This window comes from Lagenorhynchus albirostris, chromosome 6 (genome assembly GCF_949774975.1).
Source record: "Lagenorhynchus albirostris chromosome 6, mLagAlb1.1, whole genome shotgun sequence".
Taxonomy (NCBI): Eukaryota; Metazoa; Chordata; class Mammalia; order Artiodactyla; family Delphinidae; genus Lagenorhynchus; species Lagenorhynchus albirostris.
Window position 1 is genome coordinate 91198670 of NC_083100.1, and position 72089 is coordinate 91270758.

Here is a 72089-nt window from a genome sequence, read left to right on the forward strand (position 1 = left end):
CCCTGTGCTATACAGTAGGACCTTGTTGTTTACCTATTATGTACATAGTAGTTTGTATTTGCTAAGCCCAAACTCCCAATCCACCCCTCCCCCATCCCTCTCCCCCTTTGCAACCACAAGTCTGTTCTCTATGTCTGTGAGTCTGTTTCTGTTTCGTAGATAAGTTCATTTGTGTCGTATTATGATTCCACAAATAAGTGATATCATATGGTATTTGTTATTTTCTTTCTGACTTCACTTAGTATGATAATCTCTAGGTCCATCCGTGTAGCTGCAAATGGCATTATTTCATTCTTTTTTATGGCTGCATAGTATTCCATTGTATATATGTACCACATCTTCTTTATCCATTTATCTGTCAATGGACGTTTTGGTTGCTTCCCTGTCTTGACTATTGTAAATATTGCTGCATGAACATAGGGGTGCATGTATCTTTTTGAATAATAGTTGTGTCCAGATATATGCCCAGGAGTGGGATTGCTGGATCATATGGTAGTTCTGTTTTTATTTTTCTGAGGAATCTCCGTATTGTCTTCCGTAGTGGCTGCACCAACTTACATTCCCACCAACAGTGTAGGAGGGTTCCCTTTTCTCCACACCCTCCCTAGCATTTGTTATTTGTAGACTTTTAATGGTGACCATTCTGACTGTTGTGAGGTTGGTACCTCGTTGTAGTTTTGATTTGCATTTCTCTAATAATTAGCGATGTTGAGCATCTTTTCATGTGCCTGTTGGCAATCTTTGTGTTATCTTTGGAGAAATGTCTATTTAGGTCTACTGCCCATTTCTTGATTGGGTTTTTGGTTGTTGTTGTTATTGAGTTGTATGAGCTGTTTGTATATTTTGGAAATTAAGCCATTGTCGGTCGCTTTGTTTGCAAATACTTGCTCCTGTTCCGTAGGTTGTCTTTTCATTCTGTTTATGGTTTCCTTTGCTGTGCAAAAGCTTGTAAGTTCGATTAGGTCTCATTTGTTTATTTTTGCTTTTATTTCTATTGCCTTGGGAGACTGACCTAAGAAAACATTGCTATCCATGAATTATGTCAGAGAATGTTTTGTCTATGTTCTCTTCTAGGAGTTTTATATGTCATGTCTTATATTTGTCTTTAAGCCATTTTGAGTCCACTTTTGTGTATGGCGTGAGGGAGTGTTCTAACTTCATTGATTTACATGAGGCAGTCCAGCTTTCCCGATACCACTCCCTGAAGAGACTGTCTTTTCTCCATTTTATATCCTTGGCAGAGTTTTCAATTAAGAAAGTTGCCAATTTTTACAATAAGCAAGAATCAAGGCCCTAAAATACTTTGCTCCACTTAATACTTTGGATCTGGCAGGACTCTCTAACAAATGCAGAAAAGTGTCAGAAACACTTTAAATAAGTTAAGGTTTATACTAAGGGCAACAAACAATTTTGTTGGGTTTCTTGAGCTGTGGTTACAACAAGAATATAAACACATAGGTATAAGATAGGTGCTTGAGAAAGAAAGTAATCCATTACTTAGCATCTTCTCTATGCATGGCCCCGTGTTAAGCACTGGGAGATGTACGATGATGTATAAAACAACACTCCAAATTCATGTTGTGGGCTTTTTTTCTGAACCACAAAAACAGACTTGAATATTCAATATGTGACTGCCTCAAGTCCTTTGTAATATCATGCAGTGCAGGCAGAAGCCAATAGTTCCATCCCTCGTACCTGTTGTACCCTTGTATCTTTCCACCACTGACTGGTAGGTAACTCCTAAGGATTTTCTCTTAAAAAAGGCTTGACTGTTCACATTACATTAAATTGAAGCAGGTGAGAATTTATTTATCCTCGTATTTTATAGTAAGGGCTGTATGAGGAAAAGGCCATATTTACAAACATCTGTCTATAGATGGCTAGTCTTCTTCATCTTTAAGCAGCATGGTAGTTCTATTCTTGTTTTGTTTTGCACATGTGCTTTTTAGAAAAGACCGTAATTTGCTCTGTAGTCTTGATTTCCACTTTTTTTGGTGAAGTTGTTCAAGGTCGTCATGGTCCATATCCATCAATCGTGCCTGCTTCACAGATTTCCTTTGTCAGTAGCACGTATCAGCATGATGAATGGTTCAGGGTTCATGTTCAGGAATCTGATTGGATAGCTGTCATTTCATTTGTTGCAACTGACAATTCAAAAAAATATTGATAAAGTTGTCCATGAAAAGAGAGTAATGCAAGTCAGTTTTACTTATTATGAACGATAAAGCTTGGTAATTTGTGGGTAGAAATAGGTTCTATACTCCAGTGTATTTCCTGGGCCTGAGGGAAGGCATTAACCCTTTTTAAGTGACTATACCACAGCATTAAGTGGTAGCTCTGTGATGTGAAAGAGTGAATATCATACTATGTTGAATGTTTCCTCACTGGTGAATCAGGGTCCATGACCTCTTTAGTAAAACCTTACTTTTGTTCTGTTTCTAACAGGGAGTAGTAATTATTTACTTATATTTTTAAAATATATGTATTTATTAATTATAAAATTACTTAATTAAGAGGTGTGCTTTTTTTAAGAATGATAGATGCTTATTATTAAAGATAATATAAAGATTATCAAAAACTTTTCAAAAATCCTCTGAAATACTACTGTTAAAGATGATTTTTTAAAAAATATATTTATTCATTTAATTTTATTTTTGGCTGGGTTGGGTCTTCATTGCTGTGAGCGTGCTTTCTCTAGTTGTGGCCAGCGGGGGCTACGCTTCGTTGTGGTGGCTTCTCCTGCTGCGGAGCACAGGCTCCAGGCGCGTGGGCTTCAGTAGTTGTGGCTCACAGGCTCCAGAGCGCAGGCTCAGCAGCTGTACCACACGGGCCCAGCTGCTCCATAGCACGTGGGATCCTCCCAGACCAGAGCTCAAACACATGTCCCCTGCATTGGCAGGCGGATTCTTAACCACTGTGCCACCAGGGAAGCCCTAAAGATGATTCTTGATCTTAGAGGAGATCTTAAGACAGAGGGGCATAGGGACGATGGAGTATTGAAATAGACTCAAGTGTTTTCAAGAAATTTAGTGAATGATAAAAGGTGTATTTTAAGTCAGTGGGTTTTTTTTTTGTCAGTTGTGTTGATATAGATGGTTTTTTTTTTTTTGAGGAAAATCAGCTTGTTCTCAACTCACTCTTTATACTTATGTAAACTTCAAACATATCAAAGATTTTTTCACAGTGAAATTATAAAATTATTATGATTAAATATGTTGATATTTTAAAACCTTGGTTTTAGGAGGCCTTTTAAAATGTGTCAGAAGTCCAGAAATTAAAAAAGGAAAAAAAACTAAATTTGACTGAATAAAGTAGAAAAACTTCAGTATAGCAGAAAACAAACAAAACACTACAAAATCATAGACAAAATTAAAAGAGAAAACAAAGTGGGAGGAAATGACAACACACAACAAAGTTAATTAGAGTAATCTATAAAAATAAGAAACTACAATAAAGAAATGCACATAGAGAAATACTTCTTCACAGAAGGGGAAAAATCAATAAACGTATGCTTTCTTAATGTCCAAGGTATCAATAAGCATATACTTTACTAGTATTTTAAAAATCCATAGCACATATTTTATTAGTATTCCAGGAAATTCCATTATAATCAACAAATGGAAAGGGTTTTATTGTCAATAAGCCCGTGAAACTTAGTTGTCTCATTTTTCCAGATTATGTGGTGTGTAGACAGCATGTAGTCTCTTTACCGATAGAAGGGATGGGATAAGACCAGCAGTGTCATGTATGATTCCACATGGAAGTCCAAGAATATCTTGGGATTTTCTAGATTTTGCATATCAGAGAAAATGCTCTGTTTATATTATGAGATATATTTATAATTTTAATGCACAAATAAGTGAATGATCAAAATTGTTCAAACTATAGTTTTTGAATACATTCTCATGGTGGACATTTATGCCTCAGCCACTATGAAACTCAGACTGTTATTGAAAAGAACCCTTCCCTCTTTCTTTACACTGAATTCAGGCTCTTGTAGATCTTTCATAATTTCTGCTTTGAGATCAGGTGGTGCTGTTGTACTAAAGTACCAGGTTTCTGTCAAAAAATCCCAAAGCAGGTCTCCATTTTCATTGCCATCAATAAAACAGTCAGATATGTCCATGGTAGACAGAAGGTCATAACACTCATACTTAATCCCCAACTTGTCCAGCATCTGCATGAGGTCAGATGACGTGACACACTGGCAGAGGTCATCCCGGGGTAAGTGAGATCCGTACTTTTTCCATAGCTTGTCCCAGCCACTGGTTCCTGTGCAACAGAACAAAATTCATGCTTTCAGCTATTCTTCTTTTCCTTTACCTACTCTGCCAACCAGTACACTAGATGCTTGGAATAGAGCAGTCAATTTAAAAGAAAGAAATTCTTGCCTTTGTGTAGCTCAGTTCAAGGAGTGAAGGGGGTGGGAGGAGAGAAAGTTAAATAAGTAAATAAATCATATATCAGATGGTGCAGAGTGCTAATGAAAAACAAATCAGAGCAAGGAATAAGGGGGATCAAAGAGTTGGATGGGTTGCTGTTTTATATCAGGTGGTCGCAGATAGTCTCTCTAATAATGTGACATTTGAGCAGAGACATGACAGCAATCCACACAGATATCAGAGAGAAGATTACTCCAGGTAGAGAGAAGAGCAACTGCAAGGGACCTGAAGCAGGAACAGGCTTGGCATGTTAAGAACTAGCCAGGAAGCCAGTGAGATTGGAATTGAGTGAACACAGGGGAGCGTGGAAGGAGAGGAGGTTGTATGGGTGATGGTGAGGAGTAGACTGGGTGCTAAATCATATGGAAAAAGATGAGAAGCCATTGTAGTGTGGTCTAATAGAACTTTCTGGACTCTTGGACATGTTCCATATTTGCGTTGTCCAGTATCGTAGCCAGTAACCACTTTATGGTTATGGAACATGTAAACTGTGGCTAGTGTGACTAAGGGAGTGAATTTTAAGTGTTACTTCATCTTAATTCATTTCACTTTCAGTAGCCAACTGTGGCTTCCATATTGGACAACACAATATTAGAGTGACTTAACCTGATTTGCATTTTCATAAGGTCACTCTGGCCATACAGATGGACTATTCTCTATTGAGAATAGACTATAGGGGCGTAAGGACAGATCAGGAAGAACAGTAAGAAAGCTACTGCAATAATCTGGGTGTTAGATGATGTTACGTTGCACCAGCAAGATTGGAGGTGATGAGAAGTGGTTGAATTTTTTATATATTACACTCCTAGATCCAATGCCATTTGCTAATGATTTGGATATTGTTAACAATAATAATTTGGATAGTGAAAGAAAGAAAAGAATCAGTGATGATCCCAGTCATTTTGGCCCAAGCATCTGAAAAGAGAAAATTGCCATTATTGGAAATGGGAAGAATGAGGGAGGAACATGTTTAAATGTGTTATCAGGCATCTGGTTTTGGAGACATAAGGCTGAGGTCCCCGTTGGACATTCAGGTGGTGATAGGAGGAAGGCAGTTGTTTATGTTAGTCTGGTTCAGAGGAAAGGGTCTAAGAGTAAAAATTGAAATAGAAAGAAAGAGCACAGCAAATACAATGATAGTTTACCCAGACCAAAGATGGGATAGCCTCTCATGTCTATACAATTACAGGATGCTGCCTTGGACAGCAACAACTAGGTTGAGTCCTAAAAATTTTGTCCCCAGCTTTAGAAGATATATTAGCAGTGTATGTTGTATTTAGTTGAAAACCTGGCCCAGTGTAGAAGCTAAGAGATACAGCATCTGTGGGAGAGATAGGTTGGACTGTTCTGACACTTCATGAATGAGATGAGGTTTGGTATTTAGTCTCCCAGAACCTCAGTTTTCTCATCTATAAGATAGAGATAACCATACTTACCCCAAATGCAACTGCAAGTATTAAATGAGATAATTGAAGTGAATCATTGCTCAATGGTAAGCACATGGCAGATGTGTAATAAGTGCTTACAAAATAAATGAATATTATATGGAATTACTTTGATAATGTATTTCCACTGGTTGTAATCTTGAGAATGTAAAAAGACAAATTTGCTTTTCAGAAATCTGTAATAATACTAATAAATCAAAACAAAAGAACGGCTATTTATGGACTTTCTAATATACGCATCTAATAGTGGGCTGTTACAGAGATAGTGGATATGTGCAGCATTTAAGAGTGGTCTCTAAAGCCTGACTTTCTGAGTGTGAAGTCTGGCTTCTCCTCACTAGCTTTATGAACCTGTGCCTCAGTTTTGTCACCTATAAATCAGGGATAATAATAGAATATCTTCATACGATTGTTCCAAGGATCACCACGTTGATAAAGTAAGGCACTTAGAACCATGACTGGCACATGGTAAACACTGCTGAAGTGTTACGAAATTAAGTGGGACTTGGCCAAAGCAATATAAGAGAGAACTTACAACTCTATGAGTTTCCAGGATTAAAAATTAAGATTTCAAAGGCGTGAACTCTTTTGGTTCCGAAAGCTCCTTTATGATGTAATCAAAGTAATCGGACTCTCCAGAAAAGTATACAAACACTATATAGCCACACAATTCTACATATAATTATAGGAGGTTGGCCTCATCCATGGGCTTGGCTAAAGTCTCCTGATTTAACTCAACAAAAGAGAATAACCAAGGCAGAAAGTGGTAAATAATAAATAGCCTAGATAATTGATGTTCCACTAACATTTCAGAAGAGGGAACGATAACTACAGGATAAGCTCTAGAGGAAGGTGGAATTGGAATGAAGCAGAAAAAAATAAAACCTCAGTTCAGTGGGAAAAAAAATGAGGGTCATGAGCATGTACTACAAAAATCTTTCATTCCAAAGACGGTGACTGCCTAAATAAGAATTTGTCTGCAAACAAGACTACAAGAAAATAAATATTTCGGTGGTTGAGGAAAGGCTCTGTTATCATTTTTTTTTTTTCACCCTGGCAGAGAAAAAAGAACCAAACACTAATTGCAGAGAATTCGCTGGTGTCAGTGTTCTGTGACTCAGTGCCATTTCTGAGCTGAGCAATTAGAAACTTTCTGACTGATACATTATCATAATGGCTCTCGGTGGGCACAATATATGGTGTTACTTTTGTTTTCAACATGATATAAACCAGGTCCCTCACCCCCACCCCCCTTATTAAAAATAACACACCATGATTTGCCTCCTTCCTTAGATAAGGAGAGGGCAAGACAGAAAATGTCACTGATCTCCTGGCTAGTCTCCTGTAACCAGATAAGTTGCATTTTAATTAGCAACTCTCTCAACGAATGCCTGGCTACTACATTTGCAGAAAAGCATGCCACTAACATTATTTTAGTGTGGGATACTCCTCATTTTAAAAATCCACCTCTTCTTATTTCTCTTCTTTTTCATCCCAAATCAAATCTTTTATCATTATAATCAGGAACTTCTGATTGTTATAAATAAATAAATATTTACTGAGCTGGGCTAACTCTTTAATGGATACTTAGGAACTGGAGAAAAGCCTCTGTTCTGCCTATTTCGGTGTGCACTGTGTGTGTGTGAATATGTGTATCTTCTTTATTGAGTCTTTTATTCCTGTGTATTAAATCCATCTTCAAATCCCCAGAACTTTCTGTATTCTCTGATTCCATGTCTATCATGTTAGCTAAAACATGGTATCTTTTTTTGAATGGACATTCAGAACTAGCTGTTGTTGGGATAGTATAAGGCAGAAATAATAAACAATTATTCAGTTCAATTCAAACACATTCACTGGGTGTCTTCTTCTAGTTGCCAAGGGTTTTGCAAAGATCTGGGACTAGAGATAAGAGGCAGAGCCTCTTGCTCTCCGGGAACTCTCCTTAAACTCCCTATCTGCCTCTGATCAGAACTTAGCACCTTTTTGAAAGTATGTACACGTCTGAATCCTCCATTAGATTAGGAGCCTTTCAAAGGCAGAGGAGTAACAGTCATCTTTGCAACCCCGGAGCCTAGCAGTGACCAACTAGAGGAGCTCAATAAAAGCTGAATGAACCAAATCTACACGACTGTCCTATGCAGTCAACTTGGGACCAAGAGTGTAGGCTGTGTTTGAATATGCTGAATACACCTGTCACCTTAACCAAGCTAGGTGCCCTGCATAATTAAATCTAGAAACTGACCCCGTATTTCATTATCTTAGAATCTAATAAATCGCAAACAATGGGTGTCCATATGGTGCTCAAGTAACTGAGTACTTCAGTTTATTCACAGAGAGAACGCATCAGTTCGGTAACAGGTCAGTGTCTGACTCGGATGGACAGGCAGAAGCCTTAGCTGTGGGGCATATTTAAGATGACCTTTTAGAGCAAGATGTTAATCCAGGCATACCATTATGTGCTTAGGTGAGATACTGGCTTGATGAGCGTTCTTAGAAATTTAATTTAGTGACTAGATCTAGGCTTGTCTGACTCTGTTGGCGTCGAGTACTCAGTTTGCTGTATTGCAGTGAGGCTGTGGATGAGAATATTGCCCCCAAAGAAAGGAAATACACAAACAGGCTTCTTCACTTCTGGGTAATTATGAAGCAAATTCCATTTAGAAAGTGACTGCAACAAATGTGATATAAACAGAGCCTAGTGTGAACCATTTTGGTGTAGGTGTTTCAAGTTTTAGGGTAATATTCAAGTTTAAGGAATGTTTTCATTGGGCAAGTATGAAGAATGGGGGTTCAAGTTGGGGCTGAGAAGGTAGTTTAGGGTAATGGTTTTTCTACAGCGGTAAGGTAGGAAGTTGATCAGGCACCTCAGCAGACCTGGGGAGCTTTCCCAAACCTGTCTGCTATCCAAAGACTGGTCAGGCAGATAGGGATTTGCAGTGATATCATCAAATGAAAAAGTGACTAATAAAAATGTGGATCAATTCTATACATGTTAATTGACAACGATATAAAACAAATCTGATTGGAAAGTTCTTGCGATTAACTTTGTTTTCACTGTTGGAAATTGACTATGCTCTATTTTCCTGAAAGTTGACCCATATGTTTATATCAGCTTTATTAATACGACAAAGCAGTTCTTGCTATTTTTAAAAAAGAAGACCATAGGCACTTCCACACACCGAGGGGCCAACAGAATTTATCTCAGAGAAATACACTGTTGTTAAGATGGGTTTATAGGTGCACAGGTTTATCTAGGTCAGAGAGGCAGAGCAAAAGGGAGTTAAACTGCTCTAGGTAACACATAAGAGGGGTAGAAGGGGGAAGTAAGGAGCTGGTATCTTAGGAAGAGCACGGAGTTAAGAGGGTTGTGTGTTACCAGTGTTTTCCTCTTTGGGATACCTGCCTCCCACTGCTGTGTGCAGTAATGAAAAATTGTAAGCTGTGTGCTGAAAAAGTTAGTAAAACATCTCCACCGTCAAACTACAGAATGAATAAGTTTTGACTCAAAATACCTTTTTTTATGAAAGCTAACTGGTTTTTGCACTTTTACTCCCTTTCTTTGATTTGTTTTTCCCCATGAGTGTATATAGACATAGTACCTGTGAACTAAATGTATGCATAGATGCCGTATTATGTAGGTATGATTATCTGGAAATAGGCCTTGCACGAACTAAGACTCACAGACCAAGTTCACACAGCTAGGAAGCGCCTCAGCATTCTTGATTTTATGTCTCATCCTGCATTTCACTGGACCTGTTTTGGTTTGCACGTATCCTGATGCCAATTAACCACGGATTCTATTAACGTATTCATGATGTAGCCAGCAGAATACTGTATCCATAAGGGCACTTGGTCCATTCTCAGTTGCTTGTAGACTGCTCATTCCACTTCCTAAACCTTAGGCTGGCTTTTTCTTATTGGTAGGCATAGACTCATAGAGAGCTGCCTTCTGACACTCCAATACTCGACTTCTGAAAATATTTAAGCATAAACCAAATATATATAACAGTAGATCTTCATTTGATATGAAATATATCCTAAAATCAAACATATATGACTACTGGATGAATTGCTATTTCTGTCTGCAACACCGTTTCTTTATTATTGACACAGATTATCAAGAATAGACTGCCCTCAGTGTTGATAACTAAATTGACTTCTGTATTCCTAAATGCAGTACAAAGTGCTTTACCCAAGTGTCCTAATTTAGAGAGAGGTTGGTGGGGAACATCCAGTTTACAGAAGCCCTTCTAAATGGTAAGATAGAACTCTCCCACACAAATGAGTATTTTTAACTAACCTGAGATAAAAATAGTATATCAAATGTTCCCTTAGAGAAGAGGTTGTGTACAGGAACTCTCATTTGCCAAACTCCCACATGAGTTCAAACCCAGGATTATAGGCAACAGCTATGTTTGCCATCCTTAAAGCCATTCCTCATATTTAAGAATACATGGGAACTTCCCTGGTGGCGCAGTGGTTGAGAATCCACCTGCCAGTGCAGGGGACACAGGTTCGAGCCCTGGTCCGGGAAGATCCCACATGCTGGGGAGCAACTAAGCCCATGCACCACAACTACTGAGCCTGTACTCTAGAGCCCGTGAGCCACAACTACTGAGCTCTGGCGCCACAACTGCTGAAGCCCGCGCACCACAGCGAAGAGTAACCCCCGCTCGTAGCAATTAGAGAAAGCCCACGGCCAGCAACAAAGACCCAATGCAGCCAAAGATAAATAAATTTATAAAGAAAAGAATAAATGCATTTTGCGACCTATGGTTTCTGAGTACAGGGTCTGGTATAAGCTTAGGGAGATAGAGGCTGCTGTGTACGTGCAGTGAACCTGCCTAGCACTGTGTGGACAATCCACAAAGACTGCTGAATGAAAGAAGTAATGAATTAATGCATGCAACAATGTCAGTGTTTCATTTGCTAATCTGTTTACTTATGTTCTCTGTGTGGTACTTATTGTATCATTGGAAACAACATGACATGATCAAATGCCTTCTTTGGAAAATAACACGACAACACAAAACAAAACAAGGGGACCATTTTTGATACTTATTTGAGAAAACCTAAATGAACATTGATAATGGCTCTAGAAATGCAAATTAATCAAATAGGATAGTGTCCCAAATATTTAAACCTTTATTTTATTGATATTTATTAATAAACATCACAGAAGAGAAAGACATTCAAGAGACAAAAAGGAGGTAAATAGAAATATTTACTATTTTTAGTCTCATTAAAAACATTCCTATCCGTTGTATTTGCTGTATGTTAAATAAATATTTTTTATATAGAGACAACAAGGATATATTTGCTCGAGAGAAAGAAGTAAACAGACATTCAATTCCACTGGAACTCCTAAATGGAAAGCTGTTGAGAAGGATTTTCCTAATACTGTGTTAATTAATTGACTCTGATCAGAAGCCAAATCAGGAATTTCATAATGAAGATGAAATATACCAGCTGCCTGCAAACACATGTATCCATGCGCTATCACTGTTTCAAAATTCAGGCTGAAGGAAAATAACTTACCGGACACAAGAGTAATGAGAATCTTAGCACCGGTAGCTAAGAGACTATGGAAGAATTTCAGGGTGCCTGGGATGTCTTTTACATAATACAGCATCTAGAAGTGAAGGAAGAGAGAAACGAGATGCTTTTCTATGTCAATGTCTTTGTCGCTTGGACTAAATACTCACTAGAAGGTTTGATGTTCAAGTTGAGTGGATTTTTATTCAACAAAACACTTAAGAAATTTAAAAATTAAAGATGTTATATATAGACATAGAATAATAGTGTGAGAAAATATTTGGGGAGAGGGGAAACTATGGTATTTACTCAACTAGAGTCAAACAGCTTAAACTTTACTCTTTCTGGCTTCATTAACACAGACGTTTATAGCTCGAGACAGTCTGCATTCCACATGGGGGCACTGAATTCTAATGCTCACTTTATATTTTGTGAGTTTTAGTAGTTCTGGGCAAAAATGGTGCCGGCACCGTAGAAACATTCCATTTCATGGAGCGTTGCTTTAAAATTAAGCCCTTTGCACTAGCTTCACCGTAGGCTCACAGATGATTTTTTTAAAATCATGGAAAATGTGACAGGTTTTGATGTTGACAGATTCTCTAGGGAAATGGACTGGATAAAGCCTAAAGTTACATGCATGGTTCCAGGGTGCTAGGAGTCAGCCCACCCTTTTTTTTTTTTTAATAGATCTTTATTGGAGTATAATTGCTTCACAATACCGTGTTAGTTTCTGTTGCACAACAAAGCGAATCAGCCATAAGCCTACCTATGTCCCCATATCCCCTCCCTCCCATCCTCCCTATCCCACCCCTCTAGATGGTCACAAAGCACCCAGCTGATCTCCCTGTGCTATGCGGCTGCTTCCCACCAGCCAACTATTTTACATTCGGTAGTGTATATATGTCGATGCTACTCTCACTTTGCCCCAGCTTTGCCCTCCCACCCTGTGTCCTCAAGTCCATTCTCTATGTCTACCTCTTTATTCCTACCCTGCAACTAGGTTCACCAGTAGCTTTTTTTTTTTTTATATTCCATATATATGTGTTAGCATACGGTATTTGTTTTTCTCTTTCTGACCCAGAGTGAAGTAAGCCCACCCATTTTTAATAACTGAACCATCTCTGGTGAAGGTGAAGTGCAGGGAGAGAGAGGTCTTTCCACCCAACACGATAGAGCTTGGAATTAAAGATTGGCAGTAGAAAATTTTCCCTAAGGACTTACATCCCTGGAATCTACCCCCATAGACACTTCTTACATCTCATCTTCAGCTCTCTTAAACAAGAATTCAATGTTTTATGTAGATGCCATGATAGAATTTATTGTGTAAAGCATAAACAACCTAAGCTATGCCCCTCTCACACAAATGAATGAAATACAGTGGAGCTGCACACGGCTTGTGAAGCGTCACAGGCCGTATTTAGTATCATGTCACTCCATGCTGTTCATCACAGGGACCATACATAGACAGGCACCCAGATGCAGCCACAAGATGGCTAACCATCCCTGACATGACCTGGCTGAAAAGAGGAGGCGGGTCATAGCAGATGCTCTGAAATTTGATCTAATAGACACAGAAGCTCTGCAGTTGATTATGAATATCAAGTTGAAGGATGTCATGAGAATGCTAGGACCGCAAGGAGCAATAGAGAGACAGAGAAATAGCACAGAAAAATGCAGAGTAGATGGAGAGGGACAGAGGAGTAATGCAGAGGAAGCAGAGTTGCTGTAAGAAAGAAAGAACAGACGTGGAGCTTTTGAGAGAAACTGGTGAATGATCTCTGAAGCTGCAACATTATATAAGAATTTTATATATATATAAATATAGATATAAATATAGTTATAGATATAGATCTATTTAAGTAGCTAGATAGTGCAGCAACTGCCATGAATTCTGTACACTAAAGAGAACAGTCTCACATATATTTTTCATTTTGTTTTATGTCATATTCCCTTATTTATAGCATTCACTGGTATGTTTGTAGAATACAGATTTTTTTAAATGCTAAAAAAAAAAAAGAGGAATTTTATAAGAATGGGATCCAGAGCCTATGTGGAGGGACTGGCTTTTGATAAAGGGAGGCTTTTGTAATAAGGGGAAAGAAAGACATGGTGCGTACAGGTGCAGCTATGTTTGCAAATTTGGAGAGTGAAAGATGATTTTCTACCTGATGGTTTCTCTTTTTGCTACAGAATAGGACGTGAGGTCATCTGTTGGAAATGAGTGGTGGAGGAGGGATTACAGGAGGTATAAGGAGAGAGAGGGAGGTATGAGATAGTTATACAGGTGACCCTTGAACAAGGCAGGGGTTAGGAACACCAACGCTCTGTGCACAAATATTTACACATAACACAGAGTTGGCCCTCCCTGTATGCAGTTTCTCTGTTTCTGGGGTTCTGCGTCCAGTCATGTAGCATTTATTATTGAAAAAATCCACATATAAGTGGACCCACGCAGTTCGAACCTGTGTTGTTCAAGGGCCAGCTGTTTGAGAAGGTGGGAAAGTAAGTCTAGTAGAGAAACATAGGTTTGCTGAGCAACGTTAGGACTCTCTTATAGGTAAAAGATTTTGTCCGCTAAGAAAGCAAAGATGTAGGATTGCCTGGATATTGCTGATCTTGGAGTCATTTCTTCCTATGATTTTAAAAACTTTATTCCTTTGGGATGACTGTGCTTGTGGACTATAGAAAGCAAAAAGCATCTTGTTGTTCATCGTGGTATTTCTAAAATATACACATCTTTTAATGGTAGCCAACACCCAAAGCCTATACACCTATATGCTATCCAGATATGTCAGTGACCTCTGGAAGTATGTCCCCATACCACCTACTGAATTGTCTCCCCCTTTCCAAGAAATACACTATCGTATTTCTAAGAAATACACTATCATATTTCTAAGAAATACACTATAAGTGCTGGACCATGGAAATAAATTCCTATGTAATGACTGACTAATGTCAGTAACACTTTGTTGACCTGAGAAATCATCTAGCCTGCCCTTCTGTCATGTGCACACGAGCCAGGTCATCAAAAGAAGGGAAAAACAAGAGGATTCAGAAAAACTCTGGGATGTTGGTCCATCCAGACCATTAGAGTTACTGGAGAATTGTGTTAGGATGTGTTACACTCTACTATCTATGAACTTTCAATCCCACAAAAGTTAAGCCAGCATTGAAAAAAAAAATCAGTAACTATGGGGGTATTTTGCATAGAGAAAACTGGGTTTTTAAATGTTACAGAGAATCTCTTAGTATTGTCAACATCTTTAACTTCAGTTTGGACAGATAATGGTCACTTGTAAAATCAGAAATCAGATTTTCATTTTTCTTTTTAAAGTTAAAATATTAGGTACTCTGAAATATTTCTGAAAAATCTTTCTTCTGGGAGTGTATAACAATAAATATTTCTTACCTGGATCATATGAATAAAGTCCCACTTCTGAAGTTCTTTTTTCTCCATCATTCTATTTTGATATTCAGATGATGTCTCCTTATGCCAAGTAAACTTTATGTTCTCGAGGTTTGATGTCTTGGCTACAAGCTCTAAAATACGGAGAAGAGGTGGCACACCATCAATTTTAACTGCAAATTCGGAACCCATTTCCATTTAGAATTTTAATGCAATCAGTGTTATATACATAACAGATAGAAAGCACATTTTTCCTTTTTATAAATCTCCAGAGGACCAAAGAGTTCATCCTAGTTTTTCCTCTAGTGTTAAATGAAATTAGAGAATGGAGTCAATAAGAAATAATTATGAGAATCCTGATCAGACATAGGTACTATTATCTTGGTGTTAATGGGAAATCAACTGGTGAATTTTATCAATGGAAAATTGATGTAAGACAGGTGATATGATTCTGTAAGTCAGGAATCAGCAAACCATGGCATGGGCCATATCTTCCCACCACCTATTTTTAAATAGACTGCAAGCTAAAAATATACACTACTTTCTGATTTCATGCTTCTTTCATATCTTGTGCCATTACACTTTTAAATGGTTGAACAAAATCAAAAGAAGAAGAATACTTCATGATAGGTAAAAATGATATAAAATGCAGATTTTAGTGTTTATAAAGTTTTATTGCAACATACCCACACTCATTAGTGTATGTATTGCCTATGGCTGCTTTGGGGCTCCAGTGGCAGAGCTGATTAGTTGTGACAGAGACCATCTAAGTCTAAAGTACTTACTCTATGGCCCTTTTTAAAGAAAAGTTTCCTGATTCCTGCTGTAAGCAATGAAACGTAAGCTCTTTAAGGGCAAGGATTCTGTTTAAATACCTCTGAGTGAATTAATGACTCTGTCTCTAAGAATAAATATCAAAAATAATAGTTGATGACCAGGGGAGGGATGGAGAGTCAGTAAAAAAAAAAAAGGGCGGGGGATTCTCATCACTATTTATATTCTGAGATGTTTCGTCACTCCTGCCAAGAAAACAAATTAATCAGGTTCTTCTCTCAATAAGTTTACAAAGAACATACCACAGCAGCTGTGTTGTTAATGACCGAAGGGCCGCATTTGGGATGACAGGCCTTTCAGAACAGAATTTGATCTACAGCACCATGGATTACAAGTACCTTTGTACTTGGAGATTTGTTCAGCACTTGGTTCAACCACTTCAGTGTTGATACTAACTCCTGGGTATTGAGCCTGCACTTTGGAGAGGATATGAAGATCAATTTCACCTGGAAGAAAAGCATAGGGAACAGATTGCCTCAGTCCAGAAAGAAATGAGTAAGAATCATTTGAACGAGTTTATTATCTCTAGGAAAGCCCAGCATAGATAAAGAATAATACTCAGCTGTTGCCCTGCCACAATGTCTATGATGCAGAACAGCTAAGTTGTAAGTAGGAAGAATAATGTGATTTGAGGAGGGCTATGATTGTTATTCATTCATTCATTCATTCATATAGCCCTTATTTAATATGAATTATTATATTACAGTAAGTCTGAGATGCCCTTCATTATAGGATGCAAACAGCCCTTCTTTTTATATCACTAAATCAGAAAAAACACTGTCAATTATAATTTTAAGATTTCATCAACTGGAAGATGTATATCAATTTCAGAGATGTTAAGTATGAAAAAAACATGCCATAGAATTGATAAATTAGACTAGGCCAGATGCGTACAAAATATATGTCACATACAAAATATGTCAGGTATAAAAAAGGATAAAAAAGTATATCAGACATGTGCCCTCAAAAACACCATGGTCTAGTGGTATAGACGGACATGGAAAGAACTCTGGCTGGGTTGGACCAAGGTGGGAAGGAGAAAGGAGACAGTGAGGGAGAGGATGGGAGGAGAGGCCAGAGAGAGGGAAAGCTTCATGGCAGATCACTCCTGAGTTCTCTGTTACAGGGTAAGTGGAAGTTAGCCCAGGGACTTCTGGGGAAATGGGAATTGCAGGTAGAGAGGACAGGAAGTCAGGAAACAGAATCGTATATGTGGGACTACTGGCAATTCAGAGTTTTGGAATGTTAGGCAAGGCAGTGTCTCCATGCAAGAGGTGATCCCAGAGAGGTAAATGGAGAGGAAGTTATGGCAGAATTGATATTTATGCATTAATTCATGCACCAATGATTGATTATTTACTATGTGCCAGGCACTACACCAGGCTTTAGCAAATGATGATAAGAGGAGCAAATAGATACCTGCCCTGATGAACATTTAGCCTGTAGGTGACTATGTAAGAGAGAGAGATGACGGTAAGTTGGATAGACTTGAGTTCCAAACCTGTCTGACCCGCTTACTTGGTATTATGACCTTTGGAAATTTGCTTTATCTCTCCAAGGTGCATTTTCCTCATGAGAAAAACAGCAATATTAATAGTACATAGTTTATTGGGTGAGGGGATTAAATGAGGCAATGCCTATAAAGCACGGTGCAAAATAGAGTTGGCACCTAATAAATGTTAGCTGTTCGTTATTTTTATCGTTATCGTTGAGTCCTTCTCTTTAAAAATCTCTCTTCTTTCCCTATTACTGATGCCTCCAAATTAAGTTTGCACTTTTATTCTCTTAGTTATCATGTTGACCTTCACTAAAACAGACTTACGTGCTGGCAAGACTAGCATATGAAAGTGACATTAGTCTTTAACATTTTGGCATAAATGGCATTAACAGAACCTTTACAAGGTTAGATATGGCGGGCGGAAAAAGCATAGGTCATAAGACTGAGAGGTCTGAAAAGAAGGAGATGAGGAAGATAAATCAGGAACAAAAGATGCTAGACTTGGAAAAGAGGGCCGTCTAATGGTATAATGAGAGTCCCAAGTACTGGTAATGGGAGACAGTGGGGATTAGGGGGGAGAAGATATGGGAAGGAAGCTGAAACAGAGGATGAAGAAGCCTATGTGACAGTTTTCTCCATAGCTGGACCTGACACCTTTTAGTCCTTCCTTAATCATTATTCTAGCCGTCATTTATTGGCCACCTATTATTTGTCAAACACTGTGCTAGGCACTTGACCTGAAACATCTCACTTAATCCTGACCACGATGCTATCACAAACGCCACAGTATTGTTCCCAACTAGATAAGGTGATTTGAGGAATTTGACACCGAGGGGACATTAATGTGCCTAAAGTTTACGGCATACTTGTCTGACTCCGAAGTGTTTGTTTTTCTACCAACTTCATACTAAGAAATAGGAAAACACCAAATACTAAAGGAACATAGGAAGTTTTTCTCTACAGTAATTATTTGTGGAGGGTACAAAAGATAACTCAGGCAAAAGGCTGATAGGAAAATCTGTGGGCTAATGAGAAATAGAGAGATTCCAGCTTGCCCCAAAGGCCCAGAGGCCAAAAGTTCTGTTCTTGCCTCTATGAGCCTAGCCATATATTTTATTTTATTTTTTCTATTAACATGCAATGATTTTATTATTGTTATTTTTTAACATCTTTATTGGAGTATAACTGCTTTACAATGGTGTGTTAGTTTCTGCTTTATATCAAAGTGAATCAGTTATACATATACATATGTTCCCATATCTCTTCCCTCTTGCGTCTCCCTCCCTCCCACCCTCCCTATCCCACCCCTCTAGGTGGTCACAAAGCACCGAGCTGATCTCCCTGTGCTATGTGCCTAGCCATATATTTTAGATTAAAAAAATCATTAATTCTGAGGCTCCCAAACCCAACATTTTAAAATTCAGATAGTGGGATCTACCCAAATGGAAGAATGTATCTAGCACATCCCCAGGGCTCGTTCCAATCTTGTCCCTTTCCCAACCTGCAGAATGTTCTACCATAGAGCCACCCAGTCCCGCCTCCTATGGCAATGGCAGAGGACACAATGCCAGAATTGCAATGGAGACTCGGAACCCGTAGGTTCATGTAACAACCTCTATAGAGCGTGAGCCCACGTGGGGACACGAACCTTCTGTGCGTTCACTGCTGGGTCCCTAGAAGAAATGAATGAACAACAAGAGGAGATAATGAAATTATTTCCTCAGGGGGTAGCACGTAAAATGCAGTTCTGACTTCATAAGTCAGGTGACCACACTTCTTGTTTGCCAGGGACAGTTGTACTTGCTCCTGGTGCTAATGTCCCATCTGGTTTTGTTTCCCAAGTTTCTTTAATTTCTAACAAAATATTATCACTGCAATTTTATTTTTGAAAATACTTTTTAAAAAAGAACTATATTTTAAAGTTTTTTGTATTGAGATATAGTTGATTTACAATATTATATTAGTTTTCAGGTGTACAACAGAATGATTCAAAATTTTTATAGATAATACTTCATATGTAGTTATTATAAAATATTGGCTATATTCCCTGTGCTGTTGTATCGCTTATTTACTTCATACATAGTAGTTTGTACTTCTTAATCCCCTACGTCTATCTTGCTCCTGCCCCCTTTTCTCTCCTCACTGGTAACCACTAGTTTGTTCTCTTGGAGTCTGTTTCTGTTTTGTTATATTCATTCTTTCATTTTATTTTTTAGATTGCACGTATAGGTGATAACCAAGTATTTGTCTCTCTCTGTCTGACTTATTTCACTTAGCACAAATACCTTCTAGGTCCATCCATGTTGTTGCAAATGGCAGAAGTTCATTCTTTTTTATGGCTGAGTAATATTCCATGGTGATATATGTGTCACATCTTATTTATCCATTCAACTGTTGATGAACACTTGGGTTGCTTTCGTATCTTGGCTATTGTAAGTAATACTGCTGTGAACATTGGGGTGCATGTATCTTTTCGAATTAGTGTTTTTGTTTTCTTTGGCTATATACCCAGGAGTGGAATTTCTGAATCATTTGATCTTTCTAGTTTTAGTTTTTTGAGGAATCTCCATACTGTTTTCCATAGCGGCTGCACCAATTTACATTCCTACCAACAGTGTACTAGGGTTCCCTTTTCTCCACATCCTTGCCAACATTTGTTATTCATAAACTTTTTGATGACATAAAAGAACTATTTTATAAATTGACCGATATAATAAAAACAATTTGTTCAATAAATAAATATTTCAAAAAACTGTAATAATTTTACTCCTTTTACTCCCTCCCACTCTCATTCTTAAAAGTATCCTGGGTCTGACAATAAACAATGTCACCGTGCTCGTAAGGCACTTATTTTCTGTGTTATGTTTGTTATTTATAACAGACTCTATTATTTCTTATTGTGAGATTATATATATATATATATATATATAGAGAGAGAGAGAGAGAGAGAGAGAGAGAGAGAGAGAGAGATCTCCCATAAGACAATATATTCCTCGATCTCATACCATATGTAGTTTGCATTCTTGTATCACTCAGAAATAAGAGAAATGCATTAAAAAAAATTATATGAACCTCTTTCCCCCATAAAAGAGAGTCAGTAGAGAGGTAGTTCAGATGTTCTGTAGTATTACAGTCTAAACATGTAGCATTAAGTTCTCAATAAATTTAGTTACAAATATTTTCTTGATACATCACCTATCCTGTTTACTTTCCATCCAGACATCCAAGCTTTGCTCTTTTCTTCATCTTCCCTCCCTGGCCACCTGTAAGTTTTCCTGCTAAATGTTTCTTTACTTTCTCTTTTCCATCCATACTAGCAATGTCCTTGTTTAGGCCCAAATTACCTATCTCTTGGAATACTAAAATAATAACCTAAAAGTTCAGCCTGTCTCTGCTGAACTTTGTCTCCCTCAAAGCCATCACTACAACAACCATTTAAAACCCTGAGCTAATAAGCAAGCCCAATATTTCTGAGGTTAAAACCTTCTAATGACTAATCATTAGAACTAAACTGGATTAAGTCCAAACGCCTTAACTGAGCACAGACCACCTTGCCTGCTTTCTTATTCTCATCTCTCACAACTTCATGTTTTGAAACTCGTGTCTCTAGGAACCCTGAATTTCTTGTATTTCTACGCTTCGCTCTCCCCCGCGCCCCCCCGCCATTGACATCATGACTCTTCCCTACATTTTGTCTGTGCTCTCTCCTCTGCCAGGAAGACTCTCCCCTCACTGCCTCACTTCATCCGACTGACTCTTAGGCATGAACTCTTCCACACATCACTAACTACAGGCTTTTCACAGAGCCTAGCAGCAGCATCAGAATCCTTCAGACAGAAGCTGCCAGCTGGGCTTCCCTGGTGGCACAGTGGATGAGAGTCCGCCTGCCGATGTAGGAGACGCGGGTTCGTGCCCCTGTCCGGGAGGATCCCACATGCCGCGGAGCGGCTGGGCCCGTGAGCCATGGCCGCTGAGCCTGCGCGTCCGGAGCCTGTGCTCCGCAACGGGAGAGGCTGCAGCGGTGAGAGGCCCGCGTACCAACAACAACAACAACAACAACAAAAAAAAGAAACTGCCAGTTATTTGTTTGGAGTTGGCAACACAGATAAAACCTTGTGTTCCCTGATCTGAATTATTGCTTTAATGCACTTATTTTATTCACTAGCAAAGGCTTGATTCCAATGAGTTTGTTAAAAAGTATCAAGGACTCTAAAATGCTAGATTAAGCAACTGAGCAGGTTGATCATTAATCACTGAAAAGCATGTGAGGGGTTATCAGACCCTATAGTAGCACGAGCCAGCAGTAAAGAGATTCAAACAATGAAAAAAAGAAAGAAAGAAAGAAAGAAGATCATTTGTTCTTTCCCAGCTGGATCCTTCTGAATAGGAGCCATAACATTATGAATGTGTTCCAGTGTCAGACGTTAAATGCCCTGTAAAGGCTTTTAAAGAGCTCCCAAGCCAAACTAATATGCCCAACGAATGGGGGAAAGTAAACTAGAAATGAATCAGTCAAATAATTCAGAAATTCTCCACAAATTCAGGGGTAAACAAAAGAAACGTGGAAGCCAGCAGTCTGCTGCTTTTATTGTGCATCGCAGAGCCTTCTGGAAATCTTAACTTTCAGGTCCAGAAAACAATATTTAAGAGGAGTAAGGGAGTACTTATTCATTTTATAGTCAGTCTCCTTTCATATATGATCTCTGGTTAGGCACTGCTTCATCATAGTTCTGGCAATTGTAGACTACTTATTGATGACATCCTAAGCCTTTAGGCCAGCAGCTGTTTGAGTTAACTAAAGCCTTATTATTGCATGTTTCCCCCTAAAGCTTTGGAACAAAATCTGCAAAGTTTCCTGTGACAAATGGAAAAATTATAGGGATTAAGCAAACTCTTTCCAATATACCATCCTTCTTTTTTTTTTTTCTTTTCTTTCCTTCCCTCCCACACCCCCTTTTGTGACTAGCAAAGCAAATTAATGATTTTGGAGTCTGGGCATTTTATGATGATGTAACTGATTTTCTCAGTTGATCAATACGTGGAGCTCGAGCAAAGTTAGGAAAATCCAAACATCTGTCAGTATGAATCAAAGATTATTTTCTATTCGGCTGAGTTGTGGGTTGTTTTTTTTTTTTGTTTTGTTTTTTTGTGGTTCTTTTCTATTAGGCTGGGTTGTGGGTGTTTTGTTTTGTTTTTTCTGTTCTGTTCACTCCTGTATTATTTTCTATCCTGACTTTTTGATTTGGGAAGTTAAATGAAAACTAAATTTTTAAAATCTCCTTCCTTGCAAATCTCTTTCCTTTGTACTACTCCGTCCCTCAAATCAGCTACACCTGTAGTATGACTTCCCATGTCTCCTTTCTGACCTAAGTTGAGTGTTTTACTTAATTTCACAGTCAGATATTTTTGTGGTTATAATATCTTGCTTTCATATGGGCCATATTTTAAATACATCATACCTATATTTGAAGAACAACATATAATTGAAACCTGACAGTGGAACTTAAAAAGTTCAAAAATAGGGAAAAGGTGGGGATATTATCTTCCAGACAACTTTTCTCCACTCCCTGAACTTCAAGGATATATTTCATGAGATAGCAGAGGAATGTTGCCTTTTTGCTTGAAATCCAAGGTCATTTGATTAAAAAGGAAAAGAAAAATATGAAAAGGAAAAGTTAGAGGCTATAGAGAAAATTGAACTCAAATTTAGTATTCACTAGAAATATCTTATACAAATTTGTTAATATCTCTGCCCTTTAAATTGCATATCTGCAAATTAGGGATAATATGGTCTACTCTGCAGGGTCACTCTGAATGTTAAAGACATTATATGGAGATAATTTACCACAGTTCATGATATATAGTCATAATTCAATAAATTGAAGTTATTATACATTAACTCAACAAATATTTTTAAGCACCTACTAAATGCTAGGTTCTAATCACTGGAGATACAGCACTGAATAAAATAGACAAAAACATCCAACCGTTATGTATGATGATAAGTCCCGTGGAGAAAACCAAGGCAAAAAATAGCAAGGGGAAGCCATGAGCGGAAGCTCTGTGATTTTCAGTTGGGTGGTCATGTAAGCCTCCAGGAAAAGGTGACATTTAAGAGAAGGCTGAAGGAGACTGGGAAAGAAGGAAATGAAGATTTGCCTTTCTAAATGGGCAGCTCCGTAATAAAATGACACTGTGAAAGAGCACTCATCATGTATTCGTGATGGCTTGTCTTTCTGACTGAGCTACATTCAATGAAACACAAAGCCCAGCTTGAGAACCCTGGGGCTGCCCCAAATAAGAACATCCTCCATGCCAAGAAAATGGAGGATTAAAGACTGGTCAGGTTATCTCCAGCCATTTGATTTCCGTCTATTCTTGCTTCATTTCTAATATCAAAATATATGTGAAGGGCTTCCCTGGTGGCACAGTGGTTGAAAGTCTGCCTGCCGATGCAGGGGACGCGGGTTCGTGCCCCGGTCTGGGAAGATCCCACATGCCACGGAGCGGCTGGGCTCGTGAGCCATGGCCGCTGAGCCTACGCGTCCACAGCCTGTGCTCCGCAACGGGAGAGGCCACAACAGTGAGAGGCCCGCGTATCGCAAAAAAAAAAAAAAAAGTGAATTCTTTAGAGTATCAGCAGGAAAAATTTTATTCTATTACAGTTGCATTAAGATTACAATCTTCCTTTTTCCCTCTACTAGAGTATCAGGCACAAAAAAATTGTTTCTAGGGAGAAAAATTGCCCAGATAACTCTCTGCTTAGCGATGAAAAATAATTTCAGCTATGGGTTTGCAACCAGAACAAGAACAATCTGATTCTGAGCTGCAGTGTAAAAGATAAAAGATTCTTGACGAGATCCCTTCTCTTTTCTTTCTCTGTCTCTCTCTGTCTCTGTCTGGGTCTCTCTCTCTCTCTCTCTCTCTCTCTCTCTCTCTCTCTCTCTCTCTCTCTCTCTTTTGTCCCATGGGAGCCTCAGTATGGAGGCAGTTCTGTCAGTATGGAAAGACAAGAGTAGAATATTAAAATAGCTGGAGAGTCTCAGGAAAGGGATTATAAATATAAATTCTGAGCCAAAAGGGCATTGCCATTTACTTTCGTGTGTCTTCCGGCTGTTGGCCCAGGAACAATACTGCCTGATTGCTTTGCAACTTCAGAAGAAAAGCCATGCTACCAAAATGTTCTATGAAACACAAACATAGAGAAAATGTCCCAAAGGGTGGTGAACACTGAAGTGTAGAGATATTTCATAAAAAACTCAAAAAAGACTGCATTTTGCCTTACCTTTCAATTTCTACATTTTAAACATAAAGATATTTGCTACTTCATCACATACATAGAGAGGTAAATTCTATACCTACCATATTATGATGTTTATAAGTTATATTGAATTACCCTTAATAAAGTACCAACTTTCTTCTACCTTCTTCATGCCCAGAGACAGGATTTATAAGATGAAACTACTTGAGCTGACAAAGGTAGTCCAAGATAATCACGTAGTTGGTGTGATTTCATCAGTATCAGCGTGCATCCGTGTTCTTACGCGCTCTTAACCTTCACGATCTCTCATTTGACCCTTACACCATTGGCCCGCCACATTAATAGTGGTTAAAACACAAATGTTGCCGAGGAAAATTTTCAGCCCTAGCGTGCGTACAGTCTGAGAGCCTGTTGCCCTTGTAGAAAAAAAAACAAGAAATAATCAACAGAAAACATCAAGGACCTGAAGGACCAGAGAGCCGACAACCACCATCCTCTTGATCCACATCACCCTCACTCTCATCGTCATGGCCACCATGTCCTCGCAGCAGCCATGGGAGAACAGATGGGCTCTGAAGAAAAGATCTGCTAAGCTACAACACAAGAGAGATTGTTCTTAAAGTATTCGTATGGGTGCAATATTATTACCGGTGAGTCAGAAATAACCAAAGGAAAATTGTCATGAAAACGTGTGTCAGAACAGTGCTTTGGGCGTCAGCCAAATAGCTGAAGGAACTGTCAGAAGTCAGTGAGTCTATTCTTTACCATCATCTCTCATCAACTATAAAATTATAATTTAAATTGGGTTTATTTTTCCTGTCCCTGGCTGTAAAATTAATACTATAGAAAACTCAAGACATAGAAGTGTAAAGTAAAAATAAAATAAAGATCTCACTATGGGAGAAAGCAAAGGTTAATGTTTTGGTTTATTTTCTCCTAAGTTGTTTTTGTCCCCTTTGAGCAGATAATTTTCTTTAGTTTACCCATTATGATTATTATGTATATGAATTATTTTGACTTTCCCACTTGAGAGTTAAACCATGAATATATCAAAATTTATTTGAAAGTGCTATTCGTATTCTCAAAGACGGATATGTGGGATAATCAATTTCATTATTAACCTTTCATATATAATATAAATAAAAGTATCTAAAAAAATATAAATGTGTGCATTTATATGTGGAAATATATATGAATATGTATTTATACATAGAAATACATTTTTATATACAGTTTTATATGTATAGTTATACTTAGTTTTAAGTTTTTTTGCTATTCTGAGGCATCTGACAATGAACCGTGAATTTTTGTGCAAAAATCTTTTCTGCAGATTAATTCCAAGAACCAGAATTAATGATTAGAATGAGATCCTTGATCTTTGGTGATACAAAACAAAACAAAACAAACAAAAAAACAGGTGTCAGACGCTAGCTGCTGAGAAAGGATGCAGGCTAAAGAACTAAAGAACATTTTCAGAGGCCCTCTGGGTAGGTAAGACCAGTCTAATTGTTGGAACGCTTGGAGGTGGGGGGCTGAGGTACAGGGTGGGTGGAGGATGTACAGAATCTATGAGGAGAGGCTGAAGCAGCAGCGGGGCCTGTGTTGGGACATCAGGGATTGGCTATTTACCAAGTATGTCAGTATTTTAAGAACGAGCATCACAAGGGCCTTGTGTGATAGATGAATATCAGAACTGTTCTTGATATATAACGCCACGCTACTTTCAGGAAAACTGCGTTTCATTTCAAACTCTTACCTTTTGTACATGAAAGCTTTCATGTCACTGTAACCTCATCACTATTGCATATTTGCTTTTTAAATCTTCTCAAATTGTTCTCAGTAAAAATTTGAACTTTTCTTCAAATAGGTTTCTTATATTTTGTACTGAATATATTAGTAGCTCAGCAATCCAGTATCTTTTTTTACCACTCCTATCAGTTTGTTATTGTCAATAGAGACAAAGCCTCAGAAGACCTTGGGCATTGACCCCAATCTCTAGGACCCCCGATCCCCCTGTGGCATATATGATTAGGTTCACCATGTATAAAATGAAGATGACAGCAGACACCCTACACCAGGGTTCTGTGACTGTGTGTCTTAAATCGCAAAGTTGTATTCAATAGTGTATGTCAAGTAGAAGCATATTCATCGACTAAGAGACTGTGTCCCAAACTGGCACAAGAACTGGGAAGATACAAACTTGTCCTTCAGCAAAATTACACATAACCACATGCCACAGACTTTCTAGTACATTGTAAAATAATCAAAACTGTAAATGAAAAACACTCAGATGTTGACAAAAAAAGAAAGGTGGATCTACCATATTGCTTTCTTCCTATTTTACCTTTATCAGGCCATTACTGCATTCTTGTTAATTTTAAGGCTGTACAGCTGAGTTTATTTGCTTTTCTAAGTATACAGTCATTTAATCTGCAGATAATGATAGTTTTGTCTTCACTCTGCTCATTATCCCCATTTTCCTGTTTCAGGCCTTATTGAATTAGCCAAAACAATCTTGTTTATTTCGGTTTTAATGACAGTGGCTCCAGTATTGTAGCATTATGTTCACGTCTCTCCATTCTGTACTGTGTCTGTCTTTAACAGTACTTTCACGTTCACTGAAAGTTCTAAATACAATACAATGAGGTAAACTATTTCGGTAAATTTATATATGTAGAATAGTTTTTTTCAAAATAACATAATTATGAATGCCTTTAACAATACTTCGTATCTGATGCCCCAAATTATCTGAAGGAGACAGTCCTAAATCCTACAGATTAATAATTGACTAGAGTCCATATCCTTCCAGTTATGGAATAAGTGCTAGCATGCTGCACATAAGTAAAACAGTTCTTACTCATGTCAAGTTATAAAGCAATTAGAATCCAGACAAAAATCGTCTGCATGTCTAGAAGTCCTATTTAAACTCTACTTCTTCAATATAACAAAACATGGTGTTAGCCACACCACTCTGAAGAAATGCTTACCTCTTTCTAGAAGGTTACTCATAAGATCATAGGTTTTCTGGACTGAAAGCACCTTCAATGGCCCAAACACCCAAGAAATCAGTGCCTGATTCCTTTCTATAGCATATGTGCAAAGTGTTTTTCCAGCCTAAGCTAGTACTCCTAGAGTGACTGCTCTTTATATCCCAAGATGTGTGCTTTCATTTCTGAACAGGTTTGATCATTAGTAAATTCTAATACCGAACAAAGAAATCTCTCTCTTTTAACCACTGGCCCTTTAGGGGCAAATATTCTGTGGTTTGCTCAATAGGAAATATCTGCAGATGGCAATAAGCACATTCAAATTCTTTATTTCTAGGCAAAAAAAAATCCCCCAATTCCCTATATTTTCCCAGTCATTCCTTAGTTGCTGATACAGACTGTTGGCTTACTCTAGACCATTGGAAACATTAACCTTTGCTTGCTACCAGCTCCTGCTTCTAAACTGGGTACACTGGCTCTTCCAGTTCTTGCCTTAATTACATTTTTCTACTTCTATCCACCTAGCTTAAACTTCAGGGTCACCTTAACATGCCATTTATGAAAGGAAACAAGATTAATAATCTGATAAAATTAGATTTTCAAACAGCTGGTCATTACTAAATACCGAATCTCTCTTTTGCCAAGTCGATAGTTAACTTTTATATCTGTTTAGTACAGCTTGTTGGACTAGACTACAATCAAGAGACCTGGGTTTTATTCTGCCTTGATGGTTCTCAGGCTTCTTGTTTGTAGAATGAGGGTATTAATGGTCTCTAAATTCTCTTCTATTGTTTAATCTCTGTAGTAATGTTGGTGTCTATATGTTACAGAATAAGAAAACAACCTAACTCAACATATGTCAGCATAATTATTTTCCAAAAAATGTTATAAAAGGGTTTATACCACCTGTGTTTCATATGTGAATTGCTTCAGTGGATTAAAAATTTATCTATATATACACTATTATATAAGTTATGACACCTGAGTTGGTACATAATAGGTTAATAAAAATAAAAGTAGAGAGCTGGATAAAATGAGATTATTTGAGTCCTGTCTAAACCTTATAAAATTTTCTGGCATTTGAACATAAGAACTGAACAACGCAGCAGATAAAGTGATTCTCCTTGAAGCAAAGCCCAGAGCAAGGAGAAAACATTGCCCATTACTGCCTTCTGGAACCTTTTTCCATGTATAAATGTGCACTGTAAATTAACAGCATTCTCCCTTACCAAAAAGAGTGTGGGTTTCTTTTTCTTCATGTACCATCAAACATAACGACAACACTCATTTAAAGTTGAGTAATGAAGAAGTTCCATTGGGTGGTTTAATTTTAGGAAGCATCAGTGTTGAAGATGGACCGAAAAAGCATGTTCTATGAGACTTGGAATACAATGCAGTTGCTCTCAATAGCTAAAAACAATTGGGAATTCCCCGGCGGTCCAGTGCTTTTACTGCCGAGAGCACGGGTTCGATCCCTGGTCAGGGAACTAAGATCCCGCAAGCCGCGCAGCCAAAAAAAAAAAAAAAAAATTGTTGTAATAAGCATGATATGAATACTCTGAGACCTCGAATGAAGCATTCCCATTGCTCACTTTGTTTCATGAAAGTATACAAACTTATGCACATACACATACAGCGTTACACTTCTCTATTTGGCCTTTGTAAAAACTATATGGTCTATATTTCTGTACATGATTTGTTTTTCTCCTGATTTCCTCTCTTGCTTTTGTGGATACACATAATATTTATTTCAAACATTCTCCTAACATCGAATATATCATCTATGAATAACAATGCTGCTTATCAATTGTATTTCACTGATGTAGTAGATCACTTACAGAAGACATGGAAAAGTTTTCCATCAGTTTCCTTTCTTTTGAACTGCTCAGAGCCCTAATAATTGCTTGGCTTCTGAACTGAATTGCCAAAACACCTTTTTCTAAAACCTTACATTCTCTCTTAAATTATGAAATCCCTCTGCACCCAAATACCAACCTCTATAGAAGAGACAGAAGACAGATAGGGTACATAGCAGTCCCTGCTCATGCTTCTGAGAAGAAAATCAAACAGGCCCCCAAAGAATATGAACATTAAGTGATATAAATGCAGCACTTTGATTTAGGGAAGTTTTTAGTTTGTTTGCTTTTGGAGTGTTTTTTCATCATGATGGTGAGAATGGTATCACCATTACAAATACAGAGAGAGTATTTGCACCAAAGATATGCAGAATAGGATCTGTAGGTATATGGACATCCAAAAGAAAACATCTAGGAAGTGAAACCAGAGAGGCCCATAAGCTAAGGCCAGAGTAGAACCCTGTAAGATGCATTATGGGAGCTGAGCACAAGGTGTCACATGGGGCCAATGGCCTCATTTGCCAGGGACTGGAGTTCAGACACTGATTTGGAAGGATACCTAAGCCGCAGGATAATGCAGAAGTCTCAGGCACACTGTAGATTGTGAAACATGCGGCGAACCCATTTCTCTAAGGCAAGTACAGGAAGTTCCTCACTATATATTTTTCTTCTGCGCATGCAGTCCTTGCAGTTAGGCAATGACAGATTATTAGATAAGCATCTCCCAGTTGGTATATAAGCACTCAGACTAACTGAGTGAGGTGTCCTTTCCCCAAAAACACTACTCTTTCATGCCAAGGACCTCTAGACCTAGGGGTTTTAAGTGCCTTGCTTTTGATTTCATGTGACTTACTTGAGCAGTGAAGACTAAGTACAGTTTGAATTTCTCTGGCAGTTCTTATGTTTCTGATCAGTTTCTTATGAAGAATGAGCTTAAAGGGCACCCATATTCTCTCCAAGGCAGAGCTTGTTATTAATACAATGTTAGGGCTCAGTCAGAAGAACACCAAGTACTGCTCCCTCTGTTTGGAAAAGTTCTCTATATTAGCCCCTATGTGCACCTTTATGTAAGGAATCACTGTGTGGGGCAAATGTTCCTTTCTCTAGATAGCTTATAAGCATCTTGCTTGATACATTTACATTAGAAATTCAATTAACTTTATATTAAAAGGTCAATTAACTTGGCCACGGTAGAGATTGTTTTTAATTACTTTTCCTTGTAGGGCTTCTTTTCTTGTCCAAGAACAAGTGACACTATCAAATGATAGTCTCATTGCCTGTGGTTGCCTGAAATTCATTTGCAAAACACACTGGAAATGACTGTCTTGGTTAAATGAATTAATAGGACACTCTTTGGGCAATTCATCACTCTTATAAACCTTAGGACATAAAATATCACAAGCAATAATAGAGTATTTTAGCTTAAACACACTGTATTAGATCATTCATGACAGTATCTTTCATTACCTGTCCTTGTTGGTTTCTGTTTTCTTGGTGAAAGATGATAATAACGTAAAATTATTTTAAGAGTCAGTCCTTATTACATTATATTACAGTGTATTTTATGAAAAATGAGCAAATGATGACATCAAAAACTAGCTGTCCTATTCCATTAGAGGGCTCTTGGTTATCTTTGTGTTAAGATGGGCACAATTCAACTCATTCATGTAGCATTAGAACATTACACTTAGAAGACTCAAGAGATTACCATTTGGCACTATGTGACAAGTGGTAATGTAGTGTCCACTTGTTACCAAGTTGTAACCTATACTAACCATCACTCTGTGGTTATTTCAAATGAAAACAATAATAAGGATATAAACATATGAATAATATGTTTAAATATTATATATGACTATATATTATTATATATGGATATATTATAAATAATATATGACTATATTATATTATTATAGTATTAATATATCATATATATTATATAATATATATATATTATTATGTTAACTCGGACCTCCAGATGACTAGCAACTTAAAAGTAAAGCAAACACTACTCAGGAGTTTGATATGAGGCACAGTCTGGAGATGAATTTTCTTGTTTTATTTTTGCAGAAAGGACCTACCTCCACCTTATAGAAGCACTTTAGAAACTAATCTATATAAATCTCACTACAAACCTATGAGACAATTCACTGTTCCCATTTTACTGATGAGCAAACTGAAGCTTATGTTTCAGCCAAGTTCACACAGTTCATTAGTGGCAGAGTCAGAAACTACACCCACATTAACCTGTCTTTCCAGACTTCCCATTTCCCCTAAGATAAAAGCGCTGGCTCTAAGTAATGAGAACATGAACTGCTTACGAAAGGGAGTTGGGGAGTGTGCTGAATTCTTAGCGGGCAGCTTTAGAACTGAGCCAGAGGAAGGGAATGGTTTAGGCCAGTGCAACTCAAAAAGAGTGGGGTCACAAGAGTGTAAATTAGCTATGTCATTAAGCATATTTTTTCCCATAGCAATGCTTTCTCAATGAAAGGAGCTGTGCATTGATTTACGTTCCAGTGCACACTTATCTTCTCATGCACCAGTAATAGTTTGCAAACCATTAACCAGTCTATGGACTTTGCTTTAAGTGGCACAAGCTTAAGGAATGTCTTATGAAATTTCCCTTTTCTGTGAACAGTTAAATCATTTTGGATCAAAGGTATCCTCAAAGTTATCCTATATTTTTTCCATTTATATAAAAAAAAATAAGAAAGCCACACGTATCCATATCACAGATAATAATGAAGGCCGATGTCCTAAACGCTATAAATCTATGCGGACATTAATCTTAGTTGAAGTGGTATGTCTCTTACTAGTTTTAATAAACTAATCTCTGCCAAAAGCAAAGGAAAATGGCTTTCCTGAAGAATGAACAATATTGCTGTCAGACAGCATGATGTTTGGAGTGAAATACAAATTTTAAAATGTGTTATTCATACCTGCACCTCCACCAATGCTTAGAATCTTAATTTCAGATTTTGTGTCTCCAATCCTGAAAAAAAAAAATTATGTAGTTTAAGAAAAATGTGCCAGGTGGTTTGTAAAATCTGATTATCAAGTCTAGTTGAAGAGAACAGACTAAAATTACAGTGAACAAAAACTAGGCCAACAAGAAAGGCCTCGATCATTTCGGTGGCTATATTGCTGTCTTCAGAAATCTTTAGAAGTAAAGGTTCCACTTATTACCAACCTTGAACTGGGAGACTTTTAGAAACAGCACTATAAACATCTCAGACGTAGGAAATAGCATTTGTTTGAAGATTGTTTGGAGAACAAAAACAGAAAAAGTGGGCCTTTGAGTCTGGTAATATAATAAGCCATTCATTGTAGATGGGAGAAAGGGTAAGGTGATTCATACTCTCTCTGATATTTGCCTTGTTTCCTTCTTCTTGCTAATTTCCTTTCAATAAACAAATGTTTATTAAACATTTATTATGTGCCTATCCTAAGCACTGATACATAAAAATGAAGAGACCACTTTGCTCTCAAGTTGAAATGTGAGACAATAAAGCCCAGTATTATGGCTCTATACAGAAATAGAGTGGAATTGATGGACTGGGATGCAACAGTAGGACTTTCTTTAAACTGATGTAAAAAAAAAAAAATAAGGGGTCAGAAAAAGGACGAGGTGCACGATGACTGCCACGTTGTGAATTTGGATGACTGGGTGAAGGGTGGTATCGAAAAGGAAGCTGGACGGTATGATTTTATGGCAAGTTTATGTTTTTTCAGTGTTTTTTTTTTTTTTTTTGATCTGAATTCAACAGACATTTGGATATGCAAGATTGAAGCTGGGTAGGAGAGAGATCAGGACTGATGATGTATTCTGGAGAATTATCCTATAATAATGGTCGAAACTAGGAGAATAGATTCTATCACCCAAGGGTATTGCAAAGAGAAGAGCAGTGGGATTATGACAAGATACCAACTTTTAAAAAGTCATGGGATAATGGGGGAACACACAAAGAAGACAGAGAGGAAAGCAGTAAAGCTCAGAGAGATGATAGGAGAATTAGAGAAGGAAAAGGCCATTGTACATGGCAGACTGTACTACTAAAACATAAAAAGAGGGCAACTCTCCATTGAATTTGGCAATATGAATATCTTTGATAATAGCAGCTTTAAAAGGTGGTTAAGGGCAGGAGTCAGATGGCAGTGGGATTAAAAGTGAACTCAATAAAGAAGAAGAAGATCTAGAGATTTTTGAAAAAGGATGAAAGAGTGAGAACGAAAAAGGGAGACTGCTAGAGAGGAAACATGAACTGAAAGAACGGTGCTTGTTTGTTTGTGCTTCAGGATGGTAAACAAGCCTAGTTTTTGGCTAAAGTGAAGAGCCTGCCCAGAGTAATAGGAAGAAGACAGATTGAAGCAGAGTTCTTAAGGACACTGGGAAACACAGAGTCAAGGACACCTGTGAATGAGTTGCCTTCCTCAGTTCTAATTATCTTCCAATTCATAATCATGAGTCCTAATACACCCATCCCTGTCTGTGCCCTTGGTTAATTCTTAAAAATGCTTCTATCATTAGCTGGCATAGTGAGGTTACGGAGCAGAGCACCTAGGTTGAAATCCTAGCTTACTAATACGTAACCTTGAGCAAGTTATTGAACTTCTCTGTGCCTTTATTACTGATTCTAAGAAATAGGATAATAATACCACCTACCTTATAGGGTTATAATTATAGTATCTGCCTTATGGAGGAGTTGTGAGGATTAAATGATGTAACTGATGTGAATCTTTTAGAAATGTGTCTGCACATGACAAGCACTCAACTTCTTATTATTATTCCAGGCACAGCTAAGTGATTTATATGACTTAACTCTTTTTTTAAAAAAAATTTTTATTGAAGTATAGTTGATTTACAATGTTGTGTTAATTACTGCTGTACAGCAAAGTGACTCAATTATACATATATATACATTTTTTTTATATTCTTTTCCATTATGGGTTATCATAGGATACTGAATATAGTTCTCTGTGCTATACAGTAGGACCTTGTTGTTTATTCACTCTGTATGTAAAAGCTCACATCTGGGACTTCCCTGGTGGTGCATTGGTTGGGGGTCCGCCTGCCGATGCAGAGGACACAGGTTCGATCCCTGGTCCAGGAGGATCCCACGTGCCGCGGAGTGGCTGGTCCCGTGTGCCACAACTACTGAGCCTGTGCTCTAGAGCCCACAAGCCACAGGTACTGAGCCCGTGTGCCACAACTGCTGGGCCTGCGTGCCTAGAGCCTGTGCTCCACAGTGGGAGAGGCCACCGTGATGAGAAGCCTGTGCACCACAATGAAGAGTAGCCCCTGCTCGCCTCAACTAGAGAAAGCCCACACGCAGCAACGAAGACCCACGGCAGCCAAAAATAAATAAATAGATAAATAAGTAAATTTATAAAAAAAAAAAAAGCTCACATCTGCTCACCCCAACTCCCACTCCATCCCTCCCCCAACCCCCTCCTCCTTGGAAACCATCAGTCTGTTCTCTGTGTCCGTGATTCTGTTTCTGTTTCCTAGGTAGGTTCATTTGTGTCACATTGTAGATTCCACATATAAGTGATATCATATGGCATTTGTTTTTCTCTTTCTGATTTATTTCACTTAGTGTGATAATCTCTAGTTGCATCCATGTTGCTGCAAATGGCGTTATTTCTTTCTTTCTTTTTTTTTTTTGGCTGCATTGGGTCTCCATTGCTGCATGCAGGTTTTCTCTAATTACTCTTTGTTGCAGTGCACAGCTTCTCACTGCAGTGGCTTCTCTTGTTGCTGAGCATGGGCTCTAGGAGTGCAAGCTTCAGTAGCTGCAGCACGTGGGCTCAGTAGTTGCAGCACGTGGGCCCTAGAGTGTGCAGGCTTCAGCAGTTGTGGCTTGCGGGCTCTAGAGCACAGGCTCAGTAGTTGTGGCGCACAGGCGTAGTTGCTCCGCGGCTTGTGGGATCTTCTGGACCAGGGATCAAACCCATGTCCCCTGCATTGGCAGGCAGATTCTTAACCACTGCGCCACCAGGGAAGTCCCACAAATGGCATGGCTGAGTAGTATTCCATTGTGTATATGTACTACATCTTCTTTATCCATTCATTTGTTGATGGACATTTAGGTTGTTTCCATGTCTTGGCTATTGTGAATAGTGCTGCTAGGAACATAGGGGTGCATAGGGGTGTATATTTTTGAATTATATTTTTGCCTGAATATATGCCCAGGAGTGGGATTGCTGGATCATATGGTAGTTCTATTTTTAGTGTTCTGAGGAACCTCCATACTGTTTTCCATAGTGGCTGCACCAACTTACATTCCCACCAACAGTGTAGGAGGGTTCCCTTTTCTCCACACCTTCTCCAGCATTTGTTATTTGTAGACTTTTTAATGATGGTCAGTCTGACCAGTGTGAGGTGGTACCTCATTGTAGTTTTGATTTGCATTTCTCTAAGAATTAGCAATGTTGGGCATCTTTTTATGTGCCTGTTGGTCATCTGTAGTGAATTAACTCTTTGAATTCTTACAACTCCTCTATGATTAGACACTATTATCATCCTATTTCATATATTATGATGATAACTAAGAATTATTGAAAACTTGCTATTTTCCGGGCAAGGATCTAAATGCATCATATGTGACAACAACAAACTTTACTATTTACAGCTGTATGCTATAACCATCCTCGCCCTGTTTACCACCTCCAGATAGCGGATTGAATAATTCCTCTGTGAAAAAATAATCCACTTCACTAAATAAACTTATCTATATTGGCATCTGAGAATCTCCCATCAAGTGCAAAATCTACATCGAATTACTATAGTGAGCCAACTGCTCAACAGACTGTTCCTGTACATACACAAAGAGGACCCGAACTAATTTTTACTGCCTCATTATTTGATTGGATGGACAACCAAGACTCATCAGTAGTTGGGGAGCTCCCCTAACATGAGAGAGACCAAAAGAAACAGAAAAGGAGAATTCAGAAGAAACATGCACAGAACAGAGGAAAATTTTATAATAGATAAAAGTCGGTATTATATCTATGAAAGATGAACAGGATGCTATAAAAAAGCAACATTCTTGGAAATTAAAAATACAATAGCAAGCAATAGAGGGCTGAAAGATAAAATTGTGAAAACTGGAAATATAAGAAAATTAGAGAATCAACTGAGAAAGTCTTCTGTTTGATGAATAGAAGTTCCAGAAAGAAAGAAAGAAAAAAAAAAAAAAAAACCAGAGGGCAGGAATGATTAAATAATACCAAAGCTTCCCTAAACTGAAGGATCTGAATCTTAATTGAAATGGCCCAGGGACTACTCACAAAAATGGGTGAGAAAGACCCACACCATAGCTCATCATCTTAAAATTTCAGAATACTAGATATAAGAGAAGATCCTAAAAAACAAAAAACAACAAAAAGGTCACAAACCAAAGATGAAGAATTTGAATGGCATTAGATTTCTCAACAGTAACTACAAGTCCATGGAAAAATATCTTTAAATTTCTGATATAAAATCATTTACATTGTAGAGTTTTATACCCAAACTATCTAACTATCTAACAATGATGAGCAAGGAGTGAAAGCATTTTTAAACACACAAAGTCTCAAAAAATTTACCTCCCATGCACTCTTTCTTAGAAAGCTCTTAAAGGATTAACAGGGAAGAAAAAAAAGAGACTAAAGAAACCAAGAAAGAAACAGCATCAGATCCAGAAGCTGGGAATTCAGTACTGGAGAGAGAAGGGAATTTCTAGAAGATGAAATAAATTCCTCATCAATACTTGTATAGCAGGCCAAAAGCAAATCAACCCAGACTGGAAAAAAAGAACAGAGAACTCCAGAAAAGATGTTCCCATGAGGAAAAATCAGCAGGTTACTTGATCTGTTGGAATATATTGAGAGGAAATTAATACTTCTGCTTGGGGTATAAGTAGTGATAGGTACATAGGAAGCTAAGTAAATAAACTAAAATCAAGACAGTAGTTAACTCTAGGAAAAACAAAAGGCTGTACATGAAAGGAAATATAATGATAGTAGTAATGATAGTATAAATGCATTGTTCAATTATGAAAAATATTTACACAGGCAAAATGATATGATATAAACAAATTAACCAAAATTTAGACATATATATGTATATATTCATATATATGTACATACACGTATATATTATATATACCCACTCTATATATCTATGTTGTATTGACATGATGGGGAGGGGAATGTGCATGTTTATTTAGCTACTTTAATACATCAAAATTAAGAAAGAGAATAACATGTTATTTAGAATTAGGAAAGAAAATTCCATAAGCAACAACTAAATGTTTTCAGAGTGTTGAAAGTGGTTGTCTCCGGAGAGCCCGAATCAGGAATGGAAGTGGGTAAGGCAGGGAACCACTATCTTTGTTGTCGTTACTCTAGGCATCCATAGTATGTCTTCAAACCAAACGGAAGGCGGAAGTAAACCAAGGATCTGCATAAGCCACAGACATGAACACAGATGCTTAGCATTGCAAAAGAACTCAGAAATTAACTCATTACCTTTCATTTTAGAAATGAACAAAAAGACTCAATTAGTTCTAAACTAAAATAATTAGTTCCTAGATAAGAAATTGTATTTGCTGTCTGCTTTGATTTTTGCATTGTTATCCTATGACTTATTACTTAATATATGATACTCAGTTTTAAAAAAACACATTTAAAAACTGAACCATGAAAAATAGAAGATAGAAAGGGGAATAAAATTTCATATACATCCAACAATGCCTTCTCTGGTCAGGTGGAGTTAACTGTCCTGGTGAAAGAATTACAGGCCTACAATAGAAAAATCCAGCAAAAGATAAAAATATCAGTTTCCTTTGCTGATAGGAAACTTTCCTTTCCAGTTGCAAATTGGATCCCCAGCCATTTTCCCCAGTTTTCCGTCATTACTTCCTGAAGCGCAAAGTTCCCGCAATCCACCCCCAGATAAGTGATTTGATTATCACTGCCATGTGAAATCTGTTACTCTCATAATGCTTATCAGCTCTGGCACAAACTGAACACATTAATCACCAAAAAAAAAAAAAAAAAAGGAGTCTGCGAGAAGGGTAGACACTAGTGAGTTTCACTGATAATGGGAAAATGCTTTTTTAGGGCCACATTGCTAATATTAAGTTGAAAGTAAAAGACAATTATTATTATTATTTTGGAGAGTGGTAACTATAATAATGGATAAGGAGAATAAATTTAAATGGGTATTAAGAGAATTGAGAGGCACCCACTCAATCCTCAGGGGTGAATAGTATTTGGTAATTATTTGATTCTCATGCAAAAATACTAGACTTCGTTGGGGATTTTTTTTTTTTTTTTGGAAGGTAAAATTTGGAGGAGGGCTGAAAAATTTGAGCTCAGAGATGGGGATCTTATCTTTTCCCAAAGGAACGTGGATTTGTGCCTTCAGATGGTTAACGCTTATCTCCGAGCAGCTGGAAATCCAGCACAAATCAGAGCCTTTGAACGTTTCAAGCGAGCGAGCGTCTAACTGAAACGCGGCAGGAGAAGGGGCACCGGAGGGTCGAGCGGGGCGGCTGTCAGTACCTCGTTCTTATCCCCGCGCCCAGCCTCCCGGGATGGCCTTGACCCATCTATCACTGCACAGAACGAGACGAGACCGAGGCTTGTCCATGGGAGAAAAACGGCCTTTCTTTTTTTTTTTTTTTTTTTGGTTACCTTGCTATTATGCCCGGCAGCTTCTCGTCCATGAATTGCTGCATGCACTGATGCTCCGTGGAATTGTTGAGAAACCTCCGGAAAGATTCAACATATCTGCTGTGGTCAGAAAACAAGCTCTTCATGGAAGATGCCATGTTTGGTTTTCTGAGAAAGACAAGGAGGGAAGGGAGGTCTAACTTCCCTCTTCCCTGTTCCTTCTTTCTCTCTTCACCCGCACCAGTTTCTATCCCAAAAAAAAAAAAAAAAAAAGCCCTGCTTTGAATTTAATGTGCTGGAGAGGCTGGGTTTGCAAAGCTCGTTACTAAGTGACTATTTGTACAGGACTTTGCCCCTGAGAGTTTAACCCCGGCACGGGCGTTTTAGAAGAAATGAGTAGTAAAGCAAAGCAGTAAATTCACTGCTGAAATTTGTTTTACAACTCTGGAAGTTCAGAAAGTCCTAAAAACAGACGACATTCAAATCACTTCCTGTTTTGGCAGCAGGGGCCAGCCAGTAAGTTCCCAGTGGGAACGTGGCTGCTTTCAGCGCCAAAGGCAGCAAAGGCAGGAATAAACAGGCCAGCTGCAAGGTTACAAACCACTTCCAGAAATCTACAGCTGCTGAATCTTTGACAAAAGATTGTCATCTGCCTCCAGGCTTTCTGTTAGGAGAGTTTCATGCCTTCACATCCCTAAACACTTGAACTTTAAACTCTGCTGCATTTCTTCATATGCTGATTGATTTGTTGTGATGCAGGAACAGAGCTATTAACTGAAAGGTCTGAGAAGCCTAGTTGGGAGGTGAAGATGGGGGAGAGGAGGAGGGGGCGGAGAAAGAAGTCTCAGGGAAGAATGCAGGACACTGGAATCCTTCAATCCATAGGAAACCTTCCCTAAGTGCTTCTGAACGTGGGATCCTAAAACGTAGGATTGGATGAGCCTTTGGAGGCCCAGTGGTGTCACCCATCAAAAGAGCCAAAGCGGGGCTTCCCTGGTGGCGCAGTGGTTGAGAGTCCGCCTGCCGATGCAGGGGACACGGGTTCATGCCCCCGGTCCGGGAAGATCCCACATGCCGCGGAGCGGCTGGGCCCGTGAGTCATGGCCGCTGAGCCTGCGCGTCCGGAGCCTAAGCGTACAGCAGAAAAAAAAAAAAAAAAAAGAGCCAAAGCGTCCACATGCTGGGCCTTTTACCTGGGAAATGGTCTTTAAGAAATCCACCCCTTATCCAACATGGGATGTTAATAATAGTATCCAAATGATGCAGGAGTTATGAGAATTAAATTCATATACCTCTCTTATAAATGTGTCTGCCTAAACCATTCTCTTCCTCTGATTCAGGTCCAAAGCTGCCCTCTAAGCATTCAGCACACTCCTCACCCCTGTTTAATAAACATCTCATGGTCTCACTACTCTTAGAGCCAGTGCTTTCATCCTAGGAGGAAATGGAAACTCTGGAAAGTCAGATTACTGTGGATGTATTGATAGTTTCTGACTCTGCCACTAATAAACTGTGTGAACTTGGCTGAAACATAAGTTTCAGTTTGCTCATCAGTAAAATGGGAACAGTGAATTATATCTCAGAGGTTGTAGTGAGAATTATATAAATAACATTTATAAAGTGCTTTAGCACATTATTACCGCTTAATAACTGGCTCCTTCTGCAACAGTAGAACAATAAAAAAGCAGCGGTTTTATGTATGGACACTGAAAATTGAATTTTATATTATTTTCACATGTCACAAAACATTACTCTTTGGATTTTTTTCAATCATTTAAAAATGTAAAAGGTATTCTTAGCTCGTGGGCTGCACAAAATCAAGTGCTGGCCTGGATTTGGCCCAGTGGCCCTGGTTGGTCGACCCCTAGGCCTCTATACATGTGCTATTTAACTCCCATCTCTATGCAAAGAGCCTCGCCTTCTTCATACTGACTCTCACGTTTTTAATTCTTATATTACCATTTTCCACCCTTCTCTTTAGAACTTAATCCAAATCATTCATTCATGTATTCATCTACTGAACAAATATTTAGTAAGGGTCTACTGTGTGCCATTCTGCTGAGAAGAAATAACCTTAGCCTCTATCTTCCTACTAAAAACTACCTTTAACTAAAACTCAATCTTCACCTGAGGCCCTCAGCTGCCTCACTCGTTCACGCGTCTTTCCCAACAATCTGCTCTTCATGTGTGACTCATCAAGGATTTCCTCTCCATCCTTGTTGTTTTCATGATACTGAGATTCTCTCTTTTTTTTTTCTCACCCACTTTCCTGCATTAGGAGTCACACTTTCAGCATGACTTGCACTTGACTAAATGCTGGTTTTAGCAATCACAACTACCTTTTAAAATTGCATTTAGAATATCCATTTCGTAATCCATAATGCATCTGGAATGTCCCTGGAGATTAAAACATCTAGCTGGCTGGTTGGGATGACTAAGTTTTCCCCTCTTTTTTGAAAACTGGGGCAAACAGTCCGGCACATCTATCATTTGCCATGCCTTCTCGAAGGTTACTGGCCATAGCATCATTATTGCTTTTATAAATTATTTTAGTACATTGGGATACGATTCTTCTGGGCCTTGAAAGATTGTCAAGTTTAGAATTCTTAGATATTCTCTTACCTACTTTGGGCTTCTGTTCCCTGTTACCTACCACTTATTAGGCTGTTGTTACTGTGTCAAAGTGCCTTCCATGAATTATCTCCTTTAATACTCCTAACCCTCCAGGGATGAAACTATTGATATCATCAAGCAAGACTCAGAGCAAATAAGTTGTACAAGATCATATAACTCATGAGAGAAGAGTCTGGATCCAAATTCATGTTGTTGAACTCCATGGACTGATTTTTAAAAATTACATCCTATTACCTCTCACCACTTTGTAGCTTTCCAACATAAGGATTATTTTCCATGGTAGAGAAGACTAGAACAAAGCAAAAGTGGAGTAGTTCTGTATTGATCCAATCACCTAGTAATATAATACTATCTGTGCTAGGTCAAAAAGCAAAGGGTTTCCCTTGTTTATTCTTATTGCTCTTATATTCTTATTCCATTGCTTTATTCTTATTAGGCTTATGTGCTATTCCAAAAAAACAAACAAATGAACCAAAGAGAAAAATATACATTAGCAGAATTCTAAGGACGCATCTTTATTGTACATAGCATTTTTTGGCTCTCTCATTCACCCTGGTATATAGTCTTCTGAATACAGTTCTTATTGGACTGGCTTCTTATCCTTAGTAATATGCCCCATAGCATAGCATATATGTATATGACAATGGTAATATTGTTAAATTATCATAATCAAATAGTTAGAAGAGTTCATTTTATTTTCTCTCAACAAGAAAAGAGAAGGAAGATGTTTTTATACAAATTGATTGGCTCACTTGGTGTGTTGGTTTGTTTGAAATTTAGCCAGTAGGTGACCACAGTAGTCTTGAAGGGAGGTTTGAAATCATAGTACATAAGATTTTAGAGCTCAATTAGACTGGCAATTTCAGGCAAATATAATAGATATCAGGAATCTTAGTTTCAACAGGACAATTGGCTAAGTTTCTCATGAGTGTAGAAACAAGCCAAGAAGCAAGAGACCTGAGTGCTATACAAGCTTAGCCTCTTACTAACCAAACAACATTGGATAAACAACGTAAGTGCTCTATGCTTCCTTCCCCCGCATCCATGTTATATGTAAATATGGGAAAAGAAGGTAGACTAGATGATCTTTAACGTTCCTTGAAGTTCTGATTAGTCTTCATCTTTTAAAAAAATAAATTACTGTGAGCTTGTGAAACTGAAAAATAGATAGATTCATACCTAGGAGAGCCACTGTATCCAAAGACTGTAGATAATTGATAACCTAAAGATAGTCTCTGGATAGGCAGCCCCTTGACTTTATATGAAATGTCACTGGCCATATTTTATCAGTGTAAATTGCTTAAGCTCACATAGGTGATGATATGCCATATGTCTTGTTTTTAATGGCATAGCTGTTTCAATTGTACTTTATTGACGTGCAGTTTATAATGGTTTTGTTTTAATTAACTTATAACAGAAAAAAAAAGGCCCAAAATACGCAGAGAGGAAACAAACCAAACAAAATAATGCAGAAGAAATATTTGGGGAATCATTAGTTAAGAGGGAGAGGGGTGGATGGGTAGACAAATAATGTTAAAAGCTGTAGAAAAGAGTGATATTCTAGAGATGTAAAGCTTATATGAAATGTTTAAGGGTGATTATGAGACAAGACAAGGAAGAAATAGTCTAAGAACTTAGTTCCTATTTAATAAGCCAAAAATTTAAAAAGTCACCTGCAAAAGTCTAGAATCCCTTGCAAAGATAGAGGTTGGTAAGTACTTAGAACCTGGTAAATTATCAGGAACTGGACAATTGTCAAAAAAAGAAAGAAAAAGAGAGAGAGAGAAAGAAAGAAAAGAAAAGAAAAACATAAAATAATACAATTCATCAAACAACCTTTGCCTGAGTCTGTGGTACAGATCATCTCGGTTACTGACTCAGTGACCGGAAGGAGTAGGTCTCATGTTGAATTAGGGATCTGGTGAAGGTTAAGGGTTCATGTAAGAGAAACTTTTTTTTTTTAAATACATGGACTCCCGTATTTTTTTTTTCTGAATTAATTTATTTATTTATTTATTTTTGGCTGTGTTGGATCTTCATTTCTGTGTGAGAGCTTTCTCTAGTTGCGGTGAGCGGGGGCCACTCTTCATCGCGGTGCGCGGGCCTCTCACTATCGCGGCCTCTCTTGTTGCGGAGCACGGGCTCCAGACGCGCAGGCTCAGTAGTTGTGGCTCATGGGACCAGTTGCTCTGCGGCATGTGGGATCCTCCCAGACCAGGGCTCGAACCCACGTGCCCTGTGTTGGCAGGCAGATTCTTAACCACTGCACCACCAGGGAAGTCCAAGAGAAGCTTTTATAAAGAGAGTGGTCATGGTAAATAAACTTCTCTGGCATTTGGTACAGGGGCATGTGCTCAAGAATGTGCCGGGCTAAAACATCCTTCCACCTGGGACCTTGCCTGTGAATGATCCAGAGAATGAAAGGATACACACGCCCAAGAGGTCCCAAAATTACTTTTGTTAAAAAAATCAAAGCATAATTTACATACAATAAAATACATAAATCTCAAGTGTACAGATTGAGGAAACCTTGCACATGTATACATCCTAGAAGATTAACTCATGTCTGTAGTCAATAATACTGCCTGCCCGCCACTCCAGAGAGCCACCGTTCTGACTTTTATCCCCATAGATTAGTTTTTCCTGTTCTCGAGCTTCATGTGAAAGCTCCACACAATACGTTCTTTTGTGTCTGACTACTTTTGCTCATCATCATATTTTTGAGATTCAACCATATTCTTTTCGGGGGGAGGCATCAGCAGTTCATTCTTTTTTATTGCTAGACATTATATTTTATAAATATTTCATAATTTTTAAACCACTTTTCTCTTAATGGATATTTGGGCTCTTCCAGGTTGGGGCTATTATGAATAAAGCTGGTAGAAACATTTTTGTACATATCTTTCAGTGGATATAGGCACTTATTTTTGTTACCATGAGTAAAATGTCATAGGATAAGCAAATATTTAACTGTAGAAGGCATCGCAAAAATGTTTTGCAGGGCTTCCCTGGTGGCGCAGTGGTTGAGAGTCCACCTGCTGATGCAGGGGACATGGGTTCGTGCCCTGGTCTGGGAAGATCCCACATGCCGCGGAGCAGCTGGGTCTGTGAGCCATGGCCGCTGAGCCTGCACATCCGGAGCCTGTGCTCCGCAATGGGAGAGGCCACGACAGTGAGAGGCCCGCGTACCACAAAAAAAAGAAAAAAAAAGTTTTGCAAATGTCCACAATCACCAGCAAAATATAAGGATATTAATTTCTCCATATCCTCAGCAATTCTGGTATTGCCAGTCACCTTTGCTTTAACTCTTCTGGGGTTATATAGCAGTATCTCTTTGTGGTTTGCATTTGAGTAATGATTTTTTCTAATACTTGTGGGCCATAAAAGTTATGTAATGTTTTATGAAGGGCCTGTTAAAATCTTCTGTCCGTTTTTTAAACTGTATCATTTGCCTCTTTTCTTATTGATTTATGTAAGATTAATTTTTATATTCTAGATATCCTGTTATATGTATGTAAATGTATGTGTATGTATGAAATATCTTCTCCCAGTCTGTGATGTGCTGTTCATTTTTTGATGATTTTTTTGAAGAATAGAAATTCATCAACTTATCCTTTTTAAATCCCGACTTAATCTGGAAATATATGTGTTTAATAGAACCAAGTCAACTAAAACTACCCTCGTGCCTTTTATACCTTTAGCCATTGGTGTGATGGAGCTGATCGTTAGAGTTTCAGGAATCTCATGAGCTGGTTGATAGCACATTAGTAGCTTAAAATCACCCATAGCGGGAATATTTACACCATGGAAATTGGCAAAAGAAAGGAATCTAGACTTTTTTTTCCTGGAGGGCAGATTGTTAAACCATTAGCAGCACCCCACTGCTTTTAGCCCTGTGATTATTTGCAAAGCAGCTGTGGAGAGCCTTCTGGTAAACTGCCTGAGTTGTGGTAATGCGGCAGAGGCTTCCTTTTCCAGTCTCTAGCATGCCCTTCCTGAAGAGTTTGACCAATCAAACTCTGGAAGAGGTGGTACCATCTTCCAGCATCTCTTAATTAATTGGTTGTACCCTCACTGTGATCTAGAATGTCTAGAATGTTACCAAATGCAAATTTGTGTGCCCTACGCACAGTGAGGCCAAACAATACCAAAAGTCAGAGTTTGGAGCAGAGAAAGGTTTATTACAGGGCCACGCAAGGAGACGGGAGGCTCAGGCACAAAAGACTCCGAACTCCCCGAAGGGTTTCAGCAAAGCATTTTTAAAGGCCAGGTGAGGAAGGAGGGTTGCAGGGTTTGTGAGCAGCTCACGCACAATTCTCCGATTGGTTGATGGTGAGGTAGCAGGGCAGTTAACATTATCCATCCTTAGGCGCCGGTACGTCTGGGGGCTATGTGCTCATGCTTGTGACCATCAAGTAGTTAATTTCTTTCATTTGGTGGTGGTTTTTAGCATCTGAAAACCTCAGGAAATATGCCTGAGACACTATTATTTGGGCACTTCAGAGAGGAGCTACAGCAGAGGATATGACGGAGGGGATCTGTGCCAGGCAGACCCCATAGGGTCATGCTTGGTTATAAGCATAGCTCCTAGGTCTGCCACTAACTATTATGATGTTAGGTAGGTTATTTATGTTCCCTGAGCCTTATTTTCTTGTCTGTGAAATAGGAATAATCACATCTACCTCATAATACTTTCGTGAGGATTACATGAAATACTGTGTAAAAGTGCTGGGCGTAGTGTCTAACACATAGGACTCTCTCTGGTGTGAGACAGGCCTCTCTAACCTTCATGGCCTTCATTTATAGGATGAGGGCAATCGTGAGATTCAAGTCCAAATGACAGAATCCATGTCAAGTGGTCCGGAGGGCATTTTTCATAGCGGGAACTAATCGTAAAGGTACTGGGAGAGCTGAAGGGGCCAACCGAGATGGTAAGGCAACCCACCAGGAAGCTCCTATCACCTGTAGGGCTGTTACCAGACCCCTGGAGTCTGGGCTACGCAGTAAGAGCCAGAACAATGAAGCGGACTCAGCCGCTCTTGGAGATGCTCCCTGAAACCCAAGGAGATGGGCAGAAATGTCCAGTGTCTCTCCACTTCCTACCTTCTCATCTTCGTCACTTTCCCTCTTTCCTAAAACTAACTGGCAACCAGTTGGCAAGAAAGCTCGGGTGACGTAACTCGCAGGGTTCAGCCCCCTTCAGTATGGCACAGAGCAGGGGAAAAACCAGAAGCGGCTCTGACAGAAAATAGGCAAAAACCAGCACAAGTGCCTACTGGATTAATTTGTTGTGAGAGTTAATTTTTTTTAAAAAAGTGTAAAGCGGAACACCTAGCACATATTAAATGCTCAATGAAAATCAATGATACTTCAATAAAGTAGTTTTTAAAATGCTCAATGAATGCCAGATAATCACAGTAAAATAGTGAAAAGAAAAGCTGTTTTCATTGTATGATGCTATTGTTGTAGCTATTATGGTATTATCATATATGTTATATATTATGTTGTTATTATAGTTATTATGATAGCTGCAGGGTCAAAGGAAGGCTGACATTTATAAAATCTTAAAAATGAGGAGCTGAGGTATGATCATTAATTCCCTCAGGTCAGCAGGAAGATCGGCTGTGTTTTAGGAGGTGGGTATTTGGTTGGTGTTTCTTGGGAATCTGTCAGGGTTCAGTAAGCTCATCACAAAGAGCCATCGGTGGGCACCGGGGGCCGCTCTAACCTCTGAATGTTTCAGAGCCGGCCAGGAGCAGGGTCGTGTAAGTCCCCTCTTCTCTATGCAGATGGGGTTAGTAAGCAGAGCAGCCTGTGACTCCTGGTTCTACTTCTTGCCACTCTGCTTACTATCTCCATGTGTGACTTTGAGCAAGTATGTAAATCAGTTGGCCTTGAGTTTCTTCACGTGTAAAGCACTAGATTGCATCTTCCGTTTCCGGTTCTAAAATTCTAAGATTACTTGGGTATAAACCTGTTATTCAGAGCCAGTGGCTAGGATTTCAGGTAGGAAAACAGGATGCCACTTCTCAGAAATGTATGCCTCGTTGTCCTCTGACTCTTTGGTGTTCCTCCTTCACTAAATTCAAAGCTATTTTCCATTTTTAAGCATAAATGATATCTTCATAATGCACTAATTATTTGGTAAACATAAGGAGAGTATAGTAATTACCCATGTGCTCCCAGGCAGTAGAAAATAATTAAGATCTGTTTATCAATATGGCTACTTAAAAGCAAAAAGCATGTATATATATCAAAGTCTGTTTTTATTATTTCTTATATAGGCCTCTAAGAGTTGTTGATACCTGCAGAACCTGAAGAACTAGCTCTTTTCCCAGGATGTTCTGTAATCAGACATTAGACATGGAGTGTTAGCCAGTTTCAGTAGCTAGAAGATGGTCTCCCATAAACACAATTGCTGTTACATTTCAGAGTTATCAATTCTGAATGCATTTTGTGCAGTCAAGTGAAATTTGCAGTCAATAAACACATGATTTAAGGAAGCGGCATCGCGTGTACAAAGTGCATATGAAATCTCTCTATTCTGCTAGTCCAAAGAAATACTTCCACCTGGGACAGTTCTAGCAGCAGCGAAATGCATATTGGGTCAAAGATGGTGAGAGTATGTGGAATTAACTCAGTCAATTTTGAAAATTTGCTTTGGGGAATTCTGAATACATGTGTGGGCTGCCTTGCCTCCGAAACATCATATCACTCCCTCCTACCCCCCAAAAAAGATCACAGAGTGATTTTTGCCTTCCACAAACGCCTGCTCTTTTTTATGGTCTGCCTTTAGTTAGTCTGCCAACACTGGTTGGAATTCCAAAGTTGATTAAAACTTTTCACAGTATTTGGTCTTTCGCTGGCCAGAGAAACACCGAAAAGCTCATCTGTTTTTCATAATATTGCTGCTAGAATCATTTTCTTAAGTTTCATTTTATCACCTTTTTATCTCCAGTCAGGATAAGAAGTGAATGCATACTGGAATTTAATTTGTGTAGGGAATTCATTTTGTTTCATTTGGTTTTAAACTACTAGCTGTAATCCAGTATTGAGAAGAGATAGCTTACACTCCTTAAGAGCTTTATCCAGAGAGATTTTCATAGTGAAAATGGAGGGAGATATTAATGATATTCAAACAAATAATTTTAGAAAACCCATGGAATGGACCAAAATTAGGTATAAAGACTCACATTGGAATTAGAATTCAAAGCAAGGTCTTGGTGAATATGGGGCCCTGCACACTGCTGCTAGATGGTAGACAGAGGGAAGAATAAATGAGCTCTAGCTTTTGAGAAACTTAATTAAAAGTTGTATCAAACCTGGGATTCTCCTGAAAGAATCTGTACTTTCTTTAATAAAGGCTGTTTCTCACTGAGAAGCAATTCTAATTTTATACCAGGCTTGCAATTCTATGCTGAAAATGGCCCTTCTATGAGATCTTGTTCATTTTTTCAAAAACAGTATATCGCCACCCCAAGGACCTTCCTCTGGCACCCAGACAGGAGAGCATTTGCCAAAACAATGATAGGAATGCTTGGAAGATAATAGTTCTTCTCTGAACTTTATTACTGTGAGCTACAGTACAACCAAATATCCAGACCAAGGGCAAAGCCAAGATAAAAAGGGAACCACATTTACCATCCACATGAGAAATTTTCATTTCCACGTTTAAAATTCTGGTAGAGCCAGAGAACAGATGGGTGATGGCCAGGGGTTAAAGGTCAGGGGGAGGGTTTGGACTATGAAGAAACAACAAGAGAGAGTATTTTTGGAGTTAATGGGACTATTCCGTAGCCTGAGCGTGGTCATGGCATTTGTCAAGACGTCTAGAACTGTACGCCCCAAATGAGGACATTTTACCATATGTAAATTTAAAAATAAATAAACAAGCAAACGTTAGCAACTTTGACATTTTAAAAAAGTGTGTCAGTTTAGCTTTCTGTTACATAAGTCCATCAATAGACTTGACATCTTACTGGTACTTCTCTGCCTCCCTAATTACGATTTCAAAGGCCCCCTCCCTCTCACCTCTCTTCAGTTTCACCTCTTCCTCAGAGCTTGCTATGATTTCCTGATTTCTCTTCTTGTGCAAAAAAACCTTTGAGAACCAAGGCATCAAATTAATGATGATGAAAAGAATTCAGACCTGGGATAGAGCATCAGGGGAGAAAATGTGCTGATGGAAAAGCTTCGCACAGAAAGTTGGTGGGGAGGCGAGGGGTTCCTTTTTCTGCAGGACCTCTGAAAGTGGGGGACCAGGGAAGGAATGACGAGAAAGATAGAATAATCCTACCTTTTTGTAAAGCGTGTTATAGTTTATAATAATCTTAAACGAGCTCCTGTAATATTCCATCTATCTGCTCGTGTAGGTAGGGTTCATTGCACCCCCATTTTACAGATGAGAAAACAGAGCTAGTACGTGAAAAAGCTCGTATGTGAGCTAGGATTCCTGTGCTGAATGAAATGAAAACATACAACATGAGAGTTGTGAGTTTCAGTTTTATTTGGATACTGTAGTCCCAGGAGACAGTTTCTCGGGTAGCTCTGAGGAACTGCTCTGAAGAGGTAGGGGGAGAGACCAAAATATATATGCGATTTTGGCGAAGGTGTATGTGCAGTCAAGCAAACATCTTGGTAGAAGATCACTGCTAGTCACATATCTCAGTTAAATGATTTTAGTGCTTCTCTAAGTATGGGAAGATGCAAGAACCTAGGTTCATAAAAAATTTCTCCTGAAATATTTCTAACTGTCTAAGGGCTTGTTTTGCCTGTTTTCCCAGAGCACAGACTGCCTCATCCTGATTGTCACCCTGGATTCCTTTCAGGCTATACTGTAGGTCAGTGACTGTAGTGGCTAATGACTTGATTCATGTAGGACTGGATGGCGAGCAACATTCTTTGTTTTACATCGGGTTCTAAGCACTGGCTTCAATCTAGAACCCCATGTAGCCTCTGCCCAAATGCTATGAGTCCAGAGCCACTGACAGGGATGTCACCCCCAGTGAAATCCTTCTGGACAGTGGTCAAAGGGTGTGGGTGGGAATGAGTCTGCAATCTCCACTTTGGGTACATCTTTTAGTGATGACGTTGCAGCCAATGCTGTGTTGATGGGTTTGCTCTTACTATTTTAATTTGGTCTAGAAAAGCCATAGAAATAGGTAGCTCAGGCTGGGGGACAGTGTTCTCTCAGTCAAAGGCCATCTGCACAACAGGCAGCGTCAATTTGAAAATCCAAACCCCGAAAAGAGTGCCTGAGATCTCCTCTCCCGTGTGGTATAGGAGAGGGATTTGACCAATTCAAAGAGTGTGTCAGGCAGGTTTTCCCTCATGAGGCAGGAAGTAATTAACTAGAGATTAATATCTTTGTTTATACTGTGCCTTGTTCCGCAAACGATTTGAGAAGGCTAGCTAGGAAATCCCAGATCTAGTCCTGTTAAGGAAACATAGTTCAAGGAAGATGGGCCCCAGCACTTCCTGAGACATTTCCTCAAGAGGCTTTGGTTTGCCCAAATGTTGTGTGTTTTGCTCTCTGTAATGGATTCAGTATTTCTCAATATATTTCACAGTATAAATAGGAAACCAGTTGAGCAAATGCCTATCTGATTGTCGAAGCTCCTCTTTTTAAACAGAGGAAAAGAAATTTGCCTTTGACTTAAAAACTTGGAAGAGAGTTGGTGGCTCTATTTCACATCTGATCTGGCCACATTAACTCATACCTGAAAGTCATCTCATCAGAGGGACAATCCCTGACCCCTCCACCCCCCTTTCCAATCCCCTTCCTGGCCTCCTCCAACCTGTTATTCTCCAATATAACTTAGATCTTTCCCTTCAAAGAAAAAGATCGAAGATCCCTTAGATCTTCATTAGGCTGAAATACCAGAAGGGCCAGGAGCTGTGTGTTTGAGCCATAGGTGGATCTCTGTCTATTCCTAGTGCCTCTCACAGTCCTTGGCACATGAGGTAGGTTAGATTAATAAATGGAGCACACGGCTATGGAGTGCCCATAAATATGGGCCAGAAACGCTGGGGAGAGGAAGACTTTTCCTCCCTCCCTTTCATTCCTCCCTTTACATGGTAGGAAAAATGTGTCTCATGTCAGATGATTCTGGATACATGGGCAGCCCCCCAGGGGTGCATGCAACTGTGGGAGAATATAAAACCACTCTTCTACCTTCAAGGTCTCTTCTTGTGAAGGTTGGACAGGCTAGAAGGCAAAAATTAGGATGATTATTGCTGGGGTTTGCTCCATTTTGGCGTGAGACACTCCGTTTCTTAAAATGTAAAATGTGCAAAAACTTGTGGAACGAGCACTGGACTTGCTGTGTTGAAATCCTAAAAATAGAGCTGGAACTACTTCAGAAACCATCATGGCTGTTGGTTTTCAACCCTCACTGTGTGTTAGAATTGAAACTGAAAGCTTGGCCTCTCTGTACACAGGTGCCAGATCAAATCCTAGAGACAGAGTTTTGGGTGAAGTTTTGCTTTGCCAGACAAACGGGGACACACTGGGCTTCTGCCTCGAGAAACTACGTGTCTCAACCCCGGAGGATTTGATGATGGGTTCATAACAGTGGTTCAGGGTAGGGTCTCTGACAAGATTAGGGTCTATGGAGGGCTTACACTCCCTTCATCTCATCTTGATGAGCTTCTCTGGTCCCTTTAATCTTGCCTTAGGTGGTCCTTGGCTGCCCCTCCCTTGATTAGCAACTGTTTGATAATCTGCCCTTTGGAACTCAGGGAAGGTCGTGGAGGCTGGAGTCTTGCCTACAAGAAATGGTGGACAAAAGTGCTTCCATGCCTGGGAGCCACACAGGGTTCCACTTGGTTTCAGAATCCCCAGTAGAGACAGAAATAAATGTATGGAAGCCTGGGCCCCATTGTTTAGGGATTCAGATTCACTTGGTCTCCTTGGTATTTTGTCATTTAATTTGTCCTCAGAGCCCTCCCCACCCCCCTCCCCTCCCACCAGGTGATTCGGCTGTGCAGCCAGGTTTGAGAATGATGCCTGTGAACCAAAGATTTGAGATACTCTGGTCACCTGCTTTGGCTGCCCAGGAGCGTCTGATCCCGGGCTCTGTGTTCAGGGAATTCCCCACCTCATGAGTTGTGGTGGTGGCAGCACCTTTTCCCAGGTCCTCAGCCTCCCTTGCAGCTAGAAGGTCATGAGGGCCTGAGAGTGAAACCCTTTCAATCAGACACACCAGCCTTGGATTTTGGGAATTGGAATGGGAATTGGAGATCCCAGGACACTAAGGTCACAGCAGGTCTGTCTGCTGGCAGTGGCTGTGACACCAAGAATGAATTTCTTCGGCAACAGTGGAAGCAGGTCCATCCCAGCATCAGTTGCAGCAGCAGCAGTATCCTTAGCGCATCAGTTCTGGCTTGTTTCTGGCAAGCAGCCCTCAGATCCGCTTCTCTAGGCCTCCCTGTGAGAGACTCAAAACCCTTCAGAATATTCAAGTAAATAAATGCCTTTTCTGCCCAGATCAGCTAGACTCAGGTTCTGTTGCTTGTAAAGTGGAATCTTGAATACTGCAAATGCTTTTTTTTTTTTTTTTTCTGACTATATTTCTTGGAATCTTGTGGTTCTGTGGGTACCCCAGGAGCAATGTGGAGAAGACAAAGTACGCCAAGCCTGCATTTCTCTGGGTTCACCGTCCCCTTCAACCAGAACAGTTCCATTTAATGTTTTCTTATGAAAAAGGGTTTCTACTGCCAAGAAAAAAGTTTGGAACCCACATTTGGGTAGCAGGGAAGATGTTCTTTAGTCTCTACCAAATTCCATTAATTTTTCTGGACTTGCCCTGAATACCAAGACAGAGCTGTTCTTCCAGACTTGGGTGAAATATTCTGGTAGTGAAGTAAGCCACAGTGGCCACCTGGCCACCTGTCCCTTTTCCAACATTCAGAATTTGTCCAGCTTATATTTTAACTGGGGGTCTGGAGACCCAGTGGAGATCATATTTCTTAGCCATGTCACCATGGAAAAATACCTTATTTCCACTAAAATTACATTCCCCTTTCGGTAAAATAGAACAACTAATACTCTTCTGTCAACTTCATATGAGACCTGTACGGCTCAAATGATATCATAACTTCAAATGATATAATAAGTAAAGCTATCTTATGCACTTATAAACTATTCTGTGCGTGCAAGATGAAATTATTATTACCGTTACTGTCAGCATGAAATCTTAAATCAGTTGGTGAGTTTATTTCCTGGATGTAAGTGAACTAAACTAGTTAACCCAAATGGAAGAAAAAGCTGGTTCTTGTCACAGAAAGATGTGTAGTGTTCTACTGTGGCTCTGTGGTTAAATTCTGAGGTGACACTGACATTTACAGTATACAGTCTTTATACTTCAAGGGCCTATAGGCTCTGAATGACTTATTTGCTTTTGGTATATTATTTGCAGAGAGAGCTAGCAGTAATACAAATGGTTGAAAGACAGTATCCCTTATATTTTCATTTATATAAATTTGTATAATTATATACAAATGTCAATCAAAGAACAAATTTTATTAAGCACCTTCAAAGTATAACACAGTGTGATTCTATGTTTATATGAAGGCAAGGTTAGGAACGAAATTGGGTCATTTGTAGAGACGTGGATGAATCTAGAGACTGTCATACAGAGTGAAGTAAGTCAGAAAGAGAAAACCAAATATCGTATGTCAACGCATATGTGTGGAACCTAGAAAAATGGTACAGATGAACCAGTTTGCAGGACAGAAACTGAGACACAGATGTAGAGAAGAAACATATGGACACCAAGGGGGGAAAGCGGCAGGGGGTGGTGGTGGTGTGATGAATTGGGCAATTGGGATTGACATGTATACACTGATGTGTATAAAATGGATAACTAATAAGAACCTGCTGTATAAAAAATAAATAAAATAAAATTCAAAAGTTCAAAAAAAAATAAAGGCAAGGTTATATAAAGGCAAGGGTTGTTAGAACTCTGGTTATTAGTCTGAAGTGCTTAGATTCTGCTCAGTAGTTAAGCCATTAGAAGTATGTGAGAAGATTCAGACAACAGCACCGTTTTAGTAAGAAGTAAAGATTAATTGGATAATGATTAAGGCCTTAGAAGGGTGAAATATAATTCAGATTTCCTAACTTGAGAAATTGAGAGCATGGCATCGCCCCTAGAAAAGAAGTATCTGGCTCGGTGTTTTAGATGAACCTTTAGAATGTATAAAAGTCTTTAAATATGGCCAGAATGAAAAGAAGAACAATGAGTACAGAGTATTCTTGATTTGCATCCACCTTTAACAACCACTGCCACCTGGTGGCTTGTGACCCTGTTTCCACTGAAAGAAGAAATCTTGTTGATTCTTGATCCTGTGAACCTAAGCAGGCTTGACGCAGAATAGAAAGAACACTGAGCTGGTATACCAGAGGTCTAAGTTTTTGGAGCACTGAGATTAAGAGCCATGTCCCCTTGTGCAACATTATAACATGTCTAGTCTGTAAAGGTCCTCCAGCCATAAATATCTATACTTTAATGATTTCTTATGAAACTCACAGCCAGAGCTGGAATCCACAAGGTTTCTGATAGCAGTAGATGTGATGTGAATTAAAACTGCAAATCCCATCACATATGTTCGAATTACCCCCTTCTGTTTCCTTTTGCTTCAATAAGCCTCAGATCTCTCTTAAATTACTGAGTAATAGAAGACATGAGAACCACAGTAGTTTAGGAAAGGAGTAATACGTGGACAAAATCACAGTGAGAAAGACAGTGAAAATGAGCAGCCCAAAACATTTCAAGGAATAAGGTAACAATTGAATTTTACTGAAGTAATATCACAGTATAGGTGCATAGCTGCTGATAATCTTGATCTCTGAGAGTGAATATTTACTCTCAGGGCCAACATTCCATCACCCGTAACTCCTTATGATTTTCCAAAAATAACAGGGCATTTTAAGATTTCTTGGTACCTTTCTTTTTTTTTTTTTTTTTTTGCTGTACGCGGGCCTCTCACTGCTGTGGCCTCTCCCGTTGCGGAGCACAGGCTCCGGACGCGCAGGCTCAGTGGCCATGGTTCACGGGCCCAGCCGCTCCGCGGCATGTGGGATCTTCCCGGACTGGGGCACGAACCCGTGCCCCCTGCATCGGCAGGCGGACTCTCAACCACTGCGCCACCAGGGAAGCCCCTCTTGGTACCTTTCTTAATGCCTCCTGCTGCTTGGAAATTCCACCCTACTGTCTACACATTTCTTTCAGAAACTTCTTGTTCAAAGGCTTTCCTCATCCTGGAAAGCCTTCTAAAACTTTCCCCAAGCAGAGACAACACTTCTTGCCTCTGTGACATCACTGATTGCATTTTGTTTTCATCTTACAATGTTCTTATCAACTCCTCATTATACTTCTATCAAAGCAATGTATATTAGATCAGTTTAAATGCATATCAGTGTCAGCACACTTTGGCCTTCTTCAGATCAGACACTTTGTCTTTCAGTTCTATATTCCACATATTCTTTTGGTTGACAGCTGCTAGAATAGATAACACCCCTCTCTCACATCCTAGGAGGATCATTCTGGGGAGAAATTTGATAAGCCTGTGATAGACCTGGATACCACTTTCTATGAGGGTTAGGGAATGAATACAGTTTACGTAAACATCTACATGCTTGCACCCACGGACCTGAGCTTCTAAATACTTTTCTAAGGGCTCACTCAGGATGCATAGGGAGAGTTTGCCAGCAAGTAGATTTTGTCATGGAGGTTTACCAAATTTTGGCTTTTTTTTTTTAAAAACCAAAGATCCTTTTCCTGACAATATGTAGACATAGTTTCTGGGGCTCTTCCATTTCTCTAGAGAGGACCCCTCTGCCTTTGCCCAGGGGTATAGCTCCTGACTGCCAGTTAGTGCTCTGGAAGCAAGACAAGAGAGAATGTCCAGGAAACCTAAGGTTAAATATGCAGAACATGGAGGAAACAGAGATCATCAGAGAGAAGAAACAAGATTATAAAGCAAAAATAACGCTATCATTAACAATCTCAAATAGATAAGAGAAGCTGATATATCCATAAGACTAAGGTGCTGTGAAAAATGAAATTAAATATACAATAGCCAAGATAAATGCAATAGAAAGGTTAGAAGATAAAATTCAGGATAACTCCTCAAAAACAGAGCAAAAAGGGAAAAAGAAGTAGAAGAAGGAGGCAGAAGAGGTAGAACCAGAGAAATGACATCATGAGAAAGATTTGATGGAAGGGGGCCATGAACCAAGGAATGCGGGCAGCCTCCAGAAGCTGGAGAAGGCAAGAAGAAGGACTCTCCCCTAGTCCTCCAGAAAGCAAGGCAGCCTGGTCAACACCTTGATTTTAGCCCAGTGAGATGTATTTTGGACTTCTGGCCTCCAAAGCTAGAAGATTAAAAAAGTCCATGTTGTTTTAAGCCCCTAAGTTTGTAGTAATTTGTTACAGCAGCAATAGAAAATGAAAAAAAGACCATATTGCATTTGTTATTTATTCCTTTCTTGGTTGCTTTAGGACACTCACCCCAGTCCTGCTGTCCTTGTCCATAATCCTTGATACCCAGAAGTCCATCCTTCCCACAGGATATGGTCTCTGCTTTGCTAGAACACCCAGCAACCTGTACTCACTGCACTTGGACCAGTCCTAACTCCTCGTTGGCTTTGAAACCCAGTACTGCAGAGTGTCACTGAGTTAGCTCAGACTCTGGCTGTCCTCGCTCACGCCCACCCCAAGCCCCTAATGAAAAGAGCATCGACAAGGATAACAAACCCCCTGGGATTCTTTGGCATCATCACATGGACAAAGCGGGTTCCATCCTGTGTCTTCTTTTCCCCCTCTCAGGCCTCACATGCACTTCTATGACTGCTTTCAACACATGGATGAGTCTTAGTTGTCTCGACTGAACTCTCCATGCATGGTTTTTAAGCAAAAACGCCTTTAATTACCCAGCTCATCTCTGACTCCCAGCTCATCTCTGACTGAATCCTTCATGTCAGTCAGAAAAACTGTCCTACTGGGATCTAGCTCTTGGCAATCCACAAATAATTATTAAGTTGAGTGTTTCTTTTAGAGTTGCAAAGGATTGCAAAGACTGCTGAAAACTGGGATCCTTCGTCAGAGATCTAAGGGGATAAGAGCCAGTGAGCCTTATCAAAACATAAATAATGACTGAGAGATCCCAAAGAGGACTGCTTAGTGAAAAGGGCCACTAGGAGTGGGGGAGCCACCAGGAATGGCAGGAGAGATCCCACAGAAGCAGAAATCCGCAAGAGAGGCCGAGCTCGTTTGAGTTCAGAACCGAAGTCACACGCCAAGTGCCTGGCTTGATAACATTTTGCCCCAATTACCCTTTTCCTTCTGACCTCAGACTAAAATCTAATTATAGTCAGCATGAAAGAGGTCTGGTGGGAGTTGAATACCCACAACCTCTCTCCCGTCTCTTTTACAGGGGACTAAGAGGGGGCCCGCAAATGGAACAGAGCTAGCAGCCGGGATTTCGCATCAGGCTAGCAGAACCTCATTGTGAGAGACAACCGAAGTGTCAGGGAGAGAGAACAGATTCTCCTGTCGCCTGTGATTCTCCAAGGTTGTTTTTTATTAAAATGGAAATATCCAAGGCTTTATGCAGGGCTCACGTGTCGACGAAAGAGCTGCCTCACCAACAGCTGAGCTATGATTGTCTTCGCATTCCTGAACTCAGCACTTGGCCGTTCATTAATTAACGGCACACTCACGAGCGTAGCATTTCCAAACCGTGGGTTGCTGAGCAGTTCCTCAGCAAACACTGTGTTGCCTGCATTAGTGTCGCCACTCCTTGATGTTATGGACTTCTAATTATAATTTTATTCCTTTTTCATTTCGCATATTAGTGTTGAACTTCTATGTAATAAGCCACTTTATGAGCTGTTGTGGAGGATATAGAGATAAATAAGACGGAATCAGTGCCTCAAGGTACTGAAAGCTGGCAGCTGGGCTGACCCCCAGAAGAAACATAGAGCGGGTGGCCACCACCTTGGAGTAAGAGTACAAAGCCCAGATTACTTCCCTGTACCCTAAGCCTTCTATTTTTACTATCAACAACATTGTTTTCTTAATAATTTTAGTTGTAAAATAGATTTAAGAAAAGTTGGGGCACTGTATATTTTAAATATGTGCACCTTATCGTCAATTATATCTCAATAAATCTGCAAAAAGTGAAAAGAAGAGAAACGTTTAGGCACTGAGATTAGGTTCTATTGGATGCTCATAATAACCTTACTGAGGAAAATGATATACTTTGCCATTACACGTAAGCTGCATTTCCCAAGTTTCTATGAAACTGGCATAGGTGAGGTCAAATCATTGGCTGTAACCTAAGTTTTACTTGATTTTGCCAACATTCACCAATGAAGGACCCCCAGGAACATGTGTGTTTTGAGTCAAACAAAGCATCGTTCATGCAAAATGAACTCAAGCCTGTCCACTCCTGGTCGGCTCACACCACTGGGCTAGCAAAGCCTATATTACTTTTGGGATCCCTGCTCTGCAAAGATGAGGAAACTGGGGCTCTGAGTCAGTGAGTTGTGTGAGGGCACACGCTTGTAAAAGACAGACCCGGACGGACTGTACTTTGCACTCCAACTCCAAGTGCAGTATCTTCTCTCTGCGTTAGAGTTGATCAATCTCTTGTCGAAAGGCAGAGCCCTCACACATGATCCCAGTACTACAGACTTTCACAATCGCACAGATGAGTTTCCTTTGGCAGATAAACTGGAATTGCAGCAATTGCCAGGCTACGAGTGTAGGTGGGGGCCAAGGAGTCACGTCCTGAAAGAGGCCTCATGAAACTAAAGGGCAGGTATCCCTGAGGACAGCGAACCACAGGGACTCCGTGTGCAGACCTGAGGAAGAGGCAGTGCCAAGTCCAGGCCTCGCTCTTCGTCTAGGCTGAGCATAGTTTAGATGATACCATGTACCTAACACCTAGGACGATCTAGCAGCTAGACTGCACGCTTTATCACTAAGAAGAAATCCCTATAAGCATTTACCTAGTGCCCATTCTATGCCAAATGTATACACCATGGTTTGCTGACTTTCATCTATTTATACAATCTTCTCAAAAGTCCTGACGGTCCTTCGGGACAGAGAATGTCTCTCGCTGCTTGTACTCCCTTACTACCCTGCTAACAATGCATGAGTAATAGATTTTGTTGTTTCAAATGCCAAAGGGAGGGGAAATTCAACCAGTGTTACCCAAATTAATCTTCCTTGAACAGGGCCAGTGCCCTTCCTTGGGATGCAAATCCCATGTACCCCTGCAAATCCTGTGAACAACTCTGCAGTCATTGATGTGGTCATTTCTGGCTTCCCTCCCCCTCTTTGAACATCAGTGGCTGCATTTGCTTTTTCTTTTATTTTTGCAAGATTAAGGAAGCCAAACCCGCAGCTTCTTGGAGAAAGTGCTCATCTCGTGCAGCTCACATATCTCTTCTTGGAAGGCCAGGTCCTCAGAAAGGTGAGCACTTGACTTTTCCTAAAGCAGTGAACATTTTGTCTCCCTTCCTTTAGACAAACACCGAGTCACGTATTATTGCTTCTTGATGCCCCAGCCTGTTCACTCTTAGCTCCTTCATCCTCTCTCACCTTCAGACTTGAGCTCCGGACTATTCAGGGATTCTAACTGCATCACCCCTCTTCCTCTTGACATTTCTCTGAGCTTCAAGTACTCAGGGAAGATTCTGTTTCTCTGTGTTTACCAACTGCATTGCTGTGGACAGAAGGGTACATCCCACACACCATTTGCAGCAACTGTTTCTTAGGATCAGTCATTTTAAAGCAATACACCTCCTCAGTCTCTTAAATATGTCACGGCAGGAACTGCTGCGCCCTTTTCCCATCTTCTCCATCATGCATATGTCAGACATGCCTTAGGTCTGCTGGGCATCTGCTCTTCACCAGTGGGCCCCTCTCCACCCCCAGGCCCTTGGTAAACTCCTCTTAGGAGTGACTTATGGAAAACACAGCAGCCTACGGGGAATATAATCCAAAATGTTTTAGTTCCCAGCTTGGCAAAAAATAGATAGGGAATTAACTGAAGGTTTGCCCACTGCAGGCTCTGTTCATAAGCATAAGATTTATTTATTTATTTATTTATTTATTTATATTCAAACAGAAAGTCACAAAAATTATAATCATCCTCATCAGTTCACTCAGTCCCATGTAATTAATTTTTTTCCATCTTGATCTTTTGTTAGCACTTTTATGAGTTCACCAGTTTTCCATTAGAGTTCTGAAAATGCTTATTCATTCAGTTCAGCAGTATAGTCAGTTACCAGAAACCTGTACTTGTCAGTCTTTTCCATGAATTCTTTGAAGATGAAACGCTTTTATAGGAACATTTTTGCAAAAGCATCAGAGTACACCCAGAACTGTCTGTAAATGACAAAAGACTTAAAAATGACCACGGTTAAAGATTTGATGAAAGTTCGTAATAATGCAATTGACAAGGAAATTTAGTTATTTCTGAGATATACATTTTAAAGTAATAACTAGAATTATGGCTTATAACATTATACCAGAACATGTAAGATTTTTAGAAATTTCATGTAATGTCTGAAACATTTATATTAACATATTTCCATATAAATAACCCAAAGAAAGTTTAGTATTAGTTTTTTTGTTTGTTTTTTTATACAGCAGGTTCTTACTAGTCATCAATTTTATACACGTCAGTGTATACATGTCAATACCAATCTCCCAATTCATCACACCACCATCCCCACCCCACCGTGGTTTTCCCCACTTAGTGTCCATAAGTTTGTTCTCTGCATCTGTGTCTCACCTTCTGCCCTGCAAACCGGTTCATCTGTACCATTTTTCTAGGTTCCACATACATGCGTTTATATACGATATTTGTTTCTCTCTTTCTGACTTACTTCACTCTGTATGACAGTCTCTAGATCCATCCACATCTCAACAAAATAAGCATAATATTGAAAAGTTAAAAAGAAATAACCCCTTCTGCTCCTCTCTTTTCTAAAGTGCTCTGGGTAGTTCAAAATGGTGATATTGTACATTTCATTTCACCAGTCAGTTTTTGGAGAGAACTGTAGACTGGGCATTTTATATAATTCTGGTAATACTTTGATGAATAAGGCATGGGCAAGACCGTAGACTTATTGGGGGGAGACAAACTCCTAACGAAGTCATTAGAGCAGACTGTGGTTAGAACAATGGCAATGCTGTTTACCGGTAGGAATGCAGAGGAGGGTCACTTCATGTAGCCTAATACAGGGCAGAAAAGGAAGACTGAGAAATTCTCTGGAGAGAAGAGGCACCTACATGGAGAGTTAAAGACTGAAGAGTTAGAAAGGGAGGAGATTGGTAGAAAGGAGGGAAAAAAAGAATTCTTAATTCTGTTGTCCCCTGACTTGTGTGTATTATTAGCAAACCCTGGGAAATCTATAGCTACTGCTTCTTCAGAATTCTTTACACCTGGTGAATTCCATGGCCTTCTGCTCCCATGTAATTTCTGTGCATTTGCTTAAATAAGACACTGTGATAGACTGGGCAGACATTTCCTGGCAATTAATAATCAGCTGGAGAAGTTTAAGTCTTGAAGCAAAGCTGTGAAAATATGCATGTATATTGGTATAAAAAGTAGTCAAATTATTACCTTTTCATGTCTTGATCAGCCAAAAGTTGAAAAGGCACATTGTTGTGGTCGACAGGCTGCACGTATGGTTGGTTCTTTTCCTAATCTCTAAAAGCCAAATAAACAGGAAGAGAGAAGCACACACTCTTTTGCATTAGGTGTTTGGAATCCAAGTTACCATGGAGAACTTTCCTAAAAGTAGCTGCTAAGTAATACTGGGATTAATTACTTAGAGAGATTTGTGGTACAACCATCATAAAGTCAGCCGTAAATGTCTTTTTTTAATCAAGGTAGATTTGACAGAGTTCTGCCTAGAGATGGTGGAGTGGGCAAAATGAATCTGGTGATTGGCTTATAAAATGTATAAAATGTTTCGGGTTGATACATTCAAAGTGTAATACTGGAATTATGCACAGAAATGACATATAGTATGGGTTATTTCTATGAATTCATAGAAAATTGGGCAATTCAGTGCAACAGACATTTATTAAGCTTATACTATATACATGGCACAATGTGAGAATAAGATGATGCAGGGACCATAACAGGGTGCTCCAGGATATACTACAAGCCAGTGCCCCGAAACTGATGTTTTCCCTCTGTTTTTAAAGCAGCTTCTTTCTTGCTCTAATCTTTGTAAAACTAAAGGCAAAATCTGCACCTGTGCAAAGGAGATATGGGAGAGAGCTCTCAGGAAGGACTGAGCTACTTAATAAATGTGCAGCTTCTTTTCACCTTGTCACAATCTTGCTCTCCCTCCTCCCAGTATCTGTGGCCTCTATCACATATTATGCTGCTTTTATTTTCTTTATACTCTTATCCCATTCAGCTTTGTTTGTCGGCTCTTATACAACCTACACAAGTGGAATTCTCCTCGGACTCTTCTGTCTCAAACATGACTTGAAATACAGCAACTTTGGCAATGGCCCTTTGGACACATTTCAGTGCACTCGTATCTCAATGAACTGAGTCAAAGAGGCCGAATTGTTTTTACTGACAACCTAAGGACAAAAGCATTTCAGGGTGATGAGAAAGGCTTACTTTGAAAGTACAGTAAAGAGGATTGTATGGGGAAAAAAAATGGATGGCAATGAAATTTTACTGTTTTCAGGAAACAAAACATTAAAACGTTTAGACTATTATACCCAGATTGCTGGGGGAAAAAATTGGGTCTTCATTTGTACCCTTTAAAGAATAGCAAAAAAGGGCTTCCCAGGTGGCGCAGTGGTTGGGAGTCCGCCTGCCGACGCAGGGGACATGGGTTCGTGCCCTGGTCTGGGAAGATCCCACATGCCGCGGAGCAGCTGGGCCCGTGAGCCATGGCCGCTGAGCCTGTGCGTCCGGAGCCTGTGCTCCGCAACGGGAGAGGCCACAGCAGTGAGAGGCCTGCAAACTGCAAAAAAAAAAAAAAAAAAAAAGAATAGCAAAAAAAAAAAAAAATTAAAAAAAAACAAAACAACAAAAAAAGAATAGCAAAAGATACTGAGTTTCCCAGGAGAATTAACTGGAAGGGGAGGTGTGTCTGAGGAATTTCTCACAAAGGAACGAACGAACGGCACACCCAGCCCTCCCTGCCAGCTGGACCAGCCTGCTTCCTCGGCTGGGAGACCAGGATCATCACCTCATCTCAGTGGCACTAGGAGATCCCCTACATACTCGATCCAACCAATAGCTTATGCTGAGAGTGGTGCCCTGAAAGGGCCCCAGTGGCACTGGGGAAGGGCTTGGGCTTTGATACTGGGGAGATAAACGTGTCTAAGCCAGGGCTTTGCAGTGTGCTTAAGGTTTACATGGGATTTCTTGGAAAGATAGTAGAAGGGATGACAGAAGGTATCTGTGCTCTGCTGCTGCCTCTTTTTCTAGGGTCTTATTCTAACTCTCTCCTACCGCTTCCCACCATGACAGAAAACATGGAGTGCACACAGGGACTTGCTTCTCTTTTCTTGTGTACACAGAGATACTGTACACAAATCTGGTGTCTCTGCGTGTGCAGTGTGAGGGCTTCAAGACTTCTCAGATTGCAAGTGGATGAAGCATAACAAAGTCCTACTGTATAACACAGGGAACTATATTCAATATCCTATGCTAAACCATAATGGAAAAGAATATTAAAAAAAGAGTGTGTATATATGTATAACTGAATCACTTTGCTGTACAGCAGAAAGTAACACATTGTAAATCAACTATACTTCAATTAAAAAAGAAAAAAAAAGGAAGTGGATGAAGCTCTTCACTACAATTGCACATACATCCTCAGACTGACATCTTTTGTCATTCTCTAGATCTAAAACATAAGCTGTATGTGGTCTTACATTCCCTTTTTCCTACATGAACACAGTGCCCATGCACTTCCTGAGTCACATAGCTCTGTAGACAAAAGCAGGTGGAAAATTTGGGGAAAAGAACTTGAAAGTAACATGAGCTAGAGAACACTGTGAGAGAGCTAATAAAAAGTACACTTTTCCCTTTCTTCTCTTTTCTTTTTAACCATGTCTAGGAGTACCAAGGGCTGGAGTAGAGAGTTCTTCTGCCCTAGGCACACACTAGACAACATTTCTCAATCTCCCTTGCAGTTAGGTGACATGACTGCATCTGGCCAGTGGGATGCAGGCAAAAGGGATCACTACTCTTAGCCCCTTACCCTCCTGTGCTCAGTCCTTTCTCTTCACTTGTTACTGTTGGATATTGACACTCAGGGAGACCTTGGAAGCTCTGCACTGAAGATGTTGGATTCTCTTTCAGCCTGAATCTCTGAGAGACCGTGTACATCACTGTTATGGACTGAATTGTGGCCTCTCCCCTCAAAAAAGTATTTTATATTTTGAAGGCTTAACTCTTAGTGTGACTTTATTTGGACGTAGGTCCTTTAAGGAGGGAATTAAGGTTAAATGAAGTCATATGGGTAGGGCTCTAATTCAATAGGACTGGTCCTCATGTGAAGAGGGACCGCAGAGCTCGTGCTTTCTCTTTTTGTGCACACACAGAGAAAAGGCCATGTGAGGACAGAGCCAGAAGGCGGCCATCTGCAAGCCAGAGAGGTCACACCAGAAACCAACCCTGTGGACATGTTGATCTTGTACTTCCAGCCTCCAGAACTATGAGACAATAAATTTCTGCTGTTTAAGCCACTCAGTCTGTGGTGTTTTGTTATGGTGGCCTGAGCTGATAAATCCAACATAGATCCCACTCCCATCCCCACCCCTGTTGCATATTGGATTTTACATGATGAAAAATAAACCTCTTTTTTTTTTTTTGTTAATCCACTGAGATTTCAGGCTTTATCTCTGAAAACAGCTGGTGTTTTTTTTTTTTTTTTCTAATGCAAAGACCAAGCAGAGCTAATCAAGTTTGTGATATCCCTTTTCTCAAAGTGTATAGGTTGGAATTTATGCAAACTTTACCTCAGTGCAAAAGGTTCCTTGGGGTCAACTCCACAGATGATTTTTTAAACAAAGAAAGAAAAGCTAACACCTCTTTATTTAGTTTTGTTTTGCTTTGTTTACAGTGTACAACATGATGATTTGATATACATACACATTGTGAAACGATTACCACAGTCAAGTTAATTAACACATCTGTTATGTCACAGTTACCTTTTTAGTTGTTGTTGTGTTGGTGATGGGAGAAATCCCAAGAAACTCCCATCTTGTGAATGAAAATGTGTACCATTTTGTCAACATCTCCCCATTTTCCCACCACCTGACAACCACCATTCTACTCTCTAGTTCTATGGGTTTGACTTTTTTAGATTCCACATATAAGTAAGATCATACAGTACTTGTTTTTCTATGTCTGGCTTATTTCACTTAGTATAATGCCCTCCAGGTTTATCCATTTTGTCACAGATGGCAGGATTTCCTTCTTTTTAAGCTTAAATAACATTGTGTGTGTGTGTGTGTGTGTATGTGTGTATGTACATACATATACCACATTTTCTTTAACCATTTAGTTGTTGATAGAAACTCAAGTCGTTTCCATATCTTAGCTATTGTGAATAATGCTGCAATGAACATGGAAGGACAGATATTTCTTTGAGAAATTGATTTCACTTCCTCTGGATATATACCCAGAGATGGGATTGGTAGATAATGTGGTAGTTCTATTTTTAATTTTATGAGGAACCTCTATACTATTTTCCACAATGACTATACCAATTACAGTCCCACCAACAGTGCACAAGGTTTCCCTTTTCTCCACACCCTTGCCAGTACTTGTGATCTCTTCCTTTTTTTGTTAATAGCCATTCTAACAAATGTGAGATGGTGATATTGTGGTTTTGACTTGTATTTCCCTGGTGACTAATGATGCTGAGTGCCTTTTGATATACTTGTTGGCTATTTGTAAATCTTTGGAAAAGGGTCTATTCAAGTCCTTTGCCTAATCTTTAATTGGGTTTTTTTTTCTATTGAGTTGTATGAGTTTCTTATATACTTTTGGATATTAACACCTTATCAAATACATGGTTTGCAGATATTTTCTCCCATTCCATAGGTTGCCGTTTCACTGTGTTGATTGTTTCCTTTACTATATATAAGCTTTTTTTTTTTTTTTTTTTTTTTTTTTTTTGCGGTATGCGGGCCTCTCACTGTTGTGGCCTCTCCTGTTGCGGAGCACAGGCTCCGGACGCACAGGCTCAGCGGCCATGGCTCACGGGCCCAGCCGCTCCGCGGCATGTGGGATCTTCCCGGACCGGGGCACGAACCTGTGTCCCCTGCATCAGCAGGCGGACTCTCAACCACTGTGCCACCAGGGAAGCCCTATATATAAGCTTTGATATAGCTTCTTTGCTATAGTCCGATATAGTTCCACTTGTTTATTTTTGCTTTTATTGCCTGTGCTGTTGGTGTCATATCCAAAATCATCATTGCCAAGGTCAATGTCAAGGAGGTTTTCTCTATTTATTTTAATAGGAGTTTTCCAGTTCCAGTTCTTCATTTAAGTCTTTAATCCATTTTGAGCTTTTGTGTGTATCGTGTAAGATAAAGGTCCAGTTTCTTTTCTTTTTTTCTTTTCTTTTCCTTTTTTTTTTTTTTTGTATGTGGCTATCCAGTTGTCCCAGTACCATTTGTTGAAGATATTACCCTGTCTCCACTGTGTATTCCTCATGCCCTTGCCAAATATGAGTTGGCCATATATGTGAGGGTTTATTTCTGGGCTTTCTATTCTGTTCCATTGGTCTATGTGTCTGTTTTTATGCCAGTATTCGTACTGTTTTCACTACTATAGTTTTGTAATGTAATATGAAATCAGGAAGTCAAGAGACAAAGAAAGTCACTGCCTAATGATAAAGGGGTCAGTTCATCAAGAGGATGTAAAAAGAGTAAATATATATGCACTCAACATCGGAGCACCTAAATATAAACAGCAAATATTAACAGAACTGTAGGGAGACACAGATAGCGGTAAAGGGCTTCGGTACCACACTTTCAACAATGGGTAGATCATTCAGACAAAAGAGCAATATGGAAATATTGGTATTGAATAACAATATATACCAAATAGCCCTAAGAGGCATATATAGAGATTCCATTCAATGGTAGCAAAATACACATTTTTCTCAAGTGCACATGGAACATTCTCCAGGACAGATCATCTGATAGGTCACAAAACAAGTCTTACCAAATCTAAGAAGATTGAAATCATAGCAAGTATCTTTTACCACCATAATGGTATGAAAGTAGAAATCAATAGCAGGAAGAAAATTGGAAAATTTTAAAATATGTGGAAATTAAACAACACACTTCTGAACAACTGTTTTAAAGGCCTAATGTTAGCTTGGCTTACTCTGAAGAGGCTTCCAGCACAGGGCTGGATTAGGGACAGATGTAAATGAGGAACCAAAAGGTAGAGCTAAGGTGTTTAAAAAGTTCACACATGTTTGTAGTAACATTCTTCAGAGGTTGTCTGTACAAGTTGGAGCCTCACCTCAACATTTATAAATAAAAAGCATGTTTTAAGTGTAACCAAAGAACTTTGTAATTAAAATGCGACCATTCTTTTTTTTTTTTTGGCCATGCTACATGGACTGTGGGATCTTCGTTCCCCAACCAGGGATTGAACCTGCACCTGCTGCAGTGGAAGTGCAGAGTCTTAACCACTGGACTTCCAGGGAAGTCCCAAAATGATACCATTCTTAACTCATGTTTTGAGGGTAATGGAGCAAGGATCAGGGTAGACTATATAAATTCGAAAATAAATCTCTTTTTCAACCACGGAAAAATAAAAGCTCAATCTGACTAGTGTACACAGAAAATAAGCCATCTTCTAAGTATACCAGTGACTGTAAAGGAGCTGAAGTATGGGGGAAGGGAGAGGAGCTGTCTATAATAAACCCCATGCAACTTCACAAAACTTTGATGTTTATCCGAAGGGAGTATTAGTTTTAAAAGCCTGAGGAACAAGAGCTTAAGGTATTGTGTTAAGCTCTTCATTAATGCTAAAGGCATTAATGAACTGTGTAGGCTTGGATAAGTCCCATAACCCACCTGAGCTTCAGTTTGCCCATCTGTTAAGTGAAGATATATTGAAATAATTATGTGTAAGATATGTGTATGTATGGTTATGAGCAAGAACATATATTTGCAAATGTCAGGGTTTCTCAGTTGTGGTATAACTGTGATAAAACAAAGAAAATAAAATATTTTGTTTTTGTGACAACTAGCCCATCTCATCAGGTAATTCAGGTCTTAGGACAATTTTGGCTCCAGTTTCCAAAGCCTAGATCTTATGTCTCAAAAATAACAGTACTTAACTAGAAACACTTTTTGTATTCATCTTGTAATTATAAAAAAAAAAAAAAAGAAGCAGCTCATAAGATTAACTATAGTTGACAGCCATGTCCCTTGAAAGGCCACATTTTCTGAACATTAATTTTATCTCCTGGAGGAGTAAGACACAACACATGTATCTAGTCCTCCCCACCTAAAGCCTCCACCACCACAGTGAAATCAAATCATACCTAAGAAGGGCAGTCATTCTAAAGTCATTACAATTCAACAGGAGCAAAGGGAAGACTTAATCAGAAAATTTGATTCCTGAGACATAATAAAGTGGGTTAATTTAGGAATGAGAAGTGACACTGTGAGGGACATTTAGCGTCATCACCCTCGAGAAGCATGTCAGAAAAACCCAGAACATTATTCTCTGGGTGGTACAGATTTGGAAAGGGGGCATCTACTTCAGCTCTCCTTTCCCTCCCTGGGACACTGATACTACCTAGCATATAACTCAATTCAAACCAGGAACAAAGTCTGGAATTTCATCTAACACTTCTAAAGGATTGAAAAGTCTGAATAAAAATGAAATATTGGTGGTAGTAGAGGAGGGTGATGGGGCATTTCTTGGGCAGGAAGCATTTATGTAGAGATAAACCAAGCAGTCACGCTTTTTCAACTCCTGTATCGCCTCTGTCTTCACATGGCCTTCTCTCTTATGTCTCTGTGCCCTTCCCTTGCTTTTTAAGGACACCTGTCTTAGATTTAGGATTAAAATCCAGGTAACCTCGCCTCCAACGGAAGCTCGAGCGTCCTCAGAAACGACCCTGGCCAGTGTCACCGCAGAGCAGAGACGGTGTTGTCAGGGCTAATGTGAAATCTCTTCCTGTGGCGCCAATCCCCTGGCTCGGCAGCACCAGCTCGGACAGACAGGTCTCTGTGGCTTTGGTGACGCTGCTTAAGCATTCCCACCGTGTCCCAGCTCTGCTGTCAGCCTGTCGCCCACTGCAGCCCCTCTCACCTGACCTCGGGGCTTGAGGAGGGGGCCCGTGCCCCCGAGGCCAGGGGCTTTTGCTTAGGAGAGAGGTCAGGCTTCTTGAGGGCTTTGAGCCCTACCGGGGTTCACCTGACCTGGGGGACCAGGTGTCACCCAGAGATGCGTCTCATCCTGTGCCTCAGGAAGGGCTAGGGAACAATTTTGTTATTGTACTAACTTTACTCACTTAACTCACTTGCGAAACTAAGCAATTTTAATTTTCTGTTTAGAATGATGTATGTGTAGGAGAGTGAGCCGTCATGCTCCCAAAGTGCCTTGTTTTCTCTGATATAAATATATTTGTAAGGACCAGGTCCAGTGGATTCTTGGGTGTGTTTGCCACATGAAGACTTTAGGGACCGGGCTTGTTGTGTAGTGGGGTTACAGTCTGAAAATGAGTCTCCTCCCCCTGAAGACGGAAAAGGAGCTTGAAGTGGAGCTCTGAGCAGTGGACTTAAGCCAGACCCCTGAAATGCCCTTTCCTCTTCACCGTACTCCTCTCAGGTCCTCAGAAGCATGTCCAGTTTTTCAAAGCCCCGTGCCTCCAAGCCTGGTCTCACTTGAGTCCCTGCCAGGCTCATGTGTATACCACATTAGCACCCCAGTGACCTGAAGATTCTATGTAATTGTTTTATGTATACATGCGAATACATAAATGCCAACATTTGAAATAGTTTGATAAAGTCCTTGTAACCACGCAAAAAAAAAAAAAAAAAATCCAGGGCGATTTCACCTCAAGATTCTTTTTTACTTCCTAATTACATCTACAAAGACTCTATTTTTAAATAAGGTCACATTCTGATGTTCAGGGTGCACATACATTTTGGGAGGACACTTTATTCCACTACACTGCCTTCCTTTTTATAATTTATATTTGTTTAATGAGAAGCAAGGTTTATTTAGTGACGAGAACATGTATGGTTAATTGCTGAGTTTCTGATTAGGAAAGAAAATATTGTCCTCAGCAGCCAACAGAAAATGCGGGCCCTAGAAATCCTACCTCGTTCTCCATGTTAAAGAGAAAAAAAAATCACGATATGGAGATAAGAAATATGCTTTGTGGGTCTATGTCTTTCTGTAGCTTCTCTATATTTTAATCTTTTACTTTGAGCTTTCTTTTTTTAAATTTTAGCATAAATGAATGTTTTATTGCCTTTGATTTACCATTATTATTAATTTTTATTTTTTAAAAAACGTGTGTGTGTGTGTGTGTGTGTATAAGTCTTTTTCCTAAGGAGGAAAAATATAGACATTTAAAAATTAGATCATAGGGCTTCCCTGGTGGCGCAGTGGTTGAGAGTCCACCTGCCGATTCAGGGGACACGGGTTCATGCCCCGGTCCGGGAAGATCCCACATGCCGCGGAGCGGCTGGGCCCGTGGGCCATGGCCGCTGAGCCTGCGCGTCCGGAGCCTGTGCTCCGCAACAGGAGAGGCCATAACAGTGAGAGGCCCGCGTACCGCAAAAAAATAAAATAAAATAAAAATTAGGTCATAATTAGGGACATAAATTAGGAATAAGGAATTTGGAATTAACAGATACACACTCCTATATATTAAATAGATAAACAAGTACCTACTGTATAGCACAGAGAACTATATTCAATATCTTGTAATAACCTATAATGAAAAAGAATCTGAAAAAGAATAGATATATATGCATATGTATAACTGAATACTTTGCTGTACACCAGAGACATTGTAAACCAACTATATTTCAATTTAAAAAGAGGAATAAGAGAGAGAGAAAAAAATTAGGTCAACAGAACTGACTTTATTAAATGCCTGCTGTGTGTCCAGGTACAAAGCTAAGGAATAAAGAACAATGATGAGTAAAGGCTGTCCCTGCTCTCAGGGTGCTCATAGGCTACAAAGGAGCCTGCAACCTTGCAGCAAAACAAATACAAACCTTCAGAGGTCATCTTCACCACCTGTGAAGGCTCTGGGAGGTGACTGGAATTTTCTAGGAGAAAATGCAAGATCGTTGCTGCTGCATCTGTGGGTCACCATGACTTCCCAGCACCCTGAGAGACAAGGGTCCCCTCTCAAAGCAGACTCTGACCACAAAAAGCCTCTGTCCATCCTTCTCTGCTCTAAACTTTCCTCAAAATAAACTTGTCTCCTTTGTGAATTTGTGCTTTTGAAAAGTCTCTCCA

General features: G+C 39.5%; 1 protein-coding gene across 1 annotated transcript; it reads right to left on the minus strand.

Moving 5' to 3' along the window:
- Positions 1-3529: 3529 nt before the first annotated feature.
- Positions 3530-39455, minus strand: HNMT (histamine N-methyltransferase). The gene is made up of 6 exons (XM_060151516.1): positions 38949-39455; positions 32207-32259; positions 16004-16111; positions 14835-14965; positions 11429-11522; positions 3530-4272 (listed from the first exon to the last, which is right to left on the minus strand). Exons 1-6 carry the CDS (start codon positions 39083-39085, stop codon positions 3917-3919), a joined length of 879 nt encoding a protein of 292 aa, XP_060007499.1. The 5' UTR covers positions 39086-39455; the 3' UTR covers positions 3530-3916.
- Positions 39456-72089: the final 32634 nt, after the last annotated feature.

Bases quoted from the DNA above. Each gene is read 5' to 3' on its own strand.
- HNMT (XM_060151516.1), bottom strand. From the start codon at position 39,085: ATGGCATCTTCCATGAAGAGCTTGTTTTCTGACCACAGCAGATATGTT. The intron at 32,260-38,948 runs GTAACCAAAAAA...TTTTTTTTTCAG, and splicing joins CTGCCGGGCATAATAGCAAG to GATTGGAGACACAAAATCTG. The intron at 4,273-11,428 runs GTAAGTTATTTT...TCTGTTGCACAG, and splicing joins TCTCATTACTCTTGTGTCCG to GAACCAGTGGCTGGGACAAG.